Below are 61236 nucleotides of genomic sequence, written 5' to 3'. Positions count from 1 at the left end.
TATTTAATCCTCTAATCCAAAATACAAACCGTACTTACCAACGGTTGGCGCATCAAATGGATCGATTTTCTTATTTCTTTGGTGCTCCTCAAGAGCCTATTCGACCAATCCTCAAATTAAACGGTTAGGGAAATTCAAAATCCATAAGTAGTAAACAATGAAAGTTTTATTAATAATCAAATGCAACAAAGGGTTATGCCTCAACTGGTCGAACAACCCATATTCAGGGTAGTCGATGGGGACTTAGGTCGAAATAGCCCAATGGTTATGTTGGTCAATAGGAACCAGGATGCAAACCGAGTGGTTAGAGGATTCCAACAAAAAACAATTTGGGGGAAAACTAACACAACCAATGTGGTCGAACATAATTTAACCAAAAATGGTCTTAATGTTGGCCTTCAAAGAAAAAATTTGTTTCCTGCCTTATTTCAATATGTATTGAAAAATGAACTCCCAATGAGTTGGAAAATCCCTAAGTTCACTAAGTTTGAAGGTTCTACTAGTGAAGCTATTATCGAACGTATTACTCGATATCAATCAGAGGCGGGTGATTCATCCAATAATGAAAATTTAAAGATTAAATATTTTCATAATTCCTTAACTAATAGCGTTTTCACATGGTTCACCACCCTTCCCCCATACTCTATATATATTTGAAATCAATTATAAATGGTATTCCATGAGAAATCCTATATGGGTCAGTAAAAATTTAGCCTGAAAGAATTAGCAAGCGTGAAGAGAAAATTCTCTAAGTCGATAAATGAGTATGTTAATAGGTTTAGGTTAATGAAGGGGGTATGTTTTACTCTAGTGCTTGAGCATGAGTTACTCGAGATGGTTGTGGGTGGTTTAGAATATTCAATTAGGAATATATTAGATATCCAATACCTATGAGACATGGCCTAATTAATAGACAGGGTTCGACAAGTCAAACAATTGAATGATGGGAAGGAAAAATAAAATCGACACCCTGGGAAAGAGAAAGTTTCTTGTGTTGAAATAGACGAAAATGGTCAAAAGATTGATATAGTTTTTGAATATGTAGAAGAAAGCGAGGTTAATCTTGAAGAATTAAAGTCAAGGCCTCCATATGTATGCAAGGTTCTAAGACCATCAAATAGGAAAATATTTGTTGAACCAAGTAAAAATTAAAATATTACAACAAAAACCTATACTTTTGACATAACTAAATGTGATGAGATATTTGATATACTAATGGCTAATGGTAAAATCGTAGTGCCGACATGCCTAAAAACACTACCATTGGAACAAAGGAAGAAAATGGGTTTTTGAAAATATCACAACTTTTTTTGTCATAAAATGTCTCAATGTCTTCTTTTTTAAAGGATTTGGTGCGAACTGCTTTCAAGGATGATAGGTTTAAATTTTGAGACAAACATAATCCACCAATTACAATTTACTTAGACCCATTGTTCGCCAAGAAGAAAATTTGGTCAAACCCGTAGAAATTATGATGGTTGAGACTATTGAAGGTCTCGACTTAGAGGTCAAAGGGATGACAATGTTAGATTATACCGAGAAGATGAAAGTGGTATACACAATGTTAGAGGCCAAAGGTGATGTTATGCCCTTGTTGTACTGATTTATTTAACAAAGAGGCCACCAAAGATCTCTAAAATGTAAGGCATGAACAACCAATGAGGAATAATTAGAGCAACCGGATGCTACAATTTGCTTTTGATAGGAGATGATTCCCAAAAAAAAACCAGGTGCCTACAAACGAGTGGATAAGTCAAAACAAGACTTATGTCTCATCTGCTGATGTTCCCTTTAGTAAATGGATCTCGCCAACAGTAAGACCAAACTCTGATCAACATAAGTGAAGGGTAGTCGAAGTTGGTGCTGGATCTTCCTATCAAAGCAATTCTCAAGTGTCAAAGAACTATTCCTATGGTCCTAGAAATTATTTGGGTAAAAAGTCCATGACTAGAACTCAATAGAGAAGGCACCATAGGAAAAATAAGGCGACTATGAAATTTGTAGAGTCTAGTAATAATGGAAAATCCCCAACACTTACGGAAGATTGAATGGCAAAGTAACTCATAAGGGAAAGAATTTTTCCTCCGTTGTTAACAATATGAGATAATCATGAGAGTTTAATTAAGTAAATTATGAATCCTGAAGCAATACGAGGATGAGATAATAGAAGCTCTTAGTGAGATCTATACTCTATATGAGAGAGTATCTAGGCTACAAGAGTACTCTTGATAGACTCACCTATATGATTGTGGAACTTAGGCCGGTTCCTATAAAATTCCTAGACAGGATTCAATTGGGGGATTGTTGGAACATTATGTCAAAATTCCAATATAGAAAGATGAATTTGAAAAAGTTCATTACGTCAAGTCTCACATTGTGCATTAGTTTAAAAAACTCCTTAGTCCCACGTTGTTTAGATGAGACATCTTAGCTAGCCCACTTCTTTATATAAGGAAATTCCTTGTTTCATTAAAAAACATACCAAAAACTCCTTTTGTTGAGTTTTTCCTTCCTTGCTCTCATAACTCATTGTCTTTTGAATTGTCGAAGCGTCAGCTTAACCCCCTTCCATTCTACTCGTTAAATTTTTCGAGTATTTTCTTGAATTCTCTTTAGAGAATTATGATAATTTTTCTCGTCTAAGTTGAGAAATTTTCAAGTATTAATTTTTGGATTCTCTTTGAAGAATTATTTTAATTTCTCTTTGTTCGAGAAATTATTTTGAGTGGTCAAATGACCATTATTAACTTCTTTTTGAAGAATTATTTAAATTTTTCTTCGTTTGAGAAATTATTACGACTGATCTTTGTACTAGATACTATGTATGGTATTGATATCATATTTGAATGATCTTTGTACCACCAGAGAGTGTATTTTTAGACCGATTATCTATTGTGCAAGTAGTGATCGTATGAAAAATACTTGCATGAACACAAACATAACAAGTGGCTTTACAAACAACCAATCACAAATTTTTATTAATTAAAAAACAAAACATATTTGTTTCTCTCTCCTATTCAATCACAACCACCCCATGAATCCAATTAAAAAAGAAATTTAGTTTCAAATAAATTTAAAAATTTCTCTTTTTTTATTGGTTGTTCCTAACACTAATCATTTATATGCGTATCCATGCAAGTTTTTCTCTGACCGTATAATATCAGACTAGACTATTTTACCTCTGAAGAATTAAGTAGTTCGACTGTATTTCATATTTTTGAACAGTGCCATAAAACATCTTAAAGAGGAACAGTGCCATAAAACATCTTAAAGAAAAAAAAAATTGTAAATCATCCCGATAACTTCTTATGTGTGGTTATTTTCAAATTCCAAAAACAACACTAATTAAAGAAATTTATAGTAATTCTTGCATTAATTATGTCATAAATCTCCACACAACTAACTACAACTACCCTTGAATTTTATTTTATTTTATTTGAGGGCAAATTATCTCTTCAATACACCTTTCATTCACCAATGACCAACATAGGAGCTCTCTCCATCTTGATCAACTCAAACACTAAATGCTCTAAAAAACTATATGAAGTGAAGTCTTGATATGACTTTATTTTAAAGATCCTTAGTCATGAATAATACAATATTGGTATACTCTAGTCTCTCTAACTCCATAATCTTTGCAATCAACTTTGCAAACCTTGAAAAGATTTCATCCACAATATTTTCACCAAACTCGATGATTAAAAGAGGTTCGAAAATAGCTCTATGGTATTTAGCTATGAACTCTCCTCTCATCTTGTTATCAAGAACATATTCATCAAGATCTTCTTGTAGGTTTGCATCCCAACCTATCTTAAAAGTCTTCAATGTTTGAAGGGTGAAAGAACCTTCTTCATTAATCACTTGTCTAACTTCTTTTATTGTAGGGTAATATATAGGCAAATCAAGCATGCTCAATTTTTCTTGTTCAACCAAACCCTACAAAGAGAAGAGAATAATTGTTCCAAATTTAATTTTTAAATACTCTTTTATTCAATGTTAGATTAAATATTATATGGTGACAAAAGTAAAATTATATATTATATACTTACCTCTTGGAACATCTCATTAAGTACCGTGCTAAGTACCTCGCAAGAACTAATTTCATGCACTGTTTCTCTACTAAGGAATGTTAATACCATCATGCCACTTGAAGATAGTTCCTCGAAGCGTGACTTTAAAAAACATTTGAAATCAATTTGAAATTGCTTACAATATGCATCATAAACCGATGGAGGACTTGTTCTTGTTACACAAATATTTTCCATGTTTAGTGGCTTTGCTTTCTTGGTTGAATCTTTTGGTGCCTATTGCCATCAAAGAATTAAAAGAGAAGTTAAATTAACATTTTAAAATGTTTATTTAATTAATATTATACGGAAATAACAGACAAACAGACTTAAATTGCGTCTCTACTCTTTATTAAATGGCCAAACCGATTCTCTTAAAAATTAAATTCATAGTCCTAAGAGACTCAACATTAATTACTATGCATTAGAGCTTTGCACTTTCTGTTAAAGATCCACGGCTTTTGATGTTAGAAAAACCAAAAGTAATTAAAGAAGATTGTCCGGTCGTTTCGAACATTTCCTTTACAATGTGGCAGTAAGTTGCCATCTTCTATAAAAAGAAAAAAAAATTAGTTTAGAGCAACTTACCTGAGATAGCCAATGAAGACTATAGGATGAATGAAAAAAGTCAATGTAATTATTTGGAAATAGTTTCCCATAAAAATTTCCTGGTGTTGCACTTATGAAGCATTCTCCAACATTCTTTTCTTTTTCTTGTTGGTAGAAATCAGGTAGTAATTTGAAGATTGTATTGAAATCATTTTCAAATAAATCATTGAGATAAATTTGAAATACAGGTTTCCCATGATTTAACTTCAAGTAAATGTTATGGATGATGCTCAAGATATTTGAGATGGCCAAAAGTGTGTTTGGTCCTGAAGAGCAACCTAAGTCAGCTATTTTCCAACAACCTTTTATACTTTTGTTGGACATCATGAATGTCATATTTTCTTCAAGTATGGTTTTCACTTCCATAATCACTTTTCTCTGCAAAAAAATTAATTAGTTTGAGGTGAATATCACATATCTACTCAATCAATCCCAAATTAATTAGGTTGTGGTACAAAAGAAGATAATTAATACCTGAAGTAAGGAGTTATTTGTATAACTTGTTTCTCCAACACCACCTTTCATGCGAAGGACATGTTCCGTTGCCATTGTTAAAATTAAGAAATATGCACAACCTTTGTGAAAGTTCCTTGATTCCCCAAAAACAAAGATATTTTTTCTTAAAAAATAACATTAACCCATTTGCAAAATTTTGTAGAAGGTGCGAGTCACAAGGGCAACTGAAGAAATACTTATATACTGATAGGTCTAAATAAATTTTAAGTTTAGAAAGGTAATCAAAACAAAAGAATATAAATTAAAAACAAAATCAAGTAATTACTTACAAAAGAGAAAAGTCAAACAAAAATAATTCTGACTAGGATTTATCTTTTTGGTTGGAGGTTGATTTGGAATAAACTCTCTATGAAGACGGAGTTGTTAAAGCGTGGTATTTTAACTAACTCTAATTCGTTACTTTGCCCTTTGTGCTTAGAGGTTGAGGAGGATCTAGATTTTTTTTTTTTGGTTGTGCTTTTACTGAGTTGTGGTGGAATAAGTTATTTTTTTCTGGAAAGAAAGGGAGCTGTGTCCTCAACTTTTTTTGCTTATAAAAAAAATTGCTTATAAAAAAAAAGTTAGTCTTGGAAAACGAGTAAAAGAGTAAGGGTTGGATACAAGTTTCAGAACTGAAGTCAGTCATTCACGTGTCATACTGGATCATTTAAAAAATAAAATAAAGCAATGTTTTAAAAACCGGACCCGACTAGCCGGTCAGACCAGTCGAATTGGGAACCGGCCAGATAACCGGTCTGTTTAAAACTTTTTTTTTAAACTTTTTTTTAAACATTTCTTTTAAACTTTTTTTTTAATTTTTTTAATATATTTAGTAGTGTATTACTTAAATAACATTAGTGACAAATTAAAAACTTTGTTGTTTTCTTTTTAGGAGGATTCTATTTTTAATTAAATTTGGTATATATTGGAGTTATTTTGTAATAAACTATTCAATTAGATTATGTTGTAATTAGACTTTGTTTAGGTTATGTTGTAATTAGACTTTGTTTGCAATTAGATTTTGTAATTTTTAACTATTTTGTTATGTGTGATACTTTTGTTTAAAATTTGAATTTAAGTTATGAAATTGTGAATTTATGATATGATATTTTTTAAAAATTTAAAAGCTAGTTATATTTTTTTAGAGACTAAATCATCCGATTCGACCGGTTTTATACCTATATAATGACAGGCCTATTCAACTGAGTTATCCGGTTTAATCCGGTTTAGTCGTGCGGTTCGATCGGTGACCCAGTGATTCGACCGATAAACCAGTGATCCAGTACCTTCACCAGTTCGATGACCGGTCCGATTTTTAAAACACTGAAATAAAGAATTCTCTTATGATAAAGACAAAGATGAAATAAATAAGACCAATATTTAAAATTATCTTTCAACATGGATCTTGTTAAATCCTTGAAGATTAACTTGGACCTCCTTACATTCCTAAGTAACCTTTTATTTTATAATAACACCACCAAAGTCAAAAAAATATAATAGCAAAAAAATATGAGCAAAAAATATGGATCTTTCATTTTTTTTTTCTAATTTTTGTAAAATATGAGAAAAAAATAATTCCATGGGCTTAAATATAAAAAAAAATTCATATTTATTACATTCAATATTAAATATATCCCTACAATTTTTTAATTTCCAAAATAAAAAATTAGAGATAAAATTAGAAAGAGAATAAAAATTAAATGCATTGAGACATCCTCCTTAAAATGTGAGCTTTTTTTGTAAATTTGCTTATATTTGAGACCGGATGGAGTATAGTTTTTAATAAAGATTTTGTTGTTCATGTTAGGGGTGTTTGTTGGTTCGGGTAAATCCAAATCAAATTAGAATTCAAACCAAACCATAGTGTTAGGGTTGAATATTTTTTCAATTCAGACAAGAACCGAACAAAACCAATGAAATTCATTGACAATCAGTTTGGGCATTGGATTTTCAATTTTATACCCGCAAGTCCAATCCAAACCAGCCATAATTAATTATCATGAAAATTACTACCAAGCATTCAACTTCGATAAGAAAAAAGTAAAATATTGTATAAGTTATGCTATTTTAATTTGCTATTAGAAAATGGTTAGTGTAATGTAATAACTAAACATAGACCTATGAAACACATTCATTATCATTCTAACTCAAATGAGTAGTTATAGATTCAAAAGTCTTTATGTTAGATATTTTTGAATCTAATGTGAAAAAATTTCTAATCTAATATCTACAATTGAACACTATTAAATATTAATGCCCAAAAATTATAGGGGGATAATCCAAAACTTTTTTTTAAAGGGAGGTAGATCAAGACTCGCCTATATGACGGGGGGTAAATGGCTATTAATCCTTTTTTATATTATTATGAAAAATTAATTTATGCAAATAAGTTAATTTTTAAAAATATTTTTGCATTTTTTTCATATACCAGTTCAATCCAACCTAAACCAACTCGTTGTTTCTCGGTTCAGTTCTGTTTGGACTTTATCACAAAAAACTACAAATCCAATTCAAACCAATCTATCTAATTTTAATTGGTTTGGGTATCATATTCTCTAAAAACCAAACCTAACCGGCCCGCGAACACCCTTACCCTTACCCTTACCCTTACCCTAGTTCATGTATATGTTTCATTTTCATTAAATTTATGCATTTGCACCAATTTTTTTTATAGATTACCAAAAATATAAGAAAAACATGTATTTATATCAAATTTTTAAATTCATGATACAAAATTTATAGTTTTATAATCGAAAATTTAGAAATATTTGATATAATATTATATTTTATCTGCATATTTATCTAATTTTTCTAAAAATTCAGTGTGAACGGGTTTTTATCGATAATTATAAAAAGTCGGTAAAAATGATGTTCATACAATATTTATAAATTACCAGTAAAAACAGATACATTTATATTAAATATTTCAAAATTGCCAATATACGTAAGGGTATGATAGATATTTCAAAAATTATAGTTGTTTTTTTTTTTTTTTTTGATTTTTTGGATTTATTTTGTGTGTAGTGAGGAAAAGAGGAAGAGACAATAATATCATTTCTTGATTGAGTGAGAGGACAATTACAAAGAGCTTAGGTGTTGATATCATTCGGTATCATATTTTCTCCTCTCTTTGGACTGGTATAAAATCTGAGTTCATGATTCTGACTTAGAATACCGTGTGGTCGATTAGCTCCGGTCGTAGGATTAATTTATGGACTCACGCGTGGTGTGGTTATCCCTTGATTCAGCATACCTCGTTCGCCTTCCTTCGGTCCAAGAAAATCAGTCTGCTTGTTTGGAATCATAACGTCACATGATCCCTAACTCTTAAAGATGCGTATAATTTCAAAGATAAGTTTTTGCCGATTCGACCTTGGTCTAGTATTTGGTGTAATGACATACCTCCGAATAAGGCTATGTTGGTGTGGAGAGTTATGCGTGATAAGATTCCCTCGAATGTTTCGCTTAAAAACCACGGCATCCCCTTGGTCTCGATGTGTTGTCTCTATAACACTCATGAAGTTCCTAGCATTTGTTTTTCCAATGCAATTTTTCTACTGCAGTATGGGATTGGCTTAAATGGAAACCTAACATTTGTTCTAATCCTTCTTCTTTGGATCAGTGGCTTAGCTGCTGTAATGGTGACAAAAATTACCAAGCCTCTCATATGTTAAAAGCGGCGATTATTCTCATTATCAATTAGATTTGGCCCGCTAGGAATAGTTGGAGGCACAATAATATTCGCCCTAGTAAGTCCAAGTCCATCAACTGGATTATGTCAAAGGTGAAGCTGTTTGGGAACACCTCCGCCAATTCCTCCGCCATCTCCATTGCAGATTTCAGCATCATCAAGGCTTTTAACGTCAATATTCGTCTTCCTCGCGCTCCGAACATCAGGAAGGTTTTATGGAGTCCTCCTGTTTTGGGCTGGCTCAAATGCAATTGTGACAGTTCTTTCAACCCGATTTCTAAGGCTGCTGGATGTGGTGGGGTTTTTCGGAACCACTCGGGTAATTTCATCCTTGCTTTTGTTGATAATATTACTTCTAAGTCGTCGGTGTTTGCAGAAATTTTTGCGGTTATCAAAGCTATCGAAATAGCGATTTCTCATGGTTGGAGGAAGTTATGGATCGAAACCGATTGCAGTATGGTAGTGAACGCTTTCTCCAATCCGAAGTTGGTTCCTTTGCAGCTTGTTCATATGTGGAATAGAAGTTTCAATCAGACAATTACTACTAACATTATCATCACTCACATTCATAGGGAGGGTAACTCTTGTGCTAATTTTTTTGGCAAATTTAGCGCTCAACACAGGTTCCTCATTTAATTTTGACTCCATCTCTATAGGGATTAGAAATTATTTTGTAAAGAATAGATTATGTATACCTTTCTTTAGGTTTGATGGCTTTTGATGGAGTTAACTTAGCTTCCTTTTTTGTGTTCTGGTTGTATTCTGTTCTTCTTTTTCAATATATGAGCAATATTAAAAAAAAATTACTGTTCTTATTTTGACTTGTAAAAAAAAAATATTACAAAGAGTTTAGGTGGAAGATAGTTTCAAAATATCAAGAGGGATATTTTTTGTGAGCCTAAAATTAATAGGAGGACTCACATTATTAAGTTCAAAAATGTGTGATACCAAAACTGAGACATCATGAAGTGTTTTTGCTAACAACATATTAACCATATTTATATAAGTTTTAAATTTTTGTGGACCATACATGTCGGTGTAATCACAACTCAACCAAATCTTTGATTGAATCACACCCCAACAAAAATAATACTACTATATTTTATGAGGTGGGCCGAAATTCTTGATTTACTTATTTTTTAATTTCCTATAATCCTTCGTTTCACATAAAATCTTCTAAATAGTTCAATAGAAAAATATACCGGATTTTTCGAAGCAACTACCGGATTTTTTGACGTCTAAAGAAACTCTTACAAGATTTTGACTAGAAAGAAATTAAGAGAAATATTTTTCAAAATATGTAAGAGTGTCACGTGTAAGTTGGGTGTCAGATTGATTTCTTTCTTATTTCTTTTAAAAAATAAATCATCAGAATGTAAATTGAGGAAAAAAAAATTTAAATAACAAGTTTAAAAAAAAAAAAAAAAAAAAAACAAGTTTTTCAAAAAATTTACGAAAGTGTCTAGGTTTTGCAGGACTCCTGGAGTATGCGCCAAATGAATTGGCGTATTGGTACAAAATTAGGTGTATGCGCTAGATGATTTGGCGCCTATGTGGTTTTTTTTTTCTTTTCCTATTCCTATTACACTCATACGCCAAATGAATTGGCTAATTGAGTAACATAGTATACCAATACGCCAAATGGTTTGGCGCATACTCCACGAGGTCCCGCAACACCTAAACATTTTGATAAATTTTTTGAAAAACTTATTTTTTTTTGTAATTTTTATTTTAAACATTGTTATTTAAATTTTTGTTTCGCAAATTGATTGCACATTCTATTCAAGAAAATTGATTACACATTCTTTTTCTATATAAATTTTTTTTGGGACCTTGTTATTCATTTACCCACACAGCTACTTCACCTAAACCATATTTAAAGGAAAAAATTAACCAGTTATCCTCAATTTTACCTAACACTTCCAAAATATATGAAAAGATCAAAATATTCAAACTATAAAATTTATCATTTTACAAAATTTACAAACAAATATAAAAAACATTAAATTTCTGGAGCACTACTGGAAATTTTGAGTCGACTACCGAAAGTTTCACCAAATAGTAAGTATTTTTGGTATTTTGCAAAATTTCCGGTAGAAAGTTACGGGAATTCCATAAATTTGTGTTATTTCGTAACATAAATTTCAAAATTTATAGTACTCTTTAGAGGTTTTTGTACCGGAAATTTTTAAATTTATAATAGTTCAATTTTTTTAAAAAAGATAAAGGAAATTTCAAAATTTTCGGTAGTTCATATTTTTTTGAAAAATATAGGGTATTTTAGAATTTTCGGTAGCTCATTTTTTAACTAATTTACTTTTTTTTTTTTTGGTTGAAGGTTGATTTGAAATAGATTTTTTACAAAGATGGAGTTGTCAAAGCGTGATATTTTAACTAACTCTAATTCGTTGCTTTGCCCTTTGTGCTTAGGGGTTGAGGAAAATCTTCTCTTAACACAATTATTAGTTTCTTAAAATTTTAAAGATGGAGTTAAAATTTTAACGAAGATGGATTTGAAATAGATTTTTTTTTTTGGGCTTTTACTGCCTGAGTTGTGGTGGAATAAGTTATTTTCTTGACTCCGGTTAGTAAATGTTCGTTCTGTTGATATTATTTTAGAACATCTCTTTTGGGTGTATTCTTTTTGTAAAGTGGAGTTTTTGATTGATTTGAGATGTTTTTTTTATTTGATTTTTTGTTGGATAATGTGAGTGTAGGAACCGTATCCTGGAGGTGTCTTCATTTCTTGGATTAAATTTAATTAAATTGATCCCTTATAATTGACTCTTAATGTTCTTTAAAGAGGTTTGTAATAGTTCTTGGGAGGATTAGTGTCTTGATCCTAGGCTTGTTTTAAGTTTATTTTGCTTTGGTTTGTTCGGAAAGAAGGGGAGTTGTATCCTCCTCACCTTTTATTTTGTTGTAATTTGGGTTTTAGCAACTTAGTGCTTGTTAATGTTACCTTTGCTTATAAAAAAATATTGCTTATAAGAAAAAAGTTAGTCTTGGGAAACGAGTAAAAGAGTAAGGGTTGGATACAAGTTTCAGAACTGAAGTCAATCATTCACGTGTCATTCTGTATCATTTAAAAAATAAAATAAAGAACTCTCTTTATGATAAAGATAGAGATGAAATAAATAAGACCAATATTTAAAATTATCTTTCAACATGGATCTTGTTAAATCCTTGAAGATTAATTTGGACCTCCTTACATTCCTAAGTAACCTTTTATTTTATAATAACACCACCAAGGTCTAAAAAAAACAATTTTTTATATTTAAAATAATATTTTTTCTAATTTTTGTAAAAAGATATTCCTTTCGGTCTCAAATATAAACAATAACAAAAAAATTTTATGGTCTTAAATATAAGAAAAAAATTATATTTATTACATTCAATACCACTATTTTCAATATACTCCTCCAATTTTTTACATTTTAAATATTTACAGCAATTTCCAAAATAAAAAATAAAGGTAAAATTAGAAAGAGGGTAAGAATTAAATGCATTGAGACATCTTCCTTAGGCTATATTTGGGAGTTTGGAGGGGAAGGGAGGGGAGGGCTTTGAAAAATAGGAAGAATTGCGTGAAAAGAATAAACAGATTTTGGGTAGGAGGGTTTTGGAGGGTTTGAGTTTATTCATAACACCAAAAACCCGATAAAATTGGGGAATTCAAAAATTGTATTGAAGGAGGGTTTTGAAGGGCTCACATAAATTTTCCAAATATCTTTTAAATTGTTATAGTATTCTGAAAATTAAAAATTTAGTAATGATAGTGACTCTTTTATCATTCTAAACAAAATCAATTTTTTAAAAAATGTCAAATATTTTCCTATATTTTTTTAAAATTTCGTTTTTGGAAGTCTTCCCCTCCCCTCCCCTCCAAACTCCCAAACATAGCCTAAAGGGTGATTTTCTTTTGCAAATTTGCTTATATTTGAGAACGGAGGGAGTATAGTTTTTAATAAACATTTTGTTGTTCATGTTAGCGGTGTTCATTAGTTCGGGTAAATCCAAATCAAATCAGAATTCGAACCAAACTATAGTGTTAGGGTTGAATATTTTTTCAATTCGGACAAAAACCGAACAAAACCAATGAAATCCAATGACAATTAGTTTGGGCATCGGATTTTCAATTTTCTACCCGCAAGTCCAACCCAAACCAGCTATAATTAATTATCATGAAAATTACTACCAAGCATTCAACTTCGATAAGAAAAAAATAAAATATTGTATAAGTTATGCTATTTTAATTTGCTATTAGAACATTGTTAGTGTAATGTGGTAACTAAGCATAAAACTATGAAACACATTCATTATCATCCTAAGTCAAATGAGTAGTTATAGTTATAGATTCAAAAGTCTTTATGTTAGATATTTTTAAATTTAATGTGAAAAAATTTCTAATCTAATATTTACTATTAATATTATATTTTTTATATTATTAGTACTATATTTTTTATATTATAATAAAAAATGAATTATGCAAATAAGTTAATTTTTTTAAATTTTTTTTCATTTTTTCATCTACCAGTTCAATCCAACTCAAACCAACCTGTTGTTTCTCGGTTCGGTTCGATTTGGATTTTATCACAAAAAATTACAAATCTAATCCAAATCAATCTACCTAATTTTAATTGGTTTGGATATCATATTGTCTAAAAACTAAACCTAACTGGCCGGCGAACACCCCTAATTCATGTATAAGTTTCATTTTCATTAAATTTATGCATTTGCACCCATTTTTTTTATAGATTATCGAAAATATAAGAAAAACATGTATTTATATCAAATTTTTAAATTCACGATACTAAATTTATTTTCATATAATTGAAAATTTAAATATTTGATATAATATTATATTTTTATGCATTTTTATTGAATTTTTCTAAAAATTCGATATGAACGAGTTTTTATCGATAATTATAAAAAGTCGGTAAAAATGATGTTCATACTATTATTTATAAATTACTGGTAAAAATAGATATATTTATATTAAATATTTCAAAATTGCCAATATAAGTAAGGGTATGATAGATATTTCAAAAATTATAGTTGGTTTTTTCTTTTGATCTTTTGGATTTATTTTGTGTGTAGTGAGGAAAAGAGGAAGAGACAATAAAATCATCCCTCGATTGAGTGAGAGGACAATTAGAAAGACCTTAAAATAGTTTCAAAATATCAAGAGAGATATTTTTTGTGAGCCTAAAATTAATAGGAAGACTCACATTATTAAGTACAAAAATGTGTGATACCAAAACTGGGACATCATGAAGTGTTTTTGCTAACAACATATTAACCATATTTATAAAAGTTTTAAATTTTTATGGACCATACATGTTGGTGTCACAACTCAACCAAATTTTTGATTGAATCACACCCCAACAAAAATAATACGACTATATTTTATGAGGTGGGCCGAAATTCTTGATGTGCCATATTTTTTTAATTTCCTGTAATCCTCGTTTCACATAAAATATTTTAAATTATTCAATAGAAAAATATACCGGATTTTTCAATGCAACTACCGGATTTTTTTACGTCTAGAGAAACTCTTACAAGATTTTGACTAGAAAAAAATTAAGAGAAATATTTTTCAAAATATGTAAGAGTGTCAAGTCTAAGTTGGGTGTCAGATTGATTTCTCTCTTAATTCTTTTAGTTGTGTTTGGTAGAGAGAAGAAGTTGAGAAGAGAGAAAGAGATAAGAAAGAGGATGAAAAGAGAAAAAAAGATGAAAAATAGAGTATATTTATGTATTGTTTGGTATAAAAGAAAGAAGAGATAAATAAAAAGAGAAAGTAGTGTTTCATTTTATGAAAAAGACATAAATGTCCCTAGTTGAATTAAATTAATTTATAATTGTATTGATTAAATATTTATTGTTATTAATTAATTTTTAAATGATAAATATGTATTAAAGAAACTACTTGATTTTAATTTTAACTTTATAATGTTGATTTAATTTTTTAATTAAAAAGTCTATAAATTTTACTATAAATAAATTCTTTATTAGTTAATACAATGAATTTGTAAATAGATTTTAAATAATTTTAGATTCTTTGATATTCTTATGAAAAGAATAATCGCGTAAATATAAAAGAAGCATGTATACTGTAAAATAATGATTAACAAAACAGGAAAAAAATTTAAAAAATAAACCATCAGAATGCAAATTGATTGCACATCCTTTTTCTATATAAAAAAGATTTAAGAAAATTGATTGCACATTCTTTTTCTATATAAAATTATTTTTGGACCTTGTTATTCATTTACTCACACACCTACTTCACCTAAACCATATTTATAGGAAAAATTAACTAGTTACCCTCAATTTTATCCGACACTCCCAAAATATATGAAAAAGATTAAAATATTCAAACTATAAAATTTACCATTTCACAAAATTTACAAATAAATATAAAAAACATTAAATTTCTGGAGCGATATTGGAAATTTTGCGTCGACTACTGAAAATTTCACCAAATAGTAAGTATTTCAGTATTTTAGAAAATTTCCAGTAGAAAATCACGGAAATTCCATAAATTTGTGTTATTTCGTAACATAAATTTAAAAATTTATGGTACTTTTTAGAGGTTTTTGTCCCGGAAATTTTTAAATTTACAATAGTTCAATTTTTTAAAAAAGATAACGGAAATTTCAAAATTTCCGGTAGTTCATATTTTTTTGAAAAATATTGGATATTTCAGAATTTTCACTAGCTCATTTTTTAACTAATTTTTTTTTGCCTTATTTATTTGTTTCAGTGAGGCCCATGGGTAAATACGGTACCGTTGTAGACAGACTGACTGATAGAGCGGAAGTTTAGGCATGAAGGGTTAAAGCAGAGTCTTTCCAACTAAGGGTTGGAAGACATTTTCCGACCAGTTTTCACCGAAAACAGTTGGCTGAGCACACGGAAAACTGCACACCCAACGTCTGACAGCTAGAGTTGATAGGACACACCTATATCTCTGGTTGAGCAGGTACCTGTGGAGAAGCCAGTTGTGGTTGTACCACCTGTGGATGAGCCAGTTGTGGAGGTATCGGCTGTGGAGGAGACAACTATAATGGTGTCCGATTTGGAGGAGCAGATACCTGCCATAGAGGTGGTTTTTGAGGAGGCTCCTGCGAAAGTTGATGAGATGTCTCGTGCTGATACAAACGTCATGCATCTGCAGAGCCATCAGTTCACACTGGTGGAGCCTTTCAAGGAGGACCTCCTGATAGGTTTGTGCTCACAAGATATGCTGACCCTGTCGCATTTTGTATATGGTAAGGCGAGGTATGTATGTTATATTTTCTTATTGCAAATTATTCATTTTTGATTATTTTGGCTTGACTATCTGAAAGTTTATTGATTATTTTTTAAATTTTGTTTCTTACAGGACCATCCGAAGTTGAGAGTCGCATCCCATGACTCAAACTTGAAGAACTTCCCAGAGGGGGAGATGCATGAGCAGGTCAAGCGTATTGTTATCGACTTTAGCCTGCTGGATTTTGCTGACTGCTCACTTACCATGTCCGACGCCTCCCTCCTGTCAGCTTTTGTTGACTGGTGGCACCATGAGACACCATCCTTTCATATTCCATTTAGAGAGATGACTATCACATTGGATGATGTCTCATCTTTGTTTCATATTTCCATTGCTGGTACATTCTTTACTGCTCCTCATATTAACCAATGGACGGCGATGGCACATGTTGTAAAGGATCTGGAGGTTGATGAGGGTGGGGTGCTTAAGGAGTCACTACTACAAAATAATGCTTGTAATGTCGGTTGTGAAATGTGTTTAACCTCGACTATCCAGGCGAGGTAACAGAGGGCGACATGAAAAGGTAGCACTTAACACCTTGCTGTTTTAAACACTGAGGTTAAGTGTTAAAAGGTCATGGGTTCGATCCCAAGGAACTGCATATTTTTATTTTTAAATTTTGTTGCACGCGTCACATACCTTTCATTTTATTTAAAATCTGAGGTAATAAGTTATTCTTTTACCTCGATTTTATGGGATAACTAAGGCATTTAATTTTTTTTATTGTATTGTACCAATTTAACTGGCGTGTATTTTTTTGTCTGAATCATTTTCACTGGTCTGTATCATATCATTATAAATCTATTAACCTGCATGTATTATTTTTTACACAGAAACTATAAAATATGTAACAGAATTGGAATATATCATATCATTTTATACAAAATGTACAAATTTACATGCTATCAAACTACATAAAGAAAACAAACATAAAAAAGGAAAACAAATATGAAACCATGATTTTACCAACTTCTATCTTCAAGAATCTTTGGTCAAGAACAATACAATATTAGTAAACTCCAATGTCTCTAATTCAATGAGTTGTGTAAGCAACTTTGCAAATCTTGAGAATAGTGCATCCATGATATTTTCACCAAATCCAGTTATTAGAAGAGGTTCAAAAACAGCTCGATGACACTTGGATATGAACTCCCCTCTCATTTTTCTATCAACAACATAATTAACATTATCTTTCTCAAGGTTTGCATCCCAACCCATTTTAAAAGTCTTTATTATTTGAAGAGTAAAAGATCCTTCTGCCTCAATTACTTGTCTTACTTCCTCTTCGGTCGGATGGTATGTAGGAAAGTTAAACATGTCTAATTTATTCTCTTCAACCAATCCCTATAAAACATTAAAAAAAAAGTTTAAACAAAAGACAAACCACAAGTTAAAAGAAATTATTTTAATATTTCAATATTGACTTTATTCTTCACTTTAAGAAGTTTTTTAGATAAATTTGAGATTAACAATAAGTTTTATACTTGAAGTATTTAATATAATTAGCAATTAAGAAATCTCATATTTACCTCTTGGACCATCTCATTGAGTACCAAGCCAAGTACCCCTTGAGGAGAAATAATTTTGTCATGTGATTCTCTGCCAATGAATGTTAGTGCCATCATACCATCGAATGCTAATTCCTCAAAGCGTGACTTTAGAAAATAGTTAAAATCTTTCTCAAATTGCTTAAAATATGCTTCATAGACGGATGGAGGACTTGTTTTGGATATGTAAATATTTCCCTTGTTGAGTGGTTCTCCATTCTTGATCAATTTTTTTGGTGTCTATGTCATAAAATAATTATTTTAAATATATTTATCATAAAATTGAATTGGTCGTACATGTAATCCTTATATTATATATCTTGTAGTGTATGAATGGTTTTTTTTATCTATACTTATGCATGTTATTTTTCAAACATAGCTGCATGTCTGCACTAAAGGATATAATATATATATATATATATATATATATATATATATATATATATATATATATATATATATATATATATATATATATATATATATATATATATATATATATATATATGACGTATCATGTGATAATATGAAAATAAATTTTAAGCATTCAATTTAAAAATAAATGGTAGAGATTATTTGTTATTATTTTTTCTCTCTCCTCCATCATTTATTTTAATAATGAATGTTAGAAAAAAAATGACTCAAAATCTCCACAATTTATTTTAAAATTTAATGGTTAAGATTCGTTTTCATGTTCTCTCATAAAAATTTGAGGACTATCATAGGAGAAAACCATTTTTATATGAGAACATTAGAATGAATCTGAACTATTAAATTTTAAAATAAATTGTGGAGATTATTTGTTATTTTTTTTCTCTCTTCTTTATCATTTATTTTAATAATGAATGAGAGAAAAGAAGAATGACTCATAATCTCTACCATTTATTTTAAAATCTAATGATTCAGATTCATTCTCATGTTCTCACATAAAAATCGCATTCTCATATTGTGAAATGATTTATTATTTGAGCTGAAACTAATAAATAATTTATACTGACGTCAGAAAATCAGAAGTCCTAGGTTTGAGAAGGGACATGCTACTTTTGGTTTTGTTTGTATCTCTCTCTAAAAAAAATTACCATCGATCACTTAATAAAATAAATTATTTTATTTATTTATTTATGAATCTTGTCATTATACTAGGACGAAAGGTATGGCACAGTAAAGACAAGGCAGGCAATTCTTCTCCTTAGCTTTGTACAACAAGTTAAAAGTAGTTTGGAGGAATGCTAACCTGAGATAGCCAATGAAGGCTGTAGGATGAATGAAAAAAATCAATGTAATTATTTGGAAATAGCCTTCCATAAAAATTTCCTGGTGTTGCACTTATGAAGCATTCTCCAACATTCTTTTCTCTTTCTTGTTGGTAGAAATCAGGGAGTGCTTTGAAGATTGTATTGAAATCATTTTCAAATACATCATTGAGATATATTTGAAATACAGGTTTCCCATTACTTAGTTTCATGTTAATTTTATGGATGATGTTCATGATATTTGAGACGGACAAAAGTGTGTTTAGTCCTGAAGAACATCCTAAATCAGCTATTTTCCAACTACCTTTTACACTTTTGTTTGACATAATAAATGTCATATTTTCTTCAAGTATGGTTCTTACTTGCATAATCACTTTTTTCTGCGCAAAATGAATTAGTTTGAGGTAAATATGACATATATACTCTTTCAATCCTAAACTAATTAGGTTGAGGTACAAAACAAGATAACTAGGTAATACCTGAAGTGATGAGTTATTAACATAACTTGTTTCTCCGACTCCACCTTTCATGTGAAGGATATGTTCTGTTGCCATAGTTAAAGATTAAGAAATATACTCCGTAGGTGCTTTACACAAGACACTGCCTTAAAAATGTGAGGGTGAGGCCAGCGTTAATTAGCATTTACAATAGAAAAAATATTGAACTTTGATAAGATTCTGGATAGGAATATTTGGACCGGATATTGGACTAAATATTTCTTGCAACGTTATCACTCTAGTTTCCAAGTTAATGACTGGATTAAAAAAAAAAAGTAGAATGAAGTATGAAAAATGTGTGTATCTTAAATGTTACACATGGAAAAATAGGGTGGCATAACGGGCCCAACCTGTTTGACATGTCTGATTTTTACGCATTTTATTTTTTTGTGGGGCATATTAAAATTTTAAACTCGCAACCTCTAATATGTATGTTATGCTCCGTATTATTTTTTTCGGACTTTTACGGACACGAATATTAACATAAAATTTAAATTTTTAAGTCTAAAAGGTGCAGAATCCGTAGACATTCCTCCATCCTTCCTTATTTTTTTTAAGACGGATCAAAATTTTAACCCTACATTCTTAATTATGTCCAACCCGCCTTATTTATTTTCCACCCTATGTAAAAACAAATATATTTCTTGATCAAATAGACATTAGGCTTTCTTTGAAATAATATGTGGGTCTTTTTTATTGATTTTATGGCAAGTCCTTAAACGGATATTATTGTGTTTGGTCCCATTTGTTTGGTTTCACTTTTAAAGAAAAGGTTAATTATATATTATATTTTTTTAAATGGTTAAACATCAACCATATATATTTAGAGATTAAACTTTAAACTAATATGCTACAATCATTTAACTCAATAACACATGTCTATTGAGTTTAACTCACTCACTCAAAATAAAGATTAATTATGTTGTTTGATATTATTAAAAAAAATTAATTCATATACTCATTAATAATATAAAATATTATAAGTTAATTGCAATTGTGAAATTTTTTAAAGATATTTATCTTTTATTTTTATCTATATTAAAAGTCTTAGTCGTTTCATATTTAAAGTGTGTTTGGTTTAACTTTTCAACATACAAACGCGCGTTTCAACATGACCCTACCGTGATTTTTGAGAAGCTATAAAAGGTAGCTTCTGCGGAAACGTGGAAATCCACCGTGATTTCATAGAAGCCACCGCTAATTCAAACAGGCTATTAGATACATTTCATAATAATTAAACTTTATTGATATTGAAAATGAAATCATATGATTTTAGTCTTTGATAAATAAGACACATTCTTTTTAATGCAAAATTGATTGGTAATGAGCCACTGTATCTCTCGTTTCCAAATTTATTCGACGCAGTTGTGAACAAGAAAGCTTCGGTTGCTAAGTATGGTGAGTGGGTGGATTCGGTTTGGAAGTGGAATATCATCTATGATTTGTCTTTGCATAATTCTTTGCTGCAGGTGGAATTAGAAGGGTCGGAGGTGATGTTGAATGGAATAAGTTTGGTTCATAATGCTAAGAATAATGCAACTGTGAGTACGGATAATAGTCTCACATTGAATAGGAATGTGGTGACTTGAGCATTTATAAGTGCGAGAACCCACTCATCTATCACCTTAAAGTTTTAGGTGAAGAAGTGGTGTGTCTCCACAAAAGTATGTTGCTCAAAGAATGGCCTCATAGTATGCTCCTCGCTTGACACCCCTGATTGGTGTTCTAACACATAATACTCCAGATCGAACAATTTGGTGTTTCGAAATTGGAAGCCTTTTTTCGGTAAGGTCCCGATTGGTCTTCTAACACATAATACTCCGGATCGGGCAAACAAATTTCAATGGCCCTTGTAAAGTAGCTGATTTAGGTTGTTCTTCAGGACCAAACACACTTTTGTCCATCTCAAATATCATGAACATCATCCATAAAATTAACATGAAACTAAAGCATGGGGAGCCTGTATTTCAAGTTTATCTCAATGATGTATTAGAAAATGATTTCAACACCATTTTCAAGTTACTTCCTGATTTCTACCAACAAGAAATTGAAAAGAACGTTGGAGAATGCAAGTATAACACCAGGAAATTTTTATGGAAGGCTCTTTCCAAATAATTACATTGACGTTTTTCATTCATCCTATAGTCTTCATTGGCTATCTCAGGTTAGACTAAGTTAATTTACAATTATAATAATAATAATAATATTTATGAAACTTTGCTAAAAATATTGAAGCCTACTCTTAGATTAAGTTTAATTATACAAATTTACCATTCACTATTGAATGTGATAGGCACCAGAAAATTTAGTCAAGAATGGAGAACCACTCAACAAGGAAAATATTTACATATCAAAAACAAGTGCTCCATCTGTCTATGAAGCATATTTCAAGCAATTTAAAAATGATTTCAAGAATTTTTTGAAGTTACGTTCTAAGGAATTAGTATGCGATGGTATGATGGCACTAACATTTATGGGCAGAGAATCAATTGATAAAACTACTTCTGCTGAAGAGGTAATTGGCATGGTACTCAACCAGATGGTCCAAGAGGTAAATATGACATTTGATAATCAATAAAAAAGAGTTATATTAAACACTTCAAGTTAATATTTATCGTTCCGTGTTCATCTCAAATGGTTATCATTTCACACACACTTTAGATACCATAGTTTCATTTTACCATAATGTTGTCCTTTTTTTTTTCTCCACATTATATATTTATAAATTTATTTAGAGGAAATATCTATCATGCCTCACAAAAATTACATAATCTAAATTAGTTCCTCATAAAGAAAACTCGATTTAATCTCTTAGAAAAATTAACCATTAAGCATTTTTTTGGTATTTTTTTCAAATCGATTTTTTTCTACTTTTAAACCATGATTGGACTACCACATTGAATATTAATTTTTATTTTTAATTTCATTTTTAAATAATTCTAAATTAATAATATTAAAAAAGTCAAAATTATTTTTTATTGTTTCTTATAGAAATTAAACTCAAGACCTTAAATCCAAATCTTAAGACTTTACATTTAGTCCCATATACATTCATAACAAATAATTACCAGGATTTATACTAATATTAAATGATTTATATTAATATTAAATAATTCTGAATTTAAACAAAAAATATATAAATTTTGTACCAATAAAATCTCAAACCAAGTCCGTGCAGTTAAATAATAGTCACTTTATAACTAGACACATTATTTTTTTTATTGTCAATATTTGTAAATGAATATTTAACTTAATAATTCAGAACAAACATTTACTTATTTCAAATAACATACAAATAAATATTTACTACTTTTCAATGATACACAAATTTAAGAATAAAATTAATAAAATCTAAATCCTAAATATAAGTAATCAAATAAAAATAAATTAACTAATATTTAATTATATTAATATTAAACTAATTGATAACTATTTAGTTTAAATTAACTAAATAATTTTAAAATTTTATTAATTATTTGATTTTAATTGGTTAAATATTTTAAAAATTAATTGAATTATTATTATATTAATTATTATTTAATTTGAATTAGTTTAAAATTAAATATTTATTTGTGTGTTATTTAATTTCAATTAAATATTATTTCATTTATTTTTATTTGATTAAATATATTGAGGTTTTACATTTTATTAATTTTATTTTCAAATGTGTGTATTATTTGAAATTAGTTATATTTTTATTTGATTAAATATATTGAGGTTCTACATTTTATTAATTTTATTTTCAGATGTGTGTATTATTTGAAATTAGTTATATTTATTTGTGTGTTATTTGAAATAAGTAGATGTTTGTTCTAAATTATTAAGTTAAGTATTTATCATTAGAAATATTAATAATATAAATTGATTTAGTTGTAAAGTGATTATCATTTAACAGACTTAGGTTCGAAATCTCATTGATACAAATTTTATATTTTTGTTTTAAATTTAGAATTATTTAATATCACAAAATATTATGAGAATTATTTGTCATGAATGTTTACTAACTTCATGGTAAAGGCTTAATATTTTGTTTATAAGAATATACAATAATATTTTAATTTTTTCTACAACTACTATTTAATATTTAACTTGTAATTTTTCTATTACATAAGTATGTATTTCTTTTCTTTTTTTAGGATTTGATTGGAAAGGAGAACTTGGAAAGATTTGCTCTCCCTGTATACCATCCCACCGAATATGAAGTAAGACAAGTGATTGAGGCAGAAGGATCTTTTACTCTTCATATAATGAAGACTTTTAAAATAGGTTGGGATGCAAATATTCAGAGAAATATTGTTGATAGAAAAATGAGAGGGAAATTCATAGCCAAGTATTTAAGAGCTGTTTTTGAACCTCTTTTGATTGCCAATTTTGGTGAAAATATCATGGATGAATTGTTTGAGAGGCTGGCAAAGCTGGTGGCCCAACTCCTTGAGTTAGAGACATTAGAATTTACTAATATTGTATTGTTCTTAACTAGAGATCTTAGTTGATGCTAAAACTAAGATTATACTTTATGCAAGAATATCATTAATATGAATTATATTTATATTTAAAATAAAATGGTGAGATCATGTTACATACTTTGTTGTTTATCTCACTATTACATACAACATTTTTCAAATTGGGTAAAAGTATGATATTTCACATCGGGTGTTTATCCGATGTAAGGTAGGGTGATGTAGTATGTAATTTGTTTTCATATCGGCCAACCTACCAATATGAAAACTATATTTCATACTAGATAGAATTGTCCATCAAGTGATACATGATATTTGTCTTTAGTTTTCTCAAACCTACCGATGAGAAATGTTGTTTTTCACATCGGTATTATTAATAAACTAATATGATAACCACTTTGTAGTGATATATTTGTGAAAGTCTTAAACTAGGACGTTCATGTCGAAAAAGGATCATCAGAGTGATACCTTGAAGACTTGCCCAAGGATACCGATGACGTGTAAGAGAGAGAATCTTTCACTACTCCAGAAAGATAGGTGGTCAATAACTTTTCCCGATTAGGAGAGAGCGGTTGCCACCATCAAGGGAGAGAGGACAAATCTAAAGCCATACACATCATTACACATTCAGAAGCTTATACTTAAGCATATCACCCATCATAGAGCTTCTCACCTCATGTGAGTAAGGCTTTTAAAAACACCGTAAAACACCCATATATAGGGCTTCTCGTCTTTGTGGGCAAGCCATAACCACCATACAGCATAGTATATCTACTAAGACCTCTGAGTCTCCCTACCCTTGCAGGGGAAACACGCACACCTATACTTTTTGACTAATACAGTGGCGCCCATCAAGGGGCCCGTTAGACTAACCTGGACCACACCCTCTTCATCACCATCACCCTTCCCACTGATTACCTTCACCCTATACTTAGCCACTTCAGCCATGGTTAACAAGAGAGATTTTTCCCCTACACTAGAAGGAACTACTACAAATAATACATTTCATGAGAAAACTTTCATCTCACCCAACAAAAAACTAAGGTATGCGCGTCATGTTTTATTTATAAAAAAAATTAAAAACCACATATTCCATTGGTATTTAATATAACCGATGGGAAAAACAATTCAAGACATACTTCAAATCCCAATTATTATTGATTATTTTTATATTTCTTTATAAGTGTAAATTAAATGATCTATCCCTTCGATTTTTGTAATAACCGAGGGATAGAATAATTAGATTTTACTATAAAAACACTCGTTAAATAGATTTTACGCTAATCATAACTTATATGTAGTCGCTTCAAACACGTATGCATCATTCTTTGGGATGGATTGCACAACAGAAAAAACATTTGCTCAAGATAATGAAACCATGAAACTTAAAGAAGCTTCGAATGGATTGCAAGTGCAGAAACAACATTTTCCAATGGTTGGAACCAATAACTTATTAGAAGTTGGATGTATTCAAACTATTGAACTTGAAAAGAATGCGCACAAAAGAAATGCAACAAAATATGGATTACAACATAGATTTGTTGTTCTCCAAGAATAATAGTGACGATGATGAATCTGGATTTGTTGTAATCAACGTATTTTAATATTATGCGTAAAAAATGTAATATTTAAAAAAAAGCTTATTTTACTCGGTTTTCTATTGAAACCGAGGGGTAAACATATTTTACCTCGATTTTTGTAAAAATTGAGGGAATAATTTTGCGTGATTACTAAGAATATTGATCACCGTCTTTAACAGGGCCGGTCCTGACTTTTTAGAGGCCCTGGGCAAATAAAAAAGGACCCCTAACAATAAAATAAAGTTTTAATCGTCTCCAAAATGAAGAAAAATCTCGGAGACAATATCAAAAATATTTAATTATAACATATAAATAGTCTCTAAAATCTATAATATAAGAAAGTTCTATCTTTTTGAACTTTCTATGTGGTTCTGCCAAGTGGCTTCATGTGAGAAGAGAATCTTATCCTTCAACTTTGTTTCTGAAACCTCCACATCGCTGCTGATTTCTCAACTTCTCTCCCTCCACCTTCCACCAATTACTGATATTTACTTCCCTCAACCTTCCACTTTCCAGCAATTACACATGCAACGGTTACACAAATGAAAAGTTACTATTATGTACCCATTAATCTTTCAACCATCCAATTCATCATGACTCTAATATTTATAACCCTTCATACGACTCTAATATTTATAACCCTTCATACATGTTTCTCTATATCATTTTCTTTCGCACAAAATACTCAAACATGGCCAAACCTGTGGAGAATTTAAAAAATTAGGTATAATTTTTATAATCAGATGAAAGTGCAATTTTTGTAATCTGTTATTGTTTTGATTTTGATGAGGTTTTTTTCTTATATTCTATTATTGTGGTCTTATGTTGTTTAGAATGAGATCAAACGACATCAGAACAAACCAACTGACATCTTAGTTTGATTTTCTACATTTATGCACTTTGCTAGGGTTTTCAACAAAACACATCAGGTATGTTTGTTTGTTATTGTTTTGATTTTGATGAGTTTTTTTCTTATATTCTATTATTTTGGTCTTATGTTGTTTAGATACGATGGTGGAATGAGATCAAACATCATCCGAACAAACCAACTAACGTCTTGGTTTAATTTTCTATATTTACGTACTTTGTTAGGGTTTTCATCAAAACTCATCTGAATAAGGGAAAAACTGCCATCAGTGTTTTCATTTTTGTAAGTACAATGGTAGAGTACGGTTAATACAGATGTAAGTATAATTTTTGTAATCAGAGTGTAATTAATTTTTTTAATAGGATGAAAAGAGAATAGATAAATTATACATTGATTGTATGTGATTCATTGACCAGGTTTGTTTGTTACTGTTTTGGTTTTAATGAGTTTTTATTTTCATTTTTTTATGTTGTTTTGATCTTATTGTTGAACGGTTCCGTTGGTTTTCTACCTTAGAAATGATTCCACTTTTATAAATCTGGTATTTCCAACTTTACTTTTGAACGGTTCTTCCGGTTATTCTGTAATTAAAAGTCCCATCTTTCTAACTTTACTGTTCAACGGTTCTTGCGGTTATTCTGTAATTATAAGTCCCATCTTTCCAACTTTACTGTTGAATGGTTCTTCCGGTTCCAATCTTCCGGTTCTTCTGGAATTATAAGTCCGTCTTTTCAACTCACTCTATTATTGACGGTTCTTCCCGTTCTTCTGGAATTGCAGTGTGTTGATCGGTTCTTCCCGTTCTTCTGGAATTGCAGTGATTTTGGGTCTCAGTTGTTGTTGATATATTTTTTTAATAGAATTTAAAGAAAAAGAATAAGAGTAAAACAAAGAATAAGTAAAATTTAATCCATTATATCTAATGAATTTTGATTTGTTTTATTATTTCTATATATGTTACATGTCAAAAAGAGAGCATAATCACGATTTGATCATTAATAAACTATATATTTAGTTAATTTCAAAATATTTATTTATAAAATTTTTAACCTAAATAAATTATATTGTACTTTAAATAAATAAAATAAAAAATATTCTCCACAAAATCCAAATCAAAAATAAAAAAGTGGAAATAAGAAAAATAAACGAAAAAAAAGTATTGCTTTTATGTTATTATTCAAGTAATTTAAATTATAAATAAGATAGACATAAAATATAATTTTTTGTTTCAATTGTTGAGTTGAGAATTCTATTTATAAAATTATTATTATTGCTACATTAAACTCTAAAATGGATAAATATTTATAAATTTGATTTTTCAAAAATATTTAGGGAGGCACAACATGATTTTATGAGTGGATGGAGATAAGATTGCAAATAACTTGCTATTATGTGTTATATTTTGATAAATAACTAATTATAAATTTTAATTTTTTATGAGTATTATTTAATAGTTATAAGATTTATTTTTATACTAAAAAATAATTTTTTTTAATATAATTATCCATCTAGGTCTATTAATTTGTCTATATTTAGCCTTTTGTTAATGTAATAGTGTTATTAGACAGCAAAATCGACGAAACAATAATATAATATGCATTTGATTTGTTTCCTTTTTTATTTTTTTTATTTTTAAATGATAATAAATTTGTTATTTTTAATATTTTCTAATATCTACGATATATTTCATTTTTCTATTTTAAAAATATTAAATGTTACATTCAATTAAAAATAAATTATTAAACATTATATAAAAAATTACTTTATATAAAAAATAAAATATAGACAATGTTATTTTTATAAACGGGGAACAAATGTTTTTATAAAAATAGTGATCCAGATATTATTTAAATACAAAAAAAATTTATAGGCGCGTGTTTTGTTATTCAGCTAACCTTTCAACTTCTATATAATGCTTATTTATATATACTCTAATTTTTTTTTAAAATAACCATATTAGTTATAAAATAAAAAATTACCATATTAGTTATAAAAAAATTACTTACAATCATTTAAATTAATTATCATAAATATTACTCTAATTTTTAATTTATATTTTTTAATATTTATTTATATTATATTATTTAAACTATATAAATATGTTATGTTAAGAGTCATAAATACTTATTTATTTAATTTTCCTTGCCCTTTTTTAGACATAACACCGACTTTTTACTCCCACTTAATTTTTTTGCAATGAAAATCAAGTTTAAAAGTCATCAAGTTATACCTCATATTTTTTAATAAATATTTCATTTTGAGGAAAGAAAAAGTCAATCATATTATTTTTTTTTTTTGGCTTTATCACCACTGGACCAACTAACGATTGGTTTATTATTTTTTAATTTCTCTTAAAAAGAAGGTTAAGTTTTTTATTAGTGTTGTTTAGTGACGAGTATAAAGTATATAATTGTTTTGTTTTGTTTAGTTTTTGATATGATTATAAAGTATAGTATTGTGATCTATAATAAATACATAAATAATTTATGAATTAAATAATATCAAAATTATATGATAATATGAAATATTATTAATTATTTTAGTATCACTAACATTGAATATTAAGGACAACATAACGTTTCTTATAAAAATATTGGATAACATTTTGACATTGTCACATAACATTATATTTTCAAATGTTTAACCTATATTGACGGAAAAATATATATTTCTTTAAAAAATAATAAACTCTTTTGATTATATAATTTTGTTTTTATTTCTATGTAAATACTAATAGAATGAGGGATAAAATAAGATGGGTGAAATACATTAAAAATTTAAGATTACGAAAGATAATATATTATATTATAAGAAAATATAATACTTACCACATGTATTTTTAAATTATTAGATTTGAGAAAATATTGTACTTTTATATCTTACAAAATTATACGGTTTTTACAATATTGTATGATTTAACTAAAAAAATATAATTTTGAGAAAATATTGTACTTTTGTATGATTTACCTAAAATTATCTAATTTTGTAAGATATAAAAGCATTTTTAACGACTCATACGTTAAAATCATTACGTTGGGATAATATAATTGATATAGAATCAATACATTAAAATCAAATCAATTACTTACCAATATCTTAATTGGTATAAAATAAACACTTTATTAATATATTAAGTACTCCAATTATATTGATGTTGTATCACCAAAAATTGAGTGAATCAAATTATCATTAAAAATTAATAAAAATAATTTATCTCGATTTCCTTCAAAATTGTTTAATAGAAACTTTCCAAAATAATGAATTTATCAACCTAATTTTGAAACCAAATTTCATATGGTTAGAAGATGTCTTTAATAAAGTGTTTTAGGCATATCATTGATTTTATATATTGTATGGATTTTTTTTAATGAAAAATGCATAATTAAACTAACTACTATTTTTTATTTTCACTTTAGTAAGATTTCTTACTAATACTGCTAAATTATTTAAAATATAAAATCTGAAAGTTATATATATATATATATATATATATATATATATATATATATATATATATATATATAGTTTAATTGGAATGCACTGACAGTGTAAAGAAGTTTTACATCGTCAGTAAATAATGAACGTTGGATTGTAAATTATATTTTATTTTTAATTTAATTATTTATTAATTCGTATTAGTGGGTGGTTATGATTCACTGACTGTGTAAAAAATTTTACACTGACAGTGCATAGTAATTAATCTCATATATATATATATATATATATATATATATATATATATATATATATATATATATATATATATATATATAGGGAATGTATCAAGTAGGAGGGTTTTTAAATAAGAGATAAGAGAATTTAATGCTAATCATTGGATTAATCAAGAGAGAGAAATAAATTATTTATTAATATATTTAATATAATTATTATTTCTCTCTCTTGATTAATCCAATGATTAGCATTGAATACTCCTATCTCTTATTTAAAAATTCCTCTTACTTGATACCTCCCCATATATATATATATATATATATATATATATATATATATATATATATATATATATATATATATATATATATATATATATATATATATATATATATATATATATATATATATATATATATATATATATATATATATATATATATATATATATATATATATATATATATATATATATATATATATATATATATATATATATAGGGCATATCATATGAGAATGACATATTTATATGAGAATGTGAGAATGAATCTGAACCATTGGATTTTAAAATAAATGGTGGAAATTATGTGTGAATCTTTTTTTTCTCTTTCCTACATCATTTATTTTAATAATTGAGGAGAGAGAAAAAAGATTCACATATAGTCTCCACCATTTATTTTAAAAGGCAATGGTTCAGATTCATTCTTAATTCTCATATAAAAAATATGCCATATATATATATATATATATATATATATATATATATATATATATATATATATATATATATATATATATATATATATATATATATATATATATAGGGACGACTCAAGTGAGAACACTTGGTTATTATGAGAAATGAAATACGTTGAAAGTAAATGTGACTAAGTTTATTGCATTGGACAATCGAAATTGTGTATTCTTTATTGGAAACATTAAGTTACTGATCCAATTTATGAATATTAACGGGAACACAAAGTTATTGATCAAAATAATGAATATTAACGGAAAAACGGAGTTACCGATCAAAATAAAGAATATTAACGGGAACATGAAGTTAATGATAAAAATATTGAATATTAACGGGAACAAGTTTGGAATATTAACGGGAATACGAAGTTACTGATCAAAATAATGAATATTAGCAGGAACATGAATATACTAATCAAAATATTGAATATTAACGGGAACATAATAATGAATATTAGCAGGAACATGAATATACTAATCAAAATATTGAATATTAACGGGAACATGAAGTTACTGAATAAAATATTCAATATTAACTGATCGAAATATTGAATATTAACGGAAAAATAATTTTTATTCATGAAAATATCTCAAACTTTGCCCCAACCTATTAAAAAGAAATTTCTATATTTTACACATCTGGTTTTATGACATTTACCTCTAAAATAATATATATTGAACAAAATAACACGGCCACAACGGGTACCCGTACGGACGCACGGGTATCACGCTAGTTTATACTAAAATAAATAAATATAATTGAAATACATTAACAGAATTTACACCATGAATTAATCACAGCCGTTAATTTGTTACAAATATTTGACTTTTATTTTAATTTCTTTTAAAGTAATATAATTGAGTGGGTTTGATGTATTGATAGTGTAAAAATTTTTACAAAACTAACAAAAAATTAAAATAAAATTACAAGAATTATATAAATAACCATCGAGAATAAAATTTTATTTCAAGTCTCATTATAAACTTTAATTGATTATATACATTATTTTATATTTAAAATTTAATAAATATTAGTTGTCACAAAAACTCAAATTATATTGAAACCTACAATTAGTTGGCACTAAAGTATCTATCTATTAACAATATATAAAAGTTAAAGTACCTGGAAATTCCATATAAACCTAACTGATTCCAAACATAAAGTACCTGGAAATTCCATATAAACCTAACTGATTACAAATATTTTTTTAAACAGGAAAAAATAAAAGTCTAAGGTTGATAGAGTTGATTTTATAAACCGGAATAAATTACAAATATTTGCATAAACGGGAATAGTCAACTATTGATACAATTGATTTAATAAACGAGAATAAGTTACATATATTTTTATAAACGAAAATAAGTCTATTGTTGATACAAATATTTTTATAAACGGGAATAAACTACAAATATTTTTATAAACAAAAATAGTCTATTGTTGATACAATTTTTTTTATAAACGAAAAAAGACTATTGTTGATACAATTATTTATATAAACGGAAATAAATTGCAAATAACTTTATTAACGAAAAAAGTCTACTATTAATACAATTATATTTATAAACGTGAATAAGTTAAAAGTATTTTTATAAATACGAAAAAGTATATTGGTGATACAATTATTTTTATAAACGTAAACAAGTTACAAATATTTTAATAAACAAAATCTACTAATTATTTTTATAAAATTATTGTACCCAGCGTTGGATCAAATAAGTGTTTTTATAAATGGGTTCTAAGTATTTTTATATTGGATCAAATAAGTATAATGTTGTTGTATTACTTTAATCAATGCATAAAGGTTGCTACATGTTTATATTTGTGATTATATGAATGTTTATGATCCGTAAAACAAATTTAAAAACTGACAAATGACATATTGCGACGTGTAATTATTGTTTTAGTTAAAGAGCTAAAATTTTGGATGTATTATTAGCTCTTACATCGTTAACTATTATTTAACATACTACATGTTTTATTTTTATTCCGATAGTCATCCCGTTAATATGTGTATTGTTTAAATATATACGGAATAACTTTATAAGATAAATCTTATCCACGTAATAATAAACCCAAACGGCCCCGTGCGATAGCACGGGTATCCCGCTAGTAATTAATTAAGTTTAACTAAGGTATAATTTTTTTTATCACAACTAAGGTATAATTTTTTTTTTCAAAAAAAAAACTAAGGTATAATTTTTTTTATCACAACTAAGGTATAATTAAATTAGTTTATTTTAAATAAAAAAAAAAAGAAAAATTGAGATGTTCTTGTAAAAATTTAAAAACTAAATTTGTGTGGCCAACAAAGTTTTTTTTTTCTTTAAGAATGATTGAAGTGATGTTGTAAAAAATAAGTAACTACATTTGTAAAGAATTAACTAAGTTAATTAACCAAGGTATAATTATTTAAGAATTATTAAAGTGTTAACCAAATTTAACCAAGGTATAATTATTTAAGAATTATTAAAGTGTTCTTGTAAAAAAATTATTATTAAAGTGTTAACCAAATTTAACCAAGGTATAATTATTTAAGAATTATTAAAGTGTTCTTGTAAAAAATTGATAACTAAAATTTGTGTGACCACCCAGGATCAAACCACCAACACTATATCCCCATAGATATTGCTCAACCGCTGGAACACAAGTAAACAATTGTTTATTTGTTTCGCTAAAAGCAATATATTTTATTATATCATTACTATAAATTGCCAACTACATCCCCCAAAATTGAGGCCCCTATTTTTTTGAGGTCCTGGGATGTGGGCCTGCTTGCCCTGGCCCAGGGCCGGTCCTGGTCTTTAAACAAATCGTTGTCGTCCATTTCATGAGTATCAACGCTCGAGACACTATCATTAGTGATCCGTAAAAAACTTCCATTATAAAAGCAATTTGAATATCAAAAATTGAAAATGAAATATCATGTGGCGCTTGAAACTATCTATATCCACCACTTTAAGATTTGCAAGAATATTTTCTATGAAAAGTTCTCTATGATAGATTGCAAGAGTACAAAATTATTTGAGTTTAAGTTTTGTGTTCTTAAATATTTATTTTAAACAAAAAAAAATAGATAGAGAAGATGAAAGAATGTTGTATTTTTTTTTTTACGGTAAACCAATTTCATTAGATGGCCACAACACAAATGGGCATTCGGTCAACGAGATACATGTACAGAGGGGGTTGAACAAGCCAAGATGATCTAGAGCCTAGTAATTTACCCAAACCAACAACGTTATGGGCATCACCATTCATAGTTCTACTAATAAAAATAACAGAGGAAGAAAGAAAATTAGTAAAAGTTGACAATCCCCAATAATATGTCCTATATCTGCCATCACTAATAAAAATAACAGAGAGGAAGAAAGAAAATTACTAAGAATATTGTATATTATTACTTTTAAGCTAAATGAATAAAAAAAGATATATAGGAAATACAGATTTACTAATAACAATATTCAAAACATTCATTATATTATTGGTTATAGTACATCTATCATCAATGATCCTTCGTTAAAAACAACACAATATTAGTAAACTCTAATGTCTCTATCTCAACAAGTTTCACAAGCATCTTTGCAAGCCTTGAGAACAACTCATCCATGACATTTTCACCAAAACTTGCTATTAAAATAGGTTCATATACTGCTCTATGATATTTTGCTATAAACTCCCCTCTCATTTTACTATCAACAACATAATCAGTCACATCTTCTTGAAGATTTGCATCCCAACCAATTTTAAAAGTCTTCACTATTCGAAGAGTAAACGATCCTTCAGCCTCAATCACTTGCCGTACTTCCTCTTCCGTAGGATGGTATGCTGGAAAATCAAACATGTCCAATTTCTCCTTTTCAACTAAACCCTACAAATTATAAAAGTTTATAGTTCGTGATGTTAAATGTCAAACATTAAGATCTACAATAATTTTTTTATTTATAAGTTACCTCTTGAACCATCTCGTTTAGTACCATGCCAACTATTCCTTGAACAGAAATAATTTTGTCATGTGATTCTCTTCCAATGAATGTTAGTGCCATCACACCATCCAATGATAATTCTTCGTATCTTGACTTTAGAAAATAGTTGAAATCTTTCTCAAATTGCTTGAAATATGCTTCATAGACGGATGGTGGGCTTGTTTTTGATAAGTAAATATTTCCTTTGTTGAGTGGTTCTTCATTCTTCACCAAATTTTTGGGTGCCTAAGCAAAAACAAAATTTTTATTAAATTTTTTTTTATCTATAAAAATTATTATTGAATAATAAGCATAAATATAATGCTAACCTGAGATAGCCAATGGAGACAATATGAGGAATGGAAAAAGTCAATGTAATTATTTGGAAATAGTCTTCCATAAAAATTTCCTGGTGTTGCATTTATGAAGCATTCTCCAACATTCTTTTCTCTTTCTTGTTGGTAGAAATCAGGAAGTAACTTGAAAATGGTATTGAAATCGTTTTCAAATACATCATTGAGGTATATTTGAAATACAGGTTTTCCATTATTTAGTTTCATGTTAATTTTACGGATGATGTTCATGATATTAGAGACAAACAAAAGTGTGTTTGGTCCTGATGAACAACCTAAATCAGCTATTTTCCAACAACTTTTTACACTTTTGTTGGACATTATCAATATCATATTTTCTTCAAGTATAGCTTTCACTTTCATTATCACTTTTTTCTGCACAAAATGAATTAATTTGAGGTGAATATCTCATATCTACTCTATCAATCCAAAGTTAATTAGGTTGAGGTAGAAGAGAAGATGATTAATAATACCTGAAGTGATGAGTTCTTTGCATAGCTTGTTTCTCCCACACCACCCTTCATGTGAAGGACATTTTCCTTTGTCATTGTTAAGATTGAGAAGTGGGATCGATGTAGATGCTAAACAAGATCCAATTGCAATATAATGTCAGAGTAAAGCCAATGTTAATTAGCATTTATAACAAAAGTAGTTGAATTTTGAGATTATGTGAAAGTAGTTTTTTGGTACCGTTGAGTTGGTCAATTTTCTTTTTCTTTTTTTGGAAATAAGTTTGGTACAATTTGAAAGCAAAAGTTATATTGACTTTTTTAGTTTAACATGTCGCAATTGATAGGCTAGATATTTTAGTTGAAATAGAAACATTATTTATTTATTTGGATAAGCAAAAGTTTATTGAATGGAGTAGATAGAATATTCCAACCCATTACCATGTAAAATATGTCTAAATTCAGCATCAAATAAACTACCTCTACTAACCTTGTTATGTTAGTTAGTATCTCAGAATTTTTCCTTTCCCTCTTACACCCTCACAATTTATGAAGTACGGATATGGTGGCATCGAAGATAATTTTAAAAAATAAAACGTAATTACAAATGTTGGTGCAGGTATCTGACACCAACACGATAATGGACACGTCTTTTTTTAGAGATGTCATAGTTACATAACTCACAAGCCTATATCAATCGAAAATTGGACGAACCAACAATTTCCTATATCATATGAATGTCATGACATTATCTCTAACATTTCTACATGCCAATCCAGCAATCTTCAACTTTGCTAAGGGAATCAAGAGCTTTTTCCTCTCTGTTGATATTCTGAGAACTGACTTCAAAACTCTCACCACCAGAGACATAATGAACTACCATATGTTTTCCATTAGATGCACATGCAGTTGAACATGTAAAGAAGACACAATCTTCTCAGCAACTTTTAGGTACACCTAAATATCTCTTATACCCAAGCATCATAGACTAGCTGACTTCAGACCAAATAATGATTTTGAACTAGATCAGCCAACCACTCCACAGTGACACATCAGCTCATCACCTAGACAGCATAGGTGACATGTTCAGACCATTACTCATAATACTACTCCCCTTTCAGGGTAAAAACCATAATGGTTCACACATGTGTGGCACATAGAAAAATACAAGTATGTTGTAGAGAAAAATAAATTCTTCCAAATTTTCCCAAACATGTCATGATATCTTGTCTGAGTCAAGTGTCCCTGCAGACACTTTATGCTACTACATAGAAAAGATTATCTCTTACTCGCAGCAACAAAACTCCACAACCTTTCCTCTATCATACACTATCATGTATTCCTTGCTCTTCATGGATTTGATTATCAAACCCTCATTCCTTGTCCATTGAACCAGAAAGTATCTCCCCTAAATCTCATTCAGATACAAAACATGATGTCTGCTCTGATATCAATTGAAATTATGGTATTCAGATCTGAGATGTTCTAATAGATGTCGAGACATTGATCTCTGAACAACATATAATGGTAAGGTAAACATGATTTAAAAAACAAGGCTGAAAAGTAATTAAACATACAAAATTGATAATCTAATTCGGTGTACAAAAACACCTACACTGGGGGCTACCAAGCCAGGAAGGAAATTCCCTTATAGTAGTATCAATTCGAAGCTAAACAACCTTCGGTTTACAACTTCTCACTTAATTTCTACCCAATGCAACTTCTACCAAGAAACCTCCCAGATATGACAAACCCCTATCACTTCCAATCACTGCAGCAATGTCTCACAATAACAATCCCATTTACTGATATTGACGGCCTTTTACCTCAATCTTCAAATACAAGAGATACACCTCATAATCAACAAGAATACTTGATCTTGCTTAAAAGCTTCGATCAAGAACAATAGCTTGAGACACAAGCAACACACACTTAGATTCCTGTATCAATGATACCTAAGTGACATACATACATTTAATACTTAACAGCTTATAAATGCATGACATAACTTACAACTCAAAACACAATCCTACTCTTCTATCAAGAATGATATTAGAGAGGCTCATAATTTACACACAAACCCTAACATATTATCCCGTAAGTTCTACTCTTTAATTAGGTTTGTTGTCTTCTATTTAAAGCACACATCTGGTTTGGATTTGGGCTTCAAAATGCACTAAGGAGTCTACTAAAAATATGAAAAAAGCATATCCTTGCAAATAGGTTTTCAATAATTAGTTTCCTAAATAATCTCCTTATTTAGAAACTATGAATACATCATGAAAAACAGATAAAATATTTTATCCTTAAATTAAGCGCCATATTGGATTACATAATATTCTCCAAAATATTCTACATCTGTAACAATCAAAAACATATTCCAAAAGCCCAGCTTAACCCACAGTCACGTTATCGGATGATTCTGCATAGGACATCTTACTCGACATGTTTCTTTAGTTGCAGTTGATAGAACATTATATTCAACATAAATTTGTTGCAAGTTGAAACAATCAACCCTCATAGAGAGTGGCACAAAGACAAAGCCCTTGTATTTTTACATTTGAAACCCGTGCCTTTTCTAGGTTACAGTGCTTCTATTTATAACATTTTCCTAACTAGATTTAGGCTTCAAAATCACAGCATATCAACTACTACAAATCAATAGAAGATTCTGCATAAAAATAGGTTTTCAATCAAATCTTCCTTAATTATCTCCATAATTAGAAAGTGAATATTCTTCTTGATTCTGACTTGAATCTTCCGGACCTTTAAAATCCGAGCCACATAGGACTGCATAATATTCCCAGAATATTCTTCATCTGTTAAATCTTGAACCGATCCAACAGCCTAGCCTAAACAATCATGATGTCAAATGATTCTGCATAGGATGTCTTGTTAGACATGTTATACCAGTTGATATAACATCTTGCATAATACATATAATTCTCAGCCCAGCAGAGAATAAATATACACCAGAGATTCCACACAATCAGAGACATTAGCAGAAATGTTAGTCAGTTGAATCTGCAAGCAAATAGGTCTTCAATCTAGAGTTTCCTAAAATGTCTCACCATTTCGAAAACAGAATAAACCAACAAAATCTCTGATTCATCGGTCTTGGACGCCACATTGGATCTAATAATATTCATAGAATATTCAATAATATATAAATAACAAACTGCATCCAAACTGCATCCAAACTGTAAACTGTGACAGACCAGATGTACTATGCTTCTGGTTAGGACATCTCTGACACAGACCAGATACCCTATACTTATGGTTAGGACATCTTTGACAAACTAGATGTCATATGCTTCTGGTTAGGACATCACATTCGACATGTTGAGTCTGCAAGTTGATAACATCTTTTTCAACATGTTGCTGCCAAGTTAGTTTTACCAAAATTCATACCAATCATAATTTCAGAGAAATAACAATAGTTTGGACTGGCTGACTTTTCATCACGGTTAGAACTTCCAACCGTGGTGAATGGTGGAATTTTCCTTTTATTTTATTTTTAAATTAAAAATTAATTACATTTCCATGATATATAAAGCTTCATGTTCATTCCCTTTTGCCCTAGACGAATTTAAACAAATTTCATCTTCTACCTCCATACTTCATCTTCCATTTATGAAACTCTCTTTCTCCACTAAACCAAACTCGGAAATATCATTTCTTCTAATAACAAAACAAGAAAAATATCATTTCTTTCATTATCAAGTTTCAGAACTTCATCACTCTACTCCAACTTGAACGAGGCAAGGAAAACATGGATTCACGTTAGCAATTTTAATTATTGTTGTGTTAGGTAAAATATTTCATGTTATTGTCTTTTAGATTTAATGTTTAATGATTTTATTGATTTTATTTTTGTTGTTGTTTTTATCTTGTTGTTTTTATTTTTATTGTTGTTGAGATTTAATACTTAACGATTGTGTTTATTTTATTTTGTTGTTGATGTTGTTGTTGGTGTTGGTGTTGTTGTTGGTGTTGTTGTTGTTGAGGTATAATGTTTAATAATTCTATTGATTTTATTGTTGTTGTTGTTGGTGGTGGTGGTGGTGGTGTTATTGTTGTTCTTGTTATTGTTCTTGTTTCTTGTTCTTGCTCTTGTTCTTATTCTTGTTACTATTATTGTTGTTCTTGTTCTTTTTCTTGTTCTTATTATTATTTTTTTGTTATTGTTATTATTGTTTTTGATGTTGTTCTTGTTCTTGTTGTGTTAGAAATATTTAATATTCTATATTATGATGGAAGTTTCAATGTAGTCAGCCAAAGTATGTGACAAAAATAAAAATTTTGAGCTACTTGACTTCGCAACACAGTTAAAAGTTCCAATCATTGTGAAAAATAGGCTAACTATATTTCACCATGGTTGAAATTTCCAACAGTACTGAAATATAGCGTGATATCCAGATTTTCATAACAGACTTTAGTCTGTGGTGGAAAGTAACACACTTACTACCACACCCTACCTTACCATGGACTAGCGTCTGTGATGAAATCCTTTGTCCAACCGTAGTAATATATATTGTGAGATATTGGATCAAACTCTAGTATGGCCGAAGGGTAGCTTCTTGGTTCGACAGGGTTAAGCATGAAGTCGAAGGTTGTTCACATGCTTGTATCGAAGATGCTAGGGTTGTTAGCATGTTAAATTAGGTTTTAGTGTTTAAACCCTAATTTGTTAAGTTAGCTTGTTTATTAAGTTGGCTTGTGTAATGGGCCTTGTGGAAAAAGCCCATTAGTTAGTATGTTAGGTTTTATTATAAATAGCATACTAGTCTCTCATCATTGCTAAGCTGCAAATCCTAATTTAGGGTAAGAGAGGTTATTTGTTATTCTTGTAAACTTGTAATCTTGTTTTAAGAGAAAGTAAAAGAATAGAAGTTATAACCAATATTTGTGTTCTCCTCTTCTTCCTTGTCCTTTATTCATCCCTTATTTTATACTTTGTTCGTGGCATTGAATTCACAACAAATTGGTGCGGTGAGCGTGGAGAAGATGCCTTCAACAAAGTATGAGATTGAAAAGTTCACCGGAGTGAATGATTTCGGTTTGTGGCGCTTGAAGATGAAAGCCCTACAGGTTCAGCAGGGTTGTTTGGAAGCGTTGAAGGGAGAGGCAGCCATGAATGCAGAATTGACGGCAGCGGAGAAGACGAATATGATCGAGAAAGCACACAGCGCAATTTTGTTGAGCCTTGGTGATAAGGTTCTCCGGCAGGTATCAAAGGAGACGACGGCATCAGGGTTATGGGTGAAACTTGAAAGTTTGTATATGACCAAATCGCTGGTAAATCGACTCTACCTGAAGCAAGCTTTGTATTCATTCAAGATGATTGAAGACAAAGTATTGGCTGAGCAGTTGGATATGTTCAACAAGCTGATTCTTGATCTTGAAAATATTGATGTGAAGATCGATGATGAAGATCAAGCGCTGTTACTATTGTGTTCTTTGCCTCGATCACATGCTCACTTCAAAGAAACTCTCTTGTATGGAAAGGAGTCCCTGACGTTTGAAGAAGTTCAATCAGCCTTGTACTCTAAGGACTTGAATGAACGAAAGGAGCATAAACCTTCGACTGTTGGCGAAGGTTTGGCCGTTAAAGGAAAACTCTTACGAAAGGATGGTAAGTTCGACAAGAAGAAAGGCAAAAGCCAGTCGAAGTCTTATAGTGGCGAAGCATCTGGCATTCGATGCTACCATTGTAAGAAGGAGGGTCACACAAGAAAGGTGTGCCCTGAACGCCTGAAATATCATGGAGGTAAGGATAATGGCAACGCTGCCATTGTTCAAGATGATTTCGAATCATCTGATGTTCTTGTGGTTTCAAGCAGTGACTCTAAGAAGGAATGGATTATGGATTCAGGTTGCACTTGGCACATGACTCCAAACAAAGACTTGTTCGAGGAATTATGTGATCAAGATGGTGGATCAGTATTGCTGGGAAACAACAAGGCTTGCAAGATTGCAGGTGTTGGATTTGTGAGATTCAAGCTCCATGATGAGTCAATAAGGTTGTTGACTGAAGTCAGGTATGTTCCTGATTTGAAGAGAAATCTGCTTTCTCTTGGTGAATTCGACAAGAAAGGATATGTTTTCCAAGGAGAGAAAAGTATCCTAAGAGTCGTGAAGGGTTCGAAGGAAGTCTTGAGAGGCGTGAAGTAACAAGGCTTGTATACCCTTGAGGCTGAAGTTGTAAGTGGTTCGACAAATGTTGCATCCATGAAACCTTTGTCGAAAACAGAAATCTGGCACATGAGATTGGGCCATGTCAGTGAAAGGGGTCTGGTCGAATTAGGGAAACAAAATCTGCTTGGTGGAGACAAAGTCGAAAAGCTGAAGTTTTGTGAACCCTGTGTACTTGGAAAATCTTGCAGAGTGAAGTTCAACAAAGGCAAACAAAGAACACATGGATCCCTTGATTACATCCATGCTGATCTTTGGGGGCCTGCAAGGTGTCCATCACATTCAGGAGTAAGGTATTTTCTATCCATAGTAGATGAATATTCCAGAAAATTATGGGTATTCATCCAGAAGACTAAGGATGAAACTTTTGAGAATTTCAAAAGTTGGAAGACTCTGGTTGAAAATCAGACTAGCAGAAAGGTCAAGAGGTTGAGAACCGACAATGGCCTGGAATTTTGCAATGAGGCATTCGACAGTTTTTGTGCTGCCTCTGGTATTGCAAGGCATAGAACTACTGCAGGTACTCCACAACAAAATGGTTTGGCTGAAAGGTTTAATCGAACTGTTTTGGAGAGAGTCAGATGCATGTTGACTAGTGCGGGGTTAACGAAGGTGTTCTAGGTTGAGGCTGTTTCGACAGCAACATATCTGATAAACAGATGTCCTTCGACAGCGTTAGATATGAAGACACCTGAAGAAGTTTGGTCGGGACATCCACCAGATCTCGACAAACTGAGAGTATTTGGTTGCGTAGCCTATGCTCACATTAGGCAAGACAAGGTCGAACCTAGAGCTCTGAAATGCATGTTCATGGGATACCCAGAAGGAGTCAAAGCTTATAGGCTATAGTGCCTAGAGCCAGGTCACAGGAGGTGTATCACCAGTCGAGATGTAGTTTTCAATGAAGCTGAAATGGCTTTTAAGAAAACTGATGATGTTGGTCGAAGTACAGAAACATCTGACGAAGAGCTGGAACAGGTAGAGATTCCTGTTGAGGTGGAGCATGTTGATGCTGAATTGCATATCTCTGATGAAGTCGAAGAAGAAGCAGAAGATGCTGAGGAAGTTGAGGAAACTGACGATGACTACCTATTGTCGAGAGATAGGTCGAGAAGAGTCATAAAGGCACCTCAGAGGCTTGGGTATGCAGATCTTATAGCTTATGCCTTAATCTCTGCAAGTGAGGTTCTAGATGAAGAACCTAGAGACTACAAGGAAGTTATGAGGAGTCGAAATAAGACTGAATGGCTGAAGGCCATGGATGATGAGATGAAATCTCTTCATGATAATCATACTTGGGAACTGATCAAGAAACCTGCTGGGGCAAGGTTAGTCAGCTGTAAATGGATTTTCAAAGTTAAGGAAGGAATTGAAGGAGTGACGTCGAAAAGATACAAGGCAAGGTTAGTTGCAAGGGGTTTCACTCAGAAAGAAGGTGTCAACTTCAATGATGTGTTTTCTCCTATTGTGACGCATAGGTCCATTCGAATGTTGCTTGCCATGGTGGCACAACTCGATCTTGAACTGGAACAGATGGATGTGAAGACTGCGTTCTTGTATGGTGATCTAGATGAAACGATCCTGATGAGGCAACCTGAAGGGTATGTCGAAAAGAGGAAGGAAGATTATGTATGCAAGTTAAAGAGATCTTTGTATGGGCTGAAACAATCTCCTCGACAGTAGAATAGGAGATTCGACAAGTTCATGGCACGCATAAGTTTCATTAGAAGTCAGTTCGACCACTGTGTTTACTTCAGTTTCGACCTGGTAATTCATTTGTTATTTTGTTGCTTTATGTGGATGATATTCTCATAGCAAGCAACAATGTTGAAGATGTGACGAGGGTGAAGGCTGAACTCAATAAGGAGTTCGATATGAAGGATCTGGAAGCTGCTTCCAGGATTCTTGGAATTGACATTCGAAGAGATAGAAAGAAGTCGAAGTTATGCTTATCTCAAGAGGCATATCTACGGAAAGTTCTCGAAAATTTTGGTATGTCAAATTCGAAGCCAGTTGTGACTCCAACAAACCCTCAATTCAAGTTGAGTATTGATCAGTGTCCTAGTACTAATGTCGAAAGAGCCTATATGAATAGCATCCCATATGCTAATATAGTTGGTTCTTTGATGTATGCTATGGTCTGTACTAGACCCGACATAGCATATGCAGTAAGTCTTGTAAGCAGGTACATGGCGAATCCTGGAAAGGCTCACTGGCAAGCATTGAAGTGGATTTTAAGGTACATAAATGGGTCTCTGAACAGAGTCCTAATTTATGGGGGAGCCTTGGGTGAAGATGGTAAAGCAGCAATTGGAGGATATGTCGAATCTGATTATGCAGGTTGTATGGATTCCAGAAAATATATTTCTGGATATGTTTTCACTATGTTTGGCACAACAATTAGTTGGAAAGCAACACTTCAGAAGGTTGTTGCTCTATCAACCACTGAAGCGGAGTATATTGCATTAACTGAAGCTGTGAAAGAAGCATTATGGCTTGAAGGTTTTGCGAAGGAGCTGAAACTTCAAGGTCGAGGTATCACTGTTAAATGTGATAGTAAAAGTGCAATACACCTGTCGAAGAATTCAGCCTATCATGAGCGAACTAAGCACATTGATGTGAGGCTGCATTTCGTCAGAGGAGTAATCGAGCGTGGAGAAGTCCAAGTGCTGAAGGTTTCGACTGAAGACAATGCTGCTGATATGATCACCAAGACATTACCGAGTTGCAAGTTTTTCCACTGTATGCAGTTGCTAAAGCTGCATGAAGAAAGCTAGTTTGTTCCCTTGATGTTGTAGAGTTAGATCCAAGGTGGAGATTTGTGAGATATTGGGTCGAACTCTAGTATGGCCGAAGGGTAGCTTCTTGGTTCGACAGGGTTAAGCATGAAGTCGAAGGTTGTTCACATGCTTGTGTCGAAGATGCTAGGGTTGTTAGCATGTTAAATTAGGTTTTAGTGTTTAAACCCTAATTTGTTAAGTTAGCTTGTTTATTAAGTTGGCTTGTGTAATGGGCCTTGTGGAAAAAGCCCATTAGTTAGTATGTTAGGTTTTATTATAAATAGCATACTAGTCTCTTATCATTGCTAAGCTGCAAATCCTAATTTAGGGTGAGAGAGGTTATTTGTTATTCTTGTAAACTTGTAATCTTGTTTTAAGAGAAAGTAAAAGAATAGCAGTGTTCTCCTCTTCTTCCTTGTCCTTTATTCATCCCTTATTTTATACTTTGTTCGTGGCATTGAATTCACAACACATATATATATATATATATATATATATATATATATATATATATATATATATATATATATATATATATATATATATATATATATATATATATATGAGGAGGGTTATATTGACTCCAAGAGTAAGTTATAATAACTTACTCCACATCATGACCATTAATTCTTTTCAATTTAATGGTTAAAAACAATAGGTCATTAAATGTGGAAAGAGAAAACTATTTCTTATTATTTTAAACCATTAGATTAAAAAAAATTAATGGTTAAGATGTGGAGTAAGTTATTATAACTTACTTTTGGAGTCAATATAACCCTCATCTCTCTCTCTCTCTCTCTCTATATATATATATATATATATATATATATATATATATATATATATATATATATATATATATATATATATATATATATATATATATATATATATATATATATATATATATATATATATATATATATATATATATATATATATATATGTTTTGTAGTAGTGATTCTATGTGATAAATTCATGTTTCATATTTATCAATGTTATATTGTATATCCAAATAAAAATCACAATACAAAGTAAACAATGAATTCACATCGTTAATATTTTTGATAACTTTTCTTCAAAAATATTTGGCAACTTACAATAATTTAAAATATACCTAAATTACTTTAATAGCAAGATGAATAAGTAATAATATCTTCATATTATGATACATATATAATGGTGACTTCTAGGATGAGGGCTTAATTAAATCCCTCACCAATGCACCATTATATTTTGCCATTGGATCAAAATGAGTGTACCTAATCACATTAGTCACAGCCACACTAGATATAGTTATCTTCTTTCATCCATGTCAATGTTTTCAATGGTGAAATTTTATTAGTTTTAAAATCATTATCTGAACCATCGTAAAACACAAAAATGACTATCCTAATTCAACATACTAAATGAGTATTTATTTAATAAACCAAACCTATAGCTTTTTTGACAGCAAATATTCTTCATCGAAAAAAGAAAACAGAAACAACAATAAACCAAACTCATTCTTAGTCATAAATGAAATTGAAATTAATTAAAGAAAAGGAATCATGGACAAAATAACAATTAAGATTCAAGATAGGCTATCTACTAGTGTTTTAGAAACCTAAGAGTTTCTCACCAAACAATCAACATGTTTTAGGAGTGAGAGATCCAAAATAGTTATGGTCAAATTTTATATTTTGTGATGTTCAACCTTCAATCTTGTTTCACCCCTTTTTACTCTCCTTATTTCTACCCATTTCTATTAATCGTATATTATTGAGTTAATTTTTGTAAGTTTTTATCTCAAACTATATACATAAACCACAGTATATCAAGAAAAACTTTTTCAAATTGCAAAAAGAGAAATTTCCATTAAAAACCCATATTAAAATTTGTCCCAAATCAAGATCCTCTTGTAGTTGAAATTGAATAAATCAAACATATATATATTTTCTTTAAAGTTGGATTCATATCTAAAGAAAAGATATTAACAACTTGCAAAGACAATGAGAAATAACTTTTTCTAATGCACTGAAGAGGATCTTAAATGAAACAATGATTTTTTTTTTACCAAAATGAAACAATGAAGTGTAGTTTTAGATAAATAGTTAATAGCAGGGACGGGGAGGTTGGAACTTAATCTTGAGGTGAAAAGGTTAAGAAGAAAGATGAAAATGAATGCAAATGGAAGAAATTAGATCCGCTGTGATGGCTGTAACACCCTGATTTTTGTTTATTATATTATTTATTTATTTTATTAATTATTATATAATATAGTAATTAATTAATTGGTGGTTTTGGTGAAATATATGATTTATTAATTAATTGTGTGATTATGTGCATAATTGATTTAATTGAATTATGTGATTTATTTTGTTTGGTAGAAATAGTATGGAAGTAGTAGGATTAGTAATTGGGCCTAGATTGGGAGTGTGAATAGAAAGTGTGAGAGTGGGTTAAGTAAGCCCAATAAAATTGTTATGAAATTGTGTGATTTAATAAAATAGGAGAGAAAAGAGAAATATAGTAAGAAAATAAGAAAAGGGAAAAAGAGGAGAAGAGAAGAGAAAGAGAGAAGTGGAGAGGAAGAGAAGAGAACCTAAGAGGAAAAGCTCAAGAGCTCAAAGAATCATAAGGTAAGGGTGAGTCTTCATCTTATTATGGGGAATATGATGCATGAGTAATGGGTAGTAACATGTTAGGATTTGGGAACTGAAATTCTAGGTTTTAACATGTTAGGTTTTAATTTGAATCCATCAGATTGATGTTTGAAACATGTTTTGATGTTAGTAATTGATGCATATATGTTGTGTTGATGATATGAAATATTTGATGATTGATAGAAGAGGTTTGGGGCTTTGGAATTGAGTTTAAAAACATAAAAATATGGTTTTTTTTGTTTTGGTACAATGGGAGTCGGTTACCAGTATATAGGTAACCAGCTACCGCTTGAAAAATGTTCTTTTTGGGCATTTTAACAGGGTGGAATCGGTTACCACTATAGCGGGAATCGGGTACCACTGAGTTTGGAAGACTTTTTTCAAAACTTCAAAAATTTATAACTTTTGAACTGTAACTCTATTTTGAGTGTCGTTCGAAGTGTTAGAAAGCTAGCGCGATATTCTTTTCAATAAAAATAGTTTTGTTGGTAGTATGTGATTTAACCATTGTGTGGTTGTGTAAAATGATATCTATGTGTGTGTGTGTGTATATATATATATATATATATATATATATATTGAGAATTGGTGATTAATGGGAATAACATTGTTTGGCTTTGTTGTTATATATATTTCTGATATGTTGAGATGGTTAATGCTATGTGGATGTATTGTTGGTGATGATAACATGATATATGTTTGTTTGTGCAAAAAGGTGAGATAATTCATATGTGATGGATTATGTGATATATGCTTGTAATAATTAAGATTTTGTGATGGTCTTAATTGCACATATTGGTTGTTTTGCACATGCCTTCATGGGGAGCTTATACTCCGATTGGTGGTTCTAGTCCTAATGGAGATCTGAAATGGAACTATATGTTCATGGGAAGCTTATTCTTCCGGGGGGAGCTTATACTCCTGTTGGTGGTTCAAATTTGGAGCAAGGTGAACCTGATGTTCACGATTGGTACCACATGCATGAGTTGCAAAGAGTTGCATTGGAGTCACATGTGTCAATGTGAATGTTGTATTTTTGTGTGCAATATGTGATAATTGAATTGATTGATACATTGTAATAGTTGTGATTGATTATCTTTATTATTTTTAATCCTTGAGCAATGTGGTATATGTGGATATATGAGAAGTATTAAAATATGTTGAATACATGAATATGTGAAGTCTGATGAATTTGATTGGTAAATGTTTGTTATGCATTACTTATTATTATATATTTCTATAATGATGTGAATTTTAACCCTTCTGTTGGAATGATGTTTTATACGACGTCGCTCAGGTACAGAGAAGTAGAGGTGTTTTGCTTGCAAGGATTAGTAGTGGAGCTATTCCTTTATTTATTCATTTAGTTTTTTTTATTATTTGAGTTGTGCTCTGATTATGTAACACTGGGAACGTCGTTGATTCATGTTTTGAAGGATACCTTGTATTTCTTTCTATTGTGTAATTTTACTAAAATTATGTGATCTTTGGCCATTATGGTTTTAATGAAGTGAAATTTTTATGAGACAATAATGTGTTTTGTCTGATCGAATATGAATCTGCTACAAAAGTGCATGTGTTGAGTTATGGAAACATGAATTATATTCAAAGTGTTATTGAGCATGACGGGTGTTTATGGTTTTTTTAAATTATATGTGACACCCTTGAATTAATATGCATGATATTTTAGTCTGATTTATTTTATATTTTCTGTGGAATTTTAGAAGGGTGTTACATTAGTGGTATCAGAGCAGGTCGGTAATTTCGGCCAAGTTGTTGAGTCGGTATGGAATGACAGTTGAATATTGTCGATGTTTTTAAGTGTTAATGTTTGTTTTTAGAAATTAGGTATCCTTTGTACGTAATTGTAATGACTAATCCTTCGAGACGGATAAGATCACAATGGATGATAAAATATTTCATCAAGAGAATTTAGTACTACTGTATGTTCGAGGTCGGGATGAAACCCTAAATTTTTTGTTAAACTAAAAATATTATTTACCATCTCATCTAAGTGCTCTTGTCGGTTCAAATCACATCATTTCCTTTATTATATAATAATATTAGGAATATAAATTATTAAAGTAAAATCTGTTACAATTTATACTCTCAAATTTTATTTTAATTCAAATTTTCTTTAATAATAACATTCTCCCAAGGGCTAGCCTAGCAATGTGCTCCTCTCAAGGTCTTGAGTTCGAATTCTGCTAGGTGTTGTCAATCATTGTGTTTGGTCAGTTCATACATAACTTTGTTCTGACTGGCTTTAAACGGGGCCCCGCTAGTGCACGGTGGAATTGATCCCTCTTGGATTAGTCGGTCGCAAGGCCAGATACCAAGACTTCCCAAAAAAAAAAAATTAAAGATTTATTATATGATCATTTGTTATTAATTTATTATAATTAATTATTGTACAATATTATTTTTGGGTATTAGTTTCCTTCATAATAAAATTTTAAAACTTTAATAAATGTATTATTTCATTTTATTTAAAATATTATTGAATATAATAAATTAATTTATTTGATTTAAATCATTTTTAAACATGTTTTAACTTAACTTTCTTACAAGTTTTTTCATTAATTTAGATTTTCATTGTGAATTGACACAATAATAAATAAATTTGATGTAGTAGTTGTCAGGCCTTGAAAAATCAAATTATATTTTTATATTTTTTAATTTCACAAAGTTGAATATTTATTAATTAAAATACTTTATAATTAATATTATTGAAATCATTCAAAGAATTATAACTTTTATGATTTTTTATTTATTTATCGAGAATTCTAGGAGTAGAAAATACGAAAAACTAAACTTCAATGTGTCAAATTTGTACATAATATTTCTATATATTTTTTCTTTATATATTTTATTAAATTTTCAATTTAAATGACATATAATTTTTTTAATATATTGTATATTAATCTATTATGGGCCTGATTTAAAAATAAATCAGGATTTATAAATTGTTTGGCCCGAGCTTAGTTATTATATTTATATTTTTTTTACAAAATAAATTACATAAACATCTAGCCCTGCGTGTTTATCTTAGCACTCATGTGAATATTTATAACGTTTCTATTTGTATTTTTTCATAGTTTTATAGTATTTTTATATAAAAAAAATACTATGAAAGCGTAACAATTTTTAAAAATTTAAGAAATTATAGCATAAAACGTTATGTTAGATTGTTAGTACTCTATTTTTTGATAGTATAAAAAAATATTATTGTAGAAAGCTATATTAATTAAAATCTTGCATAGTGAGTCTCTTAAAATCGTAAGATTGATTGTAATTTTGTAATCTTTTGCCTTTTTCATGTTGGCCCGTTACCTCACAATCATAAGTCGTCATTTACCATTCTTCCTTCCATGTTGGAAATAAGACACATTCTTAACTACAAGTCAAATGCGTGTCCGGAAAGGTAGCAATTACATGTCACAAAATATATGTTATTTTTATAATTTTACATAGACTAATTAAATAATTAATTTTTTATAAAAAAAGTGAAGACTTAACTTGTCCTAAATGCATTGGAAAATCAAGTAATTATTAGTTGAAAACAGGCCGACCCATGGGCCAAACTATCTAAGATAGGACTTTAGGTCAAGTTTTGTCAAAGTCCCCCCTCATTTATATTTAACACTCTTTCTATTTTTGTGGCTGTCAAAATGCTTTTTTTTCATTATTTACTTCATCTCATATATATAATTTGATCAAAAAAATTATAAAATTCAAAAAATTAGATAGTTTATTTCTAATAGAGAGTACCTTTTTTTCTCATATTTATCGCATTTTTAAAATTCAATATGAATTTTTGTCAAATTTTAAAAATTTTGATATATTTTTATCGAATTTATAAAAATTTGATAGTTTATATTGAGTAGGTCTATAAAAAATCAAATTTAACACTATCAGATATTTTTATAAATCTAATATATTTTATAATTTTTGAGATTTATGAAAAATTCGAGCACCAGAATAAGATTGACCTAGGATTTCACTTTTCATTTTGGTTCCTCACTAACTAAGAAATTTTGGGCCAGAGTCTGTGAAAGTGCACAACCTGATCGGACCTTGTATCTGCCACTAGGCTACTATAATCTTAAAGTATCTTTCAGTCCATTTTCTTGCACATTATTTTTCAAAAAATAATTAACTTATCTTCATGAGTTCATTTTGTTAATGTTATGTAATGCACCAATCTTTTGTCATAAAAATATTTTAACATTAATATACTGTATGTTGAAGCTGACGAGCTTTCTTTTGTAAAGAAAAAAAAAAGTAAACAAAAGTATTATTTAAAGCATTAAGAAGCAATAATATGCATTGTTCACAAGTGATTAATGGAAAACATATACTTACTATGAAGCTAAGATATTATAAGAGATACCTGTATGCTAAAAGTAAAAACAATTCACACTAAATCTCCAAAGACCAGACCAGCATGAAGCTTAATCTCTCTGCAATTGTGTCCCATATACAGAAGACAGGAAAAGGATTAAAAAGGGAATTCAATCATATATTAATCTTTCAATGCATCAATGATATACAAATTGAATCATATCAGTGTAGTCATTGGAATTTCTACGATGGGTGGTTCTTCCCCTAGTGCAGAAAGGTAATGCATATATTGAAACAAATAAGTAGAGATTACGGAAAATCAAAAACATAAAATAGAGCTTTTTCAATCAACGAAAAAAATTTTATGCAAGTTTTTGAGATTACTGCACAGAATAGCTGGGAGAGAATCATTGACTTGCTCAAAGTACCATCTTGAATGCTCTTGGCAAGAACGAATAAGCTGATAAGTAGCTACCCCATCATTCCAGCTCTAACAAAGAAAAATCTGCAATTTATAATTTTATTACACGTATAACAGCATATTCTAATGACTTAAGCCATATCTAATTAAAAAATTGTCAGTTAAGATGCATGTGAGCCATACATTTAAATTTTGTTCAAAAAAGATTTTTTTGGAAAATAGGGACATTAACCTTAAATTTGGTCAAATGACCCAACAACAATAACATTAAATGACATAAATTTTAGAATTAAGACATCAAATTAGAATGTAGAAGAAGTAACATATAATTTTTAGAAAAGCTATTCACATGTTTAGATCCATTTGAAACCTGCTTGGATTATTATTATAGTCTGTCAGTAACTATAAAACTAAACACACACCATACAACAAGTACTTCCTTCCTTCACAATCACAAGTTCAGCAAATGAAACAATCAATAACAACAATTCAGCATCATTCGTAAGAAACAGAAGCGGAAAAAAAACTTGGTTGAATGAAGCAATTTACCGAACACTTAGTGGATAAGTTGCAAAATGGTGGTAACGATAACAATTCGATACTGATTCATAGACTACAACCTGCAACAACAATAATCATCAACAACAACAATAATTCAACATCATGAAGTGAAAGAATTAAAGTGAAAAGATACGAGAAATTGGTTAAAGCATTCTATCGAACACCTTGCGGGCAAGACTAAAAGCTGTATTTTCTGCATTTTTAACAATAATGTTGTATGCTAGTATTTAGAATTAATACCGAAACCGCAAAATCATAACTGGCTCGAAATTGTGTCAAAGAATTAACTTGAAACTATGAAAACAGAACCGCAAAAAGTTGCTTACCGTAAAAAAAAGACAAAACTCCAAAACATCAAAGAAATAGATGGAGGATTCAGGTTCCGAAATCGCGGATTTAGGTTCCGAAGTTGAAAAAATTTAGGCCAAAGTTTAATAGAGTTGTTTCAAATCTTAACCCTTGATCTTTATTAATCAAACGGTTTTAATTTATTATTTAATTTAATTATTTTTGAAAATATTTTTCTATATAAAAAATCAATCAAAGTCGTTAGATTAATGAAAATCAAGGGTTAAGATTTGGAGTAACTCTTTTAAACTTATTCTTTGAGTAAGAATATCCTCCCTCATATATATATATATATATATATATATATATATATATATATATATATATATATATATATATATATATATGTCAGGATCAAATGACATTAAGATATCAAATTTAGTAACATGACACTTCCAATAACTCTTCACTCCATGTTCGTAGAACAAAATTCATCATTAGATTGAAAGCTATTATCATATAAATTAAGCTAATAAAATTTCACATCAATAAAAAATAAATTGATATGTTAAAGAGAATGATAAAAATTAATGGTTTTCATGAAGGTTTGTAAGACGTTAATTTTTATGCATTTCGTTGACAAGCCAAATGATTCTCGATTGATGTCAAATTTTATAAACATGATCTATATGATAATAGCTTTCAATCTAATGATAGATTTTGTTATACGAATATGCAGTAAAAAGTTAACTGAAGTATAAATTTGATACCTTTATATCATTTTAAAAAGTTAAATAATTAAAAAACAAAGAAAGAGATCGAAGATATATATGATAGTTGCATAATTTTGTAATATTATGCTATTACTTTAGGAATAACGTATATAAGTGAGAATGAAGTGGGACACATGCCTACACTTTTGACTATGTGGCGTCGTCCTTGCTGGTAAATTTTATAATTTTGTTAAATTTTTTGAAAAATTCGATAATTCATATTCGAAAGGCAAATAAAAAATAAATTTAATACTACCGCATTTTTGTATAAACTCGATAAATTTTGTAGTTTTTTCGAAATTTTAAAAAACTAGTAGTTCATATTGAATAGACAAACAATCTATGATTTTATACTTGATAAAGAAAATTCGGTAAAAATTCATTAATTTATGAAAAAATTGATAAAAAATTCAATAAAAACTCATAAAAAAATTCAGTAAAAACTCATGACTTTCTTTAAAATTTGATAAAAATTCTTGAAAGATCAAGTAAAGACACATAAATTTATGAAAAATTTGATAAAATCTCATAAAAATCACGCAAAAACTCATGAAATTCTCAAAAATCTAATGCATTACACATAAACCTGAGAACGTACAATACTTTCTAAAAAATATAAAAATTCACATAATATTATGGTAAAAACACAACTACATGAGATTGTTAAGAATAAGTAAGAGGTGTTATGTATAAATAGAGAATGATGGGACAAAATCTTCTTTAAATTTCATAAGTTTAGACTTAAAAATGATTTCCAAAATTTTTATTTAGTTTTGAAAATATATAATGACATATTTATTACATATATATTATAATAATTGAGTTGGTAAAAAAATTTCCTATTTTTTGGTCTTGGATTAACACTTAGCTATTGCAAAAATTATTATTTTAAATACATTTTAAAGTTTTCAATTTAAAATTAGATTTAGATCTATAAAAGGGTTGGAGCGACACTGGTCGAATGTTTTGGTAATCAACCAGTTGTATAAATTCTAGGTACAAGATCTCTTATTTCAGGTCTAATCCATGACATAACTTTTAATAAGTATTAAATAATTTTAAAAATTAATAAATAATATTAAAAATTAAAAAAAATGATATTACTTGTTATGTACTGGGCCTGTGACTAAGCCACCAACACGTTCTTCATGTATTCGTCACCTGAGGACACGTCACCAACTGCACCCCCACGCTTCGTGTGATTGGCGAAATCGTCTTGCCCTTCGTAATGGGCAAGTCCATCCATGATCTGGGAATTGCGGGGCAGTTGACCCAAGACGATGAGCACGAGATGCTCATCCCTACTTTCACGTGGAGACCCTCAGCCCATAATAGAGACTATTGACCAAGCGCTAGGGGCTCATTATAAAAACCCTTCTTTGCATGAGGGTTATGTATTCACTTTTAAACTCTTTCTCACCTACCTCTTCACCCGAAGTAACTTAAACATTAGAGTGTCTGCAGGTACACTCTCTTCCTCCATTGATCATTCAAGTCTACGAACAGATTGCCAGCCTCTTACACTTTCTAATCATCGGTAAAATCACTACTATTTAAATAAAAAACTATTACAATTGGAGAATAACAAATACATATATTTTAATGTTCATGATCACCGTAACGACCATCGGTTCCGCACTGCGGCGCTCTCCTAACTCGTTGACTTTTGGATTAATCCATCCCTTTTACACAGGCCGTTACGAGAGTGCCGCGATGCGGAATGGATGGCCGATACGGTGATCTGGACATTAAAATATGTATATTTGTTATCCTCCAATTGTAATGGTTTTTTAATTTAAATAGTAGTATATTTTTTTTAACTTTTAATACTATTTTAAAAAATACACATAAGAGTGTACCACGTATAGCTCATTTTCATAAATATTGCACATATGAGCCACATATGGTGGCGCCTTACTTTTCACTTTTATATAAGTATCATTTTGGATGGCGTGTACATAAAAAAAGTACATAGAAACCATATAGGATGACGCCTATACTATATTCAATTTTCAAACATAGTTTTTGGATAAATAAATTGAAAACATGATTATTTGAATAAGTTCAAAAAACTTGGTTATTCCAATTTTTTTCATCTAGATTCGGTTCATCTAATGTATTACATGAATAATAGTGGTAAGTTTGTACAAACAAATTAATGAATCTACTGACATATACTACGTACTAGTACGTGGTTATACATCTAACCATAGGTTAGCCAACTAGCCACCCCCAATTGCAGATCACGTGTGTCTCTACCGTCACTCAAACCTAATATTTTACAGGTTTATTATTTTGACACCACTTTCCTACACATATACTTGCGTTCATTGTATTTATATTGTATGTATATAATAAACAGTACTTTTTAATAAATTAATATAACTTTAAAAAATATAATAACTATAAAAAAAAAATTAATTATTTTATAATATAAATATAACGTTGTATAATTAATAGCTTTACAACTATATTAATTATAAAAAATATATGTTATTAATCAATTATTTTACATATAAATTATTAATTAATTTTACTATTTTATTAACCAGTAAAATATATACTATTAATAATATTCTGACACTAACTTATAAATATATTAACTAACTTTTATAAACTATTAATCAATTTTATTTTATTATTTAATTCTTTTAAGATTTAATTAATCAAATTATAAACTATATTAATCAATTTTATGCATAATATTAATTAAAATTAATTTATCATATAAAATTATTTTTTATGTTCGAATATATATTAGTCAAACTCTAAATATCAAGTTGTAATATTTAATTAACCAAAATAATTTTTTAAAAAAAATATCAAAAAGTCAAAATAATATAAAACACTGTTCGCATTTTTATAAACAGTATATACAGTTTAGTATCTCAATATAATGTTAAAATAACATTTTTCAACGTTTTAATGTTCCTGTATAAGCATGGAATCTCCCGTTAATTCTTTTTTTTAGCATCTTGCTTTAATTACTACTAGTATTTAGACCCGTGCGAGGCACGGGTTAAATATTTTCTAAGTAAAAAATATATTTTAAAAACACTTCTTTAGAAATTTTACTTATATTAAGATTACTATTGTATAGATAAAATTTCATTGTTATTAATAGTATATATAAAAAAGTTAATTTAACTATTTTTTTTTGTAAATTATAAAATAATTTGGGCATTTATAATTTATTAATAATTTGTGTAAGTTTTAAAAAAAGTTGACTCATTATAATAATATAATTTGTGTTAGTTTATTAATAATTTAATCATATAAAAATTACCCAAGGTAAAACATATTATAATCTTAGCGATCAAACCAACTTCGACCTTTTAATCTTAGTAGTCAACTAATATTAAAAAAAATTGCATAACTTAAAACCCGTTTGCACATTAAAAAAAAAATTGCATAGGTATATAATTATAGTTTCAATTTGCATAATCTTAATATTAATTAAAATACATTATAAATATTAAATTGTCTTTTAGTTATAAACTAAAACCCATTATAAACTAAAAACCGTATAAATATGAATTTATTAAATAAGATTAAGTGAAGTATAAAACTAAATTAAATTATTTTTTAATAGAAAATAGTTATAAAGAATAAAAATCCCTAACATATGTATAGTAGTATTACGATTTTTAAACAATGCATAATTATTTCTAATAATTCTAAAATCAATTATAAAGATAACAAATATAATGATGATTTTAATGGTAATCTTCAATAAAATAGTACAAAATAATTAATTTATTATCCTAAATTTAAAATTTAATGTATTTTAATGTAAGAATCTGCATCTTTTACTAACGTCTACGTTTTGTATTTGTATCAATTACACAATAATTATAAACATTATCCGAATCATTTTTTTAGTGAGACTAAATGATAATAAATTTTCTTTTGATGCGCTCATAAAATAAAAAAAAAATTTATATCATTAATTGAATAAAAATTGATATTGATATAAAACGAAATTTATATGGTAATAATTGGTATAAAACCAAAAAATTAATATTCAATCTTAATTGATATCGGTTATATTTGTATTAAAACCATTTATATAATGAAACAAAATAAAGGCTTTAAAAATAATTTTTAAATTACATTAATTGGAACATAATAAAAATAAATATTAATATTTATTTTTATTCAATTAACAACTTAATGGAAAATTTATAGAAAAAAATTTGATGGGAAATTTTCATTATTTGGAGGGAGAATATTGTTAATAATTTCCCTCTAATTTTTTCCACTTAAATCAAACAAACAATTTTCAATTTATCTAAACAAAGTTCTCTTTCTTCTCTTTATCACATAATCAGTAATTCAGTATGAAAAGAGGGAATAATAAATAATATTAATAATTAATTTTAATATTTAGATAGCATAATAATTATTTATTTAGTAATATAATTTTCTATGATTTTTTATTTACAATAAAAAATCATAAGATAAGTTAATTTCGAATTCATATAACGTATTAATAAAATGTAATAATGTCTTAAAGTGTAATTTGTCACATTCTAAATTTAAATTTAAATTTAATTAATAAAGAAATATTTAAGTGTGTGCGTATGTGGTTTAGTCGTGAAATACTTAGCTATTGAGAGTGTGTTCCTCAGGATCAAAAAAAATAATAAGAAAATATTTAACAAAAATTTGAACATTTATAAAAAAAAAACAAACTATTAACCAAAAAATAAAATATTATAAATTTCGTTTCAACATCTACTTTAATATTTCAACTATGTGTACAACATAAATTTAATGAAATTAATTATATTTTAAGAAAAATTATAACATGTGCCCATAAAAATACACACATAAAATGCGTGTATTTAATTTTTTGAAATTTAAAATTAACATGATCCATATTTTAATAGTGTTTGTAAATGTAATTAATATATTATATATAATTTTTTAAAAATATCACAAATAAATCAAATTGATAGAAATAATTATTAAATAATATTTGTTTTATTAAATCATTAATATACCATAAAATAATATTTAGTATTTTTTTTGGATTTACGTTATTTTGATCCATTGTATTGAACAATTATAAACATCATCGAAATCAAAAATTTATAATATAAATAGTAAAAAATAATACTAAAAAATAAATTATCCATAGTTCTTTAAAAGAATATTAATTTAAATTCTTTAAATTACGAAATAAATTCTTAAATTTATTTTATTAATCTGCCATTTTCATTTGCTGAATTATTAATCTTTCATAATAAAATTTAAAAACATAACAACAAAAGTACAATAATGCACGAAAAATCCAACAGTCTACTAAAATTAGTAGCTACCTTCAGAATCAACAATTACTATTGCTATTTTTTTTCTTTCAAATTAAATCATTAAGGTCAGAAGACCAAAAAATGAACTCTCTCAGCACATCACGCTTTCTCACTCCTCATCTCTAAATAAATCTGTATTTACTCTCTCTACTCAATTAATTTCTCAATTATTACAATTAAACACAATAAATCAATGAAATAAAAATTTTATCTTCAATCGTTCACAACAGATGCAAGGAAACTAACACTTTGCATCAAGATCATGTCAATTGTTCACAATGTATCCACAATACTTTGATTTTAAAACATTTTTAACAGTACACAAATTAACACAAAGTTTGATAGGCAAACTCATAAACATCATTATATTCAGAGGAGCAAGAAGCTGTGATGCATCATTCAACTGGTATGATACTGATGTGACATTAGATTTAAATCATTCAACAGATTAAGAGATTAGCATCACAACAACTCACAATTCTTGTAAAAAATTGTAGTAACTTAGTTTTCAAATTGTAGTAACAGATCACAAATCAAAACCAATTTAATGTCAAATTGTAGTAACATTACTTGGCAAGAAGTGCGTATATAAGTACACCGCAACTCCAAAGATCTAACAATAATAACTTATTTAAGTACAAATTTAAAATTCTTACATGTATAAACTTATGAAGCATCATTGCTTTATCATGGATTTTGACTCAACTAACTCCAATTACGGGTTTCAACGCGTGCATCAGCATTGCTTTTCAACTCTTTCTCACTTGTCCTTTGCTTTGAACCCTCATAACCAATTGCATCTCAAAGTCCAATCAAATTGAGAATGAAATGTATCAAAATAGAATAGAAGAAAGAATAAACCGTGAGAAATCTTGTATTTGACACTATCACCCTAAACCAAACACCAAAAAAAAAAATTGTTCTGAAACACCATATTATCCTTAATACAACAATCACTAAAATCATAAAATATTTCAAACAAAGGTGCCAACTTAGTCAGTGATTCATCCAAGATTATGAATCTGTAACAACATGAAATATGGGAAGAAGATTCAAGAAAAGAATTGTCAAAGAAAAAAGTATTTAATAAAGCATTATTTAATAAAAAACAGAACCTCTGAGAAATGAATATGGAACACATTAAAACTTCATATTTTCTCACCAAACATCCAAAATTTAAATCAAATAGAGTTAAAGGAAATAATACAAAATATAGTAGTAGCACATGACAATCAGCCTATGAAATTCTAACCTGTTTTGCAAGATTGCAGGCACGAGAGTTAAGGATTTCATAGTAAAAAATGGAGAAGTTCAGAGCAAGGTCGGCGCTAATAGGATGAGTTGGTGGCGGATCTACATTTGCAATGTTCTGCAAACCAATTCTTCAATCAGAATAACAAAAATATATAACAAAATTTGTATATTAAATAGTTAAAGAAACATGAGACAATCTATAAATTGAAGCATAGTATGTATTACCAATCAAGCAGTCCATATCTATGTTGCCAATAATATCTGTAATAGACACCAATGTGTAAGGCGACAATATTCTTATTCCAATTCCAATATCTGTTACAACCGTGTCAATCTACAACTTCAATTTAAATTGGTGTTTAGTAGTCCTAAACGATCCAGTATTAACTACAACACCAAATGACTTGTAATATAAGCAGATTCCTCATTAATCTTATATTCAAATCGAGGCAGCAAGGCTTTTCTAACAGAAGCCTGGATCTTGTCACCCTATTAAGTTAAAAACAACATCTTCAGAATCTATAAATTATAACCAGAAATGAAAAATATAAATTACAACCAGAAACCATAAACAACAAATATAAATTACAACCAGAAACAACAAATTACCTTGTCATCCATGAGAACCATTTCCATTGCAAAAATCTTTTGTTTCACATTCATATTAGGTACAAACCACAACCTTATTAAGATAGTACAAACCACAATCTTTTGTCATCCATGAACAAACAATAAGAACAACAAATTGTAAAAACAAATATGAAAACAATACCCCAACCTGTTTGGATTATTATTCGATCTGAGCTATATATAAACAGAAATTCTTAACAATTTCGCACAAATCAAAATCTGTAGTAAAGAATCGAATCATTGAATTACATGGGTACACGAAATTATTGATTAGAAGAATTTGAAAAATAAAGCTTGATTCATTGGAATAGGGTGATGAATCCATGAATCAGTGTTGGGAAAACGAACAAATTTAATGTTTGCAAAATTACGGCTGGAACGTGAACAGGCGGAAGAGAAAAGAGATAGTTTTCGGTGGGTTTGATGGTAAGAATTGGTTAGTCCAATAGCCAATATA

The 61236-nt window shown here is 29.1% G+C and overlaps 3 protein-coding genes and 1 pseudogene across 3 annotated transcripts; 1 reads left to right on the top strand and 3 right to left on the bottom strand.

Moving 5' to 3' along the window:
• Positions 1-3066: 3066 nt before the first annotated feature.
• Positions 3067-5764, bottom strand: LOC131612281 (probable caffeine synthase MTL2). The gene is made up of 5 exons (XM_058884087.1): positions 5462-5764; positions 5151-5265; positions 4656-5054; positions 4050-4304; positions 3067-3936 (listed from the first exon to the last, which is right to left on the bottom strand). Exons 2-5 carry the CDS (start codon positions 5223-5225, stop codon positions 3571-3573), a joined length of 1095 nt encoding a protein of 364 aa, XP_058740070.1. The 5' UTR covers positions 5226-5265; positions 5462-5764; the 3' UTR covers positions 3067-3570.
• Positions 5765-17089: 11325 nt separating this feature from the next.
• Positions 17090-19534, bottom strand: LOC131612280 (S-adenosyl-L-methionine:benzoic acid/salicylic acid carboxyl methyltransferase 1-like). The gene is made up of 4 exons (XM_058884086.1): positions 19460-19534; positions 18962-19360; positions 17710-17967; positions 17090-17524 (listed from the first exon to the last, which is right to left on the bottom strand). Exons 1-4 carry the CDS (start codon positions 19532-19534, stop codon positions 17159-17161), a joined length of 1098 nt encoding a protein of 365 aa, XP_058740069.1. The 3' UTR covers positions 17090-17158.
• A 1782-nt stretch (positions 19535-21316) lies between these two features.
• LOC131614588 (monomethylxanthine methyltransferase 2-like) lies at positions 21317-23970 on the top strand (annotated as a pseudogene).
• A 9916-nt stretch (positions 23971-33886) lies between these two features.
• On the bottom strand, positions 33887-35850 carry LOC131612278 (probable caffeine synthase MTL2). Its single transcript, XM_058884085.1, has 4 exons — positions 35598-35850; positions 35101-35499; positions 34760-35017; positions 33887-34677 (listed from the first exon to the last, which is right to left on the bottom strand). Exons 1-4 carry the CDS (start codon positions 35670-35672, stop codon positions 34312-34314), a joined length of 1098 nt encoding a protein of 365 aa, XP_058740068.1. The 5' UTR covers positions 35673-35850; the 3' UTR covers positions 33887-34311.
• Between the last annotated feature and the right edge of the window lie 25386 nt (positions 35851-61236).

The sequence above is a fragment of the Vicia villosa genome, linkage group LG6 (assembly GCF_029867415.1).
Source record: "Vicia villosa cultivar HV-30 ecotype Madison, WI linkage group LG6, Vvil1.0, whole genome shotgun sequence".
Lineage (NCBI taxonomy): Eukaryota > Viridiplantae > Streptophyta > Magnoliopsida > Fabales > Fabaceae > Vicia > Vicia villosa.
Note: the sequence above shows the minus strand (reverse complement) of the source record. Positions and strands in the feature narration are given on the sequence as shown.

Coding starts and splice junctions, on each gene's coding strand:
- LOC131612280 (XM_058884086.1), bottom strand. CDS start 19,534: ATGGCAACAGAACATATCCTTCACATGAAAGGTGGAGTCGGAGAAACA. Junction 19,361..19,459: donor TTAATAACTCATCACTTCAG/GTATTACCTAGT, acceptor CATTTTGCGCAG/AAAAAAGTGATTATGCAAGT. Junction 17,968..18,961: donor GCCTTCATTGGCTATCTCAG/GTTAGCATTCCT, acceptor TTTATGACATAG/ACACCAAAAAAATTGATCAA.
- LOC131612281 (XM_058884087.1), bottom strand. CDS start 5,225: ATGGCAACGGAACATGTCCTTCGCATGAAAGGTGGTGTTGGAGAAACA. Junction 5,055..5,150: donor CAAATAACTCCTTACTTCAG/GTATTAATTATC, acceptor ATTTTTTTGCAG/AGAAAAGTGATTATGGAAGT. Junction 3,937..4,049: donor TTAATGAGATGTTCCAAGAG/GTAAGTATATAA, acceptor TTCTCTTTGTAG/GGTTTGGTTGAACAAGAAAA.
- LOC131612278 (XM_058884085.1), bottom strand. CDS start 35,672: ATGACAAAGGAAAATGTCCTTCACATGAAGGGTGGTGTGGGAGAAACA. Junction 35,500..35,597: donor CAAAGAACTCATCACTTCAG/GTATTATTAATC, acceptor CATTTTGTGCAG/AAAAAAGTGATAATGAAAGT. Junction 35,018..35,100: donor GTCTCCATTGGCTATCTCAG/GTTAGCATTATA, acceptor GTTTTTGCTTAG/GCACCCAAAAATTTGGTGAA.